Source organism: Lygodium microphyllum, chromosome 17, assembly GCF_053477565.2.
Source record: "Lygodium microphyllum isolate KBCC chromosome 17, Lygodium_microphyllum_v1.1.10, whole genome shotgun sequence".
Classification (NCBI taxonomy): domain Eukaryota; kingdom Viridiplantae; phylum Streptophyta; class Polypodiopsida; order Schizaeales; family Lygodiaceae; genus Lygodium; species Lygodium microphyllum.
The window spans coordinates 143,070,020-143,142,108 of NC_141151.1; the positions used below are offsets into that span (position 1 = coordinate 143,070,020).

The following is a 72,089-nucleotide window of genomic DNA, read 5'->3' on the forward strand; positions in this document are numbered from 1 at the left end:
TCAACCATAATGTGTGGACATGTACCATGTTGAGGAGGGAGAGAATGATTTCTTTAAGAGACTCTAGACATTTCATTTTGTTGCTACTTTTATATGTTTATAATGTACTTTGTCATGTGACTATAGTTTGATTGATGACTATGCCATGTGACTATATAGTTATGTTGAGAATATGCCATGTTGGTTTTGTTTTCTTGATATGTGTTCATGTATTGGACATAAGTAAGAAATATTTCTACCTTGAAGCGGCTGGTTATGTTGAGAATATGCCATGTTGGTTTTGTTTTCATGTTTTTTAGATAGCTTTGATCTAAATGCAAAGTGTCATACTCTTTTGATAATAGTGAAGAATTGTTATTTTCTTCTTGTATGCATGAGAAGGTGAACTCGAATCTTTTTCAATTTTGGTTAATCGTGCTATGAATGTATGTATGCAAATTGTGCATGACCTAGGATATTTCCATGTAGGGGAATGCTACATAGGGATATTTATATGTAGAATGGGTATATTGCATGAAAAAGCTTGACAAAAAAGGATTGAGTACGTATAAAGAATGAAAGTAAAAGCTTGCAAAAATAAAATTTCTAGTTGCGACTAATCAAACAAGCTCGAGAGAAATATAATAGAAATTAGATAAGTTTCACATGCAATAGCCATCATACAAAATTGGAGATCAAATTTAGCTTCTTCAACATGATCTACCTTCTTCTCACCCCTCCCAAGAAATGGATTATCAATGACATAGGCCCTTCAAGGTTCTTACCCAAGTAAATTCAATGACCTATTGTCTCTAGCTTCCCCTGTCCATGAAAATCCACATTATATTCCATGTTTTAGACTTTGAGCCATGTCATATATCTAGCATCCTTGAAAGAATACCAAAGCTATCACTGATGTGAGGAGGCATACACAATATGGATTCCTTGTGCGAGAAGTTGATGGAGACACCTGTCCTTTTCGGGCGTCAGATTAATTTAATGTGCACATGGGTGATTCCACAAAATACATATCAAATTAATGGACATTTATGAGTGTAGAGTGCGCACTCAAATTAAATTAAGGTTAGGATAGTGTTCCAACCTATTTTAATTATTTATAGTTGAAGATTGCTAGATATTCACTACTATTTATTTATTTTATTTATAAATAATTGTGAATGCTTCAGTTGATGTGTAGATTAGGTAGCGGTGGCTTTGCATAGCACTAGGCGTTAGCCTAAGTCCAAGTGTAAATTTCATAATTATGATTAGTTATCTTAAGTATAATATATAATATTGTGTATTTATATGATATTGTATTATAAAAATTATTACTCTATTTATAAGTTATAAGTTTAAACTTCTTTAGTAATAATTAGATAATTGTCCTTAATTAGTAATATTAATTTATTTGTTCATATAGATTATTTTAGAATATGAGATTTAAGATATGATTTTATTAAAATAAGATTTCTTTATGGAATATCTTGCTATTTTCTTAATGTGGTTAAGTTTAGAAGGCTTTTCTAACTTTCTTTAAAAAAGCAACAAGATTGCGCACAAAACAGGAGAATTGGGTGAAAACTGAGTTTTTTCATTTCTCCTTCATCTCGAATCGGAATTCAGAGCTTCAAGAGTCATTCTGGGAGTTTTACCATGCTTCAAGCGCAATAGTGATGTCAAAACGTCAAGATTCAGAGTATAGAATTTTCTATAGCAACTGCAGCATATTACATGATACCTCTTAACTCTTAAAACTCTATATTTCAATTGATATTTGCACTTTCTTTACAATTATATGTAAGATATAAATGTAAATATCCATGTAAAACTATAATATATAATTAAGGATGGAAAATCATAGCTTGTGCCATGGGGGAGATTGGGCCCAGTCGTGCGTTTTTTCTATTGTATTTCTCAATCTATTGAGTTATTCAAATGCTCTTACGTATTATAATGTTGTTCGTATTTAATAGTTGAGATGTTTGATCTGTTAAATTTTTTCACTAAGTTTTATTATGTGTATCACAAAGTTGCTTATGATTGAGATTTAATTTGCTAGATTTGCCATGTATTCCGCTTTGTGACATTGGTATCAAAGCTTGGCTATGCTCTGAGTTTTCAATTGTATGATATCATTGTATAAAGGTGAACACCATAGAACAATCACAATCTACAAGACAAATCACTAAGATGAATACTGCAATTACATTTCTTGTGTTTTGGACAGCCTTATATCCACAGTTGACTAACTCCAAGATCCAATTTGTTCTTCTCTGAATTTGGATTATCGCATGAACTTGGCTATGCAAATAGGATGCTCACTTGCATGACACATGCACTTAAGCTCCACAGAACATAGTCCACCTCAGAGTTCTTCTTTTATATCTTGTCTCTGGAAATCACTGGTGTCAACTGACTGCAAAACCTTATAGTCATTAGCTTTCAAATGATTTGCTACATCAAGGCCACTAGCATGGCTAGATTTCATATGTATATCAGCCATGACTAAACTGATAAATTCAAAGTCCATGTTTGGATCCATTAAAGAAGAGGATTCAGTCATGTTATCTTGGCCTCTATAGTATGCGCACTAATGCATTTTCTAGAATCTAGCTTCACAGAACTACTACCATACATATCCACAAGTGTGCTAGCTATGTGCAGGTTTGGTTCTAATCCCCTTTTTGTTACTTCTGCATGTAATTTTTGGCCTATTACTAATATTCCTAAAGTGATACAAGCTCTCAAGCTGCAAGCAAAGGTTAGAGAATCAAGAGAAGTCCCCTCTAATTGCAATTGTTGATAACAATTCAACACTACCTCCTCAAGCCCGTGCCCTATATAATGCACAATCAGTGCATTCCATACATAATAACTAGTCCTTTGTATAAGTGAGGGCTCTTTTTCCATTGCCCTTTTCACAAAGCTTCCCACATAAAGCTCTCTATCAATTCCTCTACTGGTTATTTTAGCATGTAAAAGATGGCCTATCTCTAAATCTTTTGTAACACCAACAACAAAAGAAAAGTGATAGAATCAGGATACTCCAAAGTCATTTTTTTTCCTTAAACACCATCTTTAATCATATCACATTCCTATGGTTATGTTCAATATATAAATGTCAGGCTCAACACATCTTTAGACACATGATATTCTTGTGGTTATGTTCAATCTTTTAACTGTTCTGTTCAAAATTATGTTATTACCATGAAATTATGTTCGTGGTAGGATTTTTTGCAGTTGCTTATGCCATAATTATGGAGTTCACTTTTTTATCAACATTGGATTGAAGACTCAAGATATGCAAGTTAGGGACGCAATTTGGTCTATAAAATATGATCATTGTCTTAATACATCTACCCTAAACAACATATATGTCTTTTTCTTCAAGCACATTAAGAAAACGTGTATGTAATTATAAGTGTGCACATAGTCCTGAACGTTGGCAATTGGTGAACCATAGTACTTATTTTAGACACATGAAAAATTACATGCTTGGAATTATGCATTCTTCGCAAGGATATCCCATCCTAGTGAACTAGGTGATTCAAATGTGCAAGGAGACCATCTTGAGAGCCAAAGGCATGAAGAAACATCTCAAGTCCAACACGAAGCTAGCATAGTTGATTCAAATAAACTGCATATGTGGTGTGATTGTCGTGCATATTGTAATGGTGGGAGGAGTGTTGGCCCTTAAACTTTTCTTAGGCACCAAGAATTAAAAGGTCAAATATGATGCACTAAGTATGCAAATTGGTCTTACTAGTTTTCTTGAAGCCAATATCATGGAGTCTAATGAAGGGCAAGAAGAACAAATGAATGATCAAACTATCAATACTTGTGTAAGTTCCCCCTTAGGTCATGAAAATAACTCAACTAGTCCTTCTATTGACCATGTCTAGTCTCCTCAAATAGATCCTTATATAGATAAGTCATCACCACCTCAACAAACCGTTAAAAAAATAATTGAACTTCAAGCTCTTTGGGACGAGAACCAAATCTCAATTACTGCACAAGAGAAGATGCTACAACTATTTTTTGGAGACATGGGTAATCCAAGGGTTAGGAATCAAAGAGTTGAAGAGTGCAAGCCAATTTTAAGTAAGTTATTAGTGCAACTACTTGATACATGGGATGGAGACCTTGATGGAGTTAGAGTTCCTACATCTTGGGAGCAACTAGACTCTATGTATCATGGTCTTGGCATGGTCCAACCTGAACGCTATAGGTATTTCATAGGAAGTAAAAACAATGATAATGAAATGGAGCTTCTTTTACCTAGCAAGGAAGATTCTTATGCCAAAGATGTAGTCTTCTGTTCTTGCAAACAAAATATACGAAAAAATATACTAAATCATGACTATATTGAATGTTGTGAAAGGTGTAAAAAATGCAATAAACCAAGGAAAGAAATGTTAGCTATTGATTATTTTCCTCTCAAGAAACAATTGGAGCTTTTAGTGTGATCCAAGTCACTTAGTCATGATTTCCTAAGCATGTGGCATCATAGAGCAAGATGGCTAGGGAAAGATATCCATATGCAATCAAAATTCATAAATGAGTTTTGGGATGGAACAAAGTGTCGTGAGTATCAAGATTTTTGGAATCCTAATGTTGAGTATGAGGTGGTTGTTGTATGCAACAACGCTACATGTGGGAAGGCATATACAACTTTTCCAAGGTCTTGTTTTTCAATAATTCTAGAACAAGGTTTTAATCATGAGACACAAGAGTACAAATTTTTTTGTAAGCAATGTCGACATTTTAACCAATGTAAAAAGAAAATCTATAGAGGTGATCCTCGAAATTTGGAACTTCTTTTACACTAAGATGGCTTCCAAACCTCTCGCACCACACAAAAGGATTGTGGTGTGGTCGAAATCAAGGTCCTTAATGGTAGAAAGGGCTCTATGTTAGGCATTCTTCTTGTTTTGTTCATAGCTTTTAGTTGCTTGAAACTTATTCGTAATACTCTTGATGTGTTTCAAACTTTTTTAAGACCGTGTATTGGTGAGCTGCAAGATCTTTACATAAATGGTATACAAGTATCATATAACTACCCTATAGGAAAGATTTTTGATAATCAAATGGGACAATCAAGATTTTGTGTTGTTAGATCAATGTTGATGATGGTCACGGGTGATCATCTCGCACAATGTAAAATAGGATCCTTCAAAGATGGCGAGAAGTTCTTTTGTCATAGGGACAAAGCCCAAGCAACTCTAGATACCTGTAATCCCTCATTCCAAGGACACTATCTATATGATGGTAGTCAATATCAAGTAAGATATCCTCCACCCGAAAAGTCCATAGGTGAAATGATTGATGCCTTAACAAGTTCAAAGGGGGCTTTCACACAAGCTGAAAAGGAAGGAAAACTAAAGATCCCAAGGTTATTTGGAGAGTCTATTCTACGGAAACTATATGATTTGTATGGTTTCAACTTGTCAATAGACTTGGTGTATGATAAGATGTATGTGTTATCTCTAATATGTTTTAGAAATATATACCAACACTCATGAGAGCCATGTCTAGTGAAAAGAAAAAGGTGATAGATTTTTGTTGTGAGAAGTCTTATAAGCTCACCTTCGATTCATCATGGATGGTGGCCTCGCAATCCAAGTAAGTACTATGAAATCTTTAAGGCCGAAGAGAACCAAAAGTTCATCCAATGGTGCTTACCATATGTTTTAAGTATAGTTCATCCAATGGTGCTTACCATACCATATGTTTTAAGTATAGTTGATGAGATACCAAATACAATCACTGATTTAAGTTTTTTACTTATTGATATTGCACATGCCTTCTATAATTATAGTCATGGTGTTTGTTGGTCGAAAGAAAGTTTGGGTGTTATACATAGATGGTTTTGTGCTTGGAGAGTTTGAAAGGAAGTAGCCTTTGGTGCTACTTCTTCTCCCTTAGAACATGTTGCAAGAAAGGGAGAACTATTAGATGACATATTAAGACATGGCTCACATGATGTCTAATGGTGTTGTGACTTTGAGCAAATGGTAGCATTATATATAGGAGTGAAGACCAATAATCGTTATAACAAAATCTCTTATGTAAATTATTATAAGAGGACATTTTTCACTTCAATATTTAAGTTATTAAAAATGGAAGTAGATGGAGTTTTACTACATGAAAGAATGCTTATCCACATACACTTTTTGCTTGCTGTTATTCATTTCATGAGAATGGTATTGTAGAGGTTTCTTCAATCGAGAAGGCAAAGGAGATATGGAAATTTCTTACAAGAGATGATTTCAAATATCCTTGTCACACAAAGATACATGAAAATGGCATTTTAATCATAAAAAAGAAAAGATATTGTAGGCCTCCCATTAGGAAAAAAATAAACTCACAAATGGGCCTTTTAGCCCCCCCTCTCTCCTCAAAACAAGGAAAAGACGAGAGAAGAATAGTAAAATAGTCCTCCTCTCTCTCCACTTTTGCAATCTTGTTTTGCCTTTTTGATATTATCTACAAAGATATAATAAGATTCCTTCTCTCTCCTCATTCAAGAAGTCTTTTTCAACCAAATTTTATATTAAAAAATGAGTTAGTTATGGGAGTGCGGTGCTTCATTTTCAATGCAAAATGATTAGTAGATACGAGATAATTGATTTTTTAATCAAGAATAAGAAAAATGAAATTTTGAAAGTTCCTTTTAAGATATTTTGGGGATTTTTTTATATTCTAGCTTTTGGTCCAAAAACAAATCAACTCGTCAAATTTCATGTTTTTTGGAGATGTTTTTGGAGGTAAAATAGAAATATCTAAAATATAAAAAATTTTGGACATCTCTACCCTCTGAGCTATTTTTCCCTGTATCTATACTCTCTCATGGCTCTATTGTGGCCTCTTCTCTGTGTTTATGAAACCTTCATTAATAGAGTGAATTACTTACACCCTTCTTTCCCTTGGCACCTTTGTATGCCTCTCTGTGCATCTCCACTCTACCTCTTGTGACAACCAAGTAGGCTTCCTGTTTCTATTAATAGTAAAATGAATACAGGAAAGAAGGAGCTGCATATTGAGGTAGAGATTGAATATGCCCCATTATTCAAAAGAACCCAGTGTACCAGTGCCAACCCTCAAGTTTTGTAGAGTTACAGGCAAATGGGATTGAAACATGTGGATTTGTGGGTTGATGGGGGAATCTACCCAATTGACCCCTTAAAAAATAGACCTCCAACTTTCTCAAGAATCACAAATTTGCTAAAGTATGTGTGTGAGGGTGAAAATGGGTTACTCGGTTATACTAGGCGGCTCAATGATCAGATGTTCAAAGTATTTGCAACTTGCCAAGAAACCATAAAGAATCACCATGATGTGATTGTTGCACATCAACTTCATATACAACAACTCATAGGACAAGTTGTAAAACTGAATGGCACTATAATTCAGCAAAACAATCAAATTATTTCAATGCAGGATACTATCCATGACATTGGTATCTCATATGAGGAGGCAAAGGCACAATTAGACGACTTGAGAAGGATCAACAACAAGCTAACACATGAGCGCAAACGAATAAGAAGCCAATCAATGAGTTAATTGTGAATAATGGCTAGTGGAAGCGACGTATCAAAGCATGTAAGTTAGCTCAGAAAGAGAACCTAGGTGAGGGTGAGGTTGGATCGTGTATTAGTAGATTGATGAAGGCAAGTACATTGGAAAACACTTTGAGCAATCCTAAGTTTAAGGCTATGAAGAAAAAGGTGATTGAGTGTGCATTACAAGATGTATCAAATGAGTTCTCATATGTGGATGCACAATCTATTTGTGACATGGCTGGTATTAGCACAACGACTTACTCAAAGATATTCAAATGTGTGAAGGCTGGGTTTGGTCATGTGCTGAAGAGAAATAGAATCATGCCTCTTCCTCAACCTTCAAAGTTAATAGAGGCCCGACGGCAACATAATACAAAGGTTTTGGAGTTGATAAGAGATCCCATGCATGTTCAATGTGTGGAAACACTAAAGGTTGGGACCAAAAATGCATATGAGGTGAAGTTCACCGAACTCAACACTTACTATTTAGATTTGAACAAGGTGCATTTGGCAATGGTAATGTACTGCAATATGTCTATTGAGGAATGTAATGGTAAATTGCAGTTTGTTATAAAATTAGATGAAAGTGAGGTTGTCAAAGGAGTAAAGCTTGAAAGAGTTATTGTAACTCTGATGAATAGAGCTTTACAATTCAACAAGAACAACCCAGGGAACTTTAGTGTTCAATTTGAGCACCATGTGTGGTGGCTCGCTGCATTTGAAGTTCCCAAGGAAACATTTGAGGTGCTGCAGCTCTTCTTTATGCACACAAGCATTCCAAGCATCATCGATCGTCAGGAACATGGTGAGATGCTCTCGGTTGAAGGGTATGGTCAATACTTGGTTGAATGGCATCTTACAGGAGACTTGAAAACTTTAAAATGCATATGTGGAATCTCCAATGGTGCAAATACAAAGAATCCATGCCTATATTGCTTGACAGAGAGGGTGGAAGGAAAGGACGGAAAGAAGAAGTGGCGAAGGGTGACAAGTGCTGCACCGACGGGAAATAGAGAAGATGCCACTTGGAAGCCCATCTTCAACATTCCCTTGGATCATATTCACATCTTTTCATTGCATGTTTTTGTTAGAATCATGGAGAGACTTGTATATGAATACATTTTTTTTTCTTATAGGATGAAACTAGAAAAAGAAGCCATTGCAACATGTAGGAATGTGGAGTGAGTGCTCTATCAGAAATTGGGCTACACAAGCATCAAGTGATGATTGAAAAAGATGAGAAGAGATCAGTAAAATGTGGTAACTTGCTAAAAAAGCCTTTCTTTGGAGGAGCAAAGATTAGGAAGTTTCTCTCGGCACCCATCAATGAGGAAGGGAATGTCATGATTTGTAGGCCACAGGACTACGATGGGTGAAAAAAGTTACATTTTGCAGTTCCTTATCGAAGTAATGGAGGAAAAACAAGATTGGCCAAAGCTAAGGTTTGGATAAGTCTTAACAAATTGGCCCTCTTACTTCACAAGATGGTGTTTAACAATGAAGATAAGCAAGAATTTATCAATGCTGTGCATAGCTTCTACGAAAACATGGTGGAAGCATGGGGAAAAAGCTCTATCACGCATTACATGGTGTGTACTAGGTTAATATTTTAACATTGTATGAATTGTATAAACTATTGAGCATAATTTTACTCATGTGTGATATGTGTCTTTGTAGCATATCCTTGAGGCACATGGGCCATACTTTATAGAAAAGGGAAGCATCAGAATTTGGTCCACACAAGGGGTGGAAAATTCACATTGGATAGCATGTAGTGTATACCAAAAAAAAACTAATCATGGTGGAGGGGTGAATGGTATCCAATTGCTCTCTTGCTGGTATAGGATTATAGTAGCAGATGAAGCTAAACTCTCGCAAAAGAGAGCAAATGAAAGTGCTGATGAATTGGCTGTAAACATGATGGAATCACGTCGTGTCACTAAAAGAGTGCATTATGAAGCCTCAATTGCCAAAGAAAACCATGCCAAGTGGCTAGAAACAAGGCTTTGACAAGGCAGCAAATGGGTTTGAAGAGAGCTAAGATGGTAAGATGAACAATGTGTTCAGTATGAATGAAATTCATAGTTTAAGAGAGAAAGAGAGAGTGTGCATCTATGTGAATGAGTCTCACAGTTTAGGGTTATATAAAAGAGGGTTTCACTTTCTATCTTATTCATTGAGTTCTCACATCTCTTGTGCAGGAAAGATGGCTAGGTCTAAGGTAGTTGCAAATAAGCTTCCGCTCAGAGCCCCATATTGTGTTCAGCCCCTTGGAGCATCTACTAGCTTAGATGCACCCCCTTCTCAACCTAATCCACCTTCCTCAAGCCGCCCTCACAAGGGTCCTCCTCAGCATCTCCACAAGAAACGCAAGTGGAAGCCGGGTACATTGGCATTGAGAGAAATTAGGAGGTATCAACGCTCTTTTGATCTCATCATTCCGAAGGAAAGCTTCTCGAGACTTATTTGCGAGATTGTGCAAGACCTCTATTGCGCAGAAAGCGGGAGGTGGTTTTTGACACAAGGTCAGAATAGACCTAATCGCTTCACAAAAGAATGTCTTCATGCTCTACGATGTGCTGCGGAGGCATTTTTAGTTGACTTGATGGTTGATGCTCAATGTTGTGCAATACATACAAAGTGCATCACTGTAACTCCCAAGAACTTCCAACTTGTAAGAAATCTTCAAGCAGTGAAGGATGCATTCATTCCAATGGAATGAACACAGTTTGTAATGTGATTTTTTTTGGCATAATGTTATCCTCTTACATTGGACATATGACTATGTCCCAGTGCAAAACTATTGTATGTGCCCTTAAAATATAAATTAAAATTTTACGCTTGTCCTTCGCTCTCAACTTTGACTATGCATCTTCACTACATTTTCAATTCTTATGGTTTTTGTTAGCACTGTCAATTTCAATAGGAATAACACGCTAAAATTAGAAACTTTACTCCTGATGCCTCTATATAGTCTATGTGGTGCGAAGTTTCTAAGGGCCAATAGCCGCGATGTTAATTTCTCAATTATCAATCCATCCATAATTTTGGTGTGTAATAATTTTTAAAATATTAAACTGTATCGAAATGCGACCAAACTTCACAGGCGCACTCGTTAGGTGGCCAAGAGCCCAAATTATTATTTTTTTTGAAAAAAAATGTATGTAGACCCCTAGTCCAAAGTCTGGCATCTGGAGCCACTTTTCGGAAAATAATTTGGGCTCTTGGCCACCTCGAGTGCGTGTGTGAAGTTTCGTCGCATTCTGATAGAAGGTTATGGATTTATGATCACATGACGAACAATGCGTATGAAGCTACATTAACCCGATTTTGGGGTTTAAATGGGTTAAAAGTTCATTCTTTTTCTCATTTTCACATCTTGCTTTCTTTGCTTCCTCAATTTTCACATCTGCAACCTCTGTCTCTTCTCCCTCTTTCCCTCCTCAAGCTTGCATGGCACGCACCTCACCGTTTTGGCCCCAAGAAGACATCACGCTAAGGCCTGCCACTTGGAGCACAAGGTGAAGCCTCCTTTAGTCCAGCAATAGATACTCCCCATAGAGCACAAGGGCCACCAACAAAGAAGAGGAGATGGAAACCGGACACTATCGCCCTTTGAGAGATAAGGAGAATCCAACACCGATACGAGCTTCTCATCCTGAAAAGTTCTTTTCATAAGGTTGTTCGAGAAGTCATGCAAGACTTGGAGCTAAAAGGGATGGGAAGATTTTTGGCATGAGTGCAGGATGGCCCACCAGCAAGAAGGTGGACTGTTGCAACTATGGAGGCCCTACAAATAGCTATAGAGGGGTTTCTCATCGACTTGTTTGATAATACACAGCTTGCGCCCATCCATGCAAAGCGTGTCACAATCACAGATAAAGACATAAACTTTATCATTTGGCTTTGATACGGCAAGGGGAATCTGCCATAGTTTACTAGATTAATGATGCAAGGTTTGTAATGAGTGTTATAGTGCCATAACATCTTGGAAGACCAAAAAATTTTGTATACTCTGCCACACTAGAATATCTATTTATATATACATAATATCTCATGCGATGTGTACTGAATTCAAATAATTGAGTAAAGTTGCTTTGTTTTATTTCTTGAAACGCATGACTCTTAATTTTTGTTTAATGTACGAACACATCGAAAGTAGTATTACGTACGAATACAAGTTACATTATTGCCTATGCACAATCACAAGTGCAGTACTACGCATTGAATTATGTTAATGTATGCAGATGTGTCATTCACGTACCACACATTATCGTCACACTTACACAATCGCAAGTGCAGTACTACGCGTTGAATTATGTTAACGTATGCGAATGTGTCATTCACGTACCACACATTATCGTCATACTTATATGAACCACACATTTATTTAATAAATATTTATTTATAGGATCAAAGTAAATTATCTTATATTCATCAAGAAAAATACATGTGATGGTTGTTAGTGATGGTAGATACAAAAAGCCGATAGCCAACAAGAACTCTCAATTATTCATTATTTTTTTCATTGGAGGAGAGGAGGGGCCAGCTTCCAATGAAAATATAAGTTCCTTCTTTGCTTCAAAAATGATGCGCTCCCACTTCAACTCTTTCTCTAGGAGAAGCAAATCTGACACTTTAGCAAGGTCACCTAATGTAGCAAGCACACACATTGCTCCACCATGCATTTGGTCAAACAAGTAAAGAAGCTTTGACTGCTTGATTAGCACCACCTTCTCTAAGCTAGATATCACAGGTATGGCTCGAAAAGGTCCAAACTTGGTCAAGCTGGAATTTTCATGATTATTTCTTGCCCTCTTGGTGAGCACTTCTTATGGAAGACCACCAAATCTGCAACAAGGTTACCAATATACTCCTTTAGAGCGGAATCCTTCCGTCGATCGGCATGTCGAGCTCCTCCTTGCCTTGATGCAAACTCATCTATAAACAGTATGTCCTAAATGACAAAGTAAATCAAGCAATATATTTAGCGACTAACTTAGAGTTATCAGAAAGTGATGAAACTTGACGGTAGGGTGCGTCAGGTCCCCTGGAGTCCACTAGTGAAATCTTTGCTAAAAATGATACTTGCAGGCCCCAGACACCAGACTTCGGAAGGGCAACTGCAGGCATCATTTTTAGCCAAGATTTCACTGGTGGACTACCATATATTTTTAGCCAAGATTTTACCATTAAGTTTAATCACATAAAAATATATGGTAGTTAGAAATCTCACCTTCTCCAGATCATCTTGTATCTTCATTTCCTCGTGTGTTAGGAGGCACCTCTTTGGGTAGAGGGATCTACAAACTCCTTGGTAGGAAGCTGGAGCCTTGGTCCAAACAAATGATGCTGTAGTGCTTCCAAGTCAACATCTAGCACAAGGTAATATTCTTCAACCGAGGTAATATGCTCCTGTGCTTCTATGATGGCACTCACAGTATCTAAGCTTATGCCATCATATCTTCCAATCTCTACCATCGTTGGATGCACAACCATGTAATCATAATCGATTAGGTCTTCCATTGAATCCCTAACTAGAATAGAAAACAACTCTTCTTCCTTCATTTCCAAGTATTGCAGTACATCTGATAGAAGCACGTATTGTACACCATCTACTTCAATGGGTGTCAAGGAGGCAAGGTTGGGCTTGTCGGCTTGTGCTGTTCTGAAGAAGATGGCACCATGAGAGCCAACCCTTGCTCTGTCACCACTCAATGTTCCTCTTCAACATTTATGAGCTATTCAATCAGTTCTTCTCCCGTATATGTGATAGAAACAACCTATGGAGTTGTATCTTCATCACTCTCCTTCTCTAGGGGTGTATCCAATGCAAGGAGGTAAATTGCCAATGCGCAATCACACTCCACGAGATCCAAAGGTGATTTACCTGGTGCACTTCCCATGGGAACAATGCATACTCCATGCGAAGGATCCACATGGACCAGACACCTATTCACCACGTTTTGGTGATTCTTCCTTGCCTGAAATACCATGAGCTGTTCCAGAGGCACCCAAGTCATATCGGATTCCTCGATGGAGTATGTGCATGTAGCAATAGTGCTCACAAAGTCTTCCAAAACCTAAAGGGGGAGATCCAGCAATGAGAGCACACTTTCAAGGTTGAAGTTCTTAGAAAAAACCTGGAATATCTCATCACCCTGGTTGGCAAAGATAGTCTCATGGATCCAATCATAAAAGTGTGCGCGAGCATCAATCATAGCAACTAGGAGGGATGTGGTGGATATAAAGAGATGAAGAGAGAGTGTGTGAAATGAAATAATGAAACAAGAACTAAACTAGTTCTACCTTAAAAACCTTAAGTTTTAAACCATTATGAGTTGTTCGCATACGATATTTAGTTATGGCTTTACTTACTTCTTTGTAAAGTTTACATGCATATGTAAATGTGTTGATGTGAAAAGTGTATAACAAGTGTATGATTTTGCATAAATACCATAATTTTTAAATATTGTAAGTTTGTAAGCGACAATATTCTATTGGAAAAAAAATCCAAAAGTTATAGGTGTTGGATATTACAACTTCTGGTATTGGGATTTTTAAGGAGACTCTAAAATTTCTAAAATATGTGGAACCACATACTTTCCGCTGGTAACAGTATCCATAGCTCGGCTTCAAATTTTCCTACCATCTAGTTTAAAATAGAAGCTAACAGGTGGATTCTACATTAACATTGTAATTTCTTGGCGCATTATACTCAAGGGCCAATCATCCTCCATTTGCATTACTTGGGGCCTGGGCCCTCACAAATGACAGTAACATCCACAGCTGCACTTTCACACATGTCTTGATCAATGCACAACCATTTACCCTTGAGCATCCTCCATTTATGATACTTGAACACTAGGCATAAATTTTATCTTGCGACAAAGTACCTATAATTGGAAAGGAAAGTTAGCTGATTCTCTAATATCCCGCGTTAGTAAAAATGAATTAGTTAATGGAAATTTTTTTTATTCCCCCCTTATCCCTCCAGCCGACTGACAAGCTGGAGGGGGAGGGGAATAGAAGGAGCTACTAAGCTCCTTGGTGGAGCCTTTGGAGGGAGGGAGGACATGCGTGTCTACACGCAAGGAGGGAAGATCCCCCTCCCCTCCATTATTTAATCGAGGGGGGCGTAGACTGAAAAAATGACGGTCTACTGTTGTTGCGTAGGTGAGGGAGCCACTGTACAGGGAAAAGGCGGAGCCGTGAGAGAAGAGGCCGAGCGAGACAAGGAGAGTGCCGCCATAACTTTGAGCCGAGGGAGGAAGACGAGAGGCCGCTGCCATCCACTACCGTTCAACCACCGTTTCGCCACGCAACCCCTTTCACCCCCCCCCCCCCCCCCCACGTGCCTTTGTGAGGCTTCCAAAAGGCTTGGAAGCTTCCAAGGGGATCCCCTAAGCCCTTGTTTCCCCCCCCTCCTGAGTTTTAATTCCCCCCTAAGCCCTTGTTTTTCCCCCTCCCGGGCTTTAATCCCCCCCTAAGCCCTTGTTTCCCCCCCCCCCCTCCCCGGGTTTTAATTCCCCCTAAGCCCCCTTGTTTCTTTTCCCCTTAGCTCTTTAGACTACTCAAGTCACACCCATAGGCCTACTTTGTCCTTAGGATACCTTGCAGAATTTCATTCTCTTGCATTAATTCTTTCATTCACTTTTTAGATCTTTTTGTGCAAGTGCTCTCTTATTTGAGCTTTGTGTTCTTAATTTTATCAAACAAGCCAGTGTCCACACACTCCCATGTCCTAAAAATCCAATTCATCATCATGGCCTCGTATGGTATCCCGTAAGGGAGAAATCGCCGTGAGATAAAAGATAGGGAGGGAAGTAGAGGGAGTGAAGGAGGAAGAGTGGGAAAAAGCTAAAAGAAAAGGAAGGAGAAGACGGTGGAATTCCAAGAAGAAAAAGGAAAAGCCTATCTCACATTCGAACTACGATGCCGCCGAAGAAAGTCCAAGGTGTAGCTGCGGGAGGGTCATCTCATGGTATCCATGTGGATATCTCACCTCAAAGCCAGGTTTTTTCCTCTTGGTGTTAATTCGGTTTTAAGCCGATCATGCAAAGAAAAATTGTTAAGGATAGGATATATTTGTTCGAGTTATTTTTAACGAAGAAGTTAGCTTATGAATGACAATATATACAACTTAGCTTTCTTCAAATTGCATCAAGCATTATAAAATTACAAGCAAAATTAACCATTTACTATAGTAATATATTCCTAAAGTGTAGAAATTATATCTTGCACCATTAGTCTTATTCCTTTCGCAACGATTCATGGTAAATAGCTAAATTCAAGAAAGGTTTCTTTCGATGCTTAAATTACGAGGGAGTTATATTTGCTAGTTGCACATCTTAGCAAGGCAATTAATGTTATTTGGCATGAGTTCATCTTTAAAGAAAACGGAAGTTAAATGTTAGGAATTAACAAGTATAAAAATTAGATATACGAACTCATTTGGAAAGAAAATGTAATAGGGAATTGCTAGATGACACTCTATTAATACTTTTTCCTTGCTATTTGAGGACTTGGGAACTAATAAAGTGTGTATACACCAATTTCACAGCTAGGCCTTTTTGTCCCAAGGAGTATTGTCGCTCTTTGTATCACCTTAGCATTAGGCTATATGCCAAATTAAACTGTATTGATTGGGAGAGTAAATTGTCGCAAGGATAGTAAAACCGTAACAAGACAATTAATATTACCTTCCAAAAGATAACTGAACCAATCTAAACATAGAAACATTGATACCCTAAACACTTGACTACTTTCCTTACCGTAGGGATAATAAATTCATAAAAATAAGAAACTAGGGTTTGTCCCTGAGGTTCTTAAATGAAGAAACCCTAGGCCTGACATACGTCAGCTTAAAGAATCTAAACAGATTATTCCATCGCAGGACTTGCACAACATGTATGAAATCATTTAGTCTTGTGATTGATTCACAAGGAGAAAAGGGAAAAACCCTCATCAAGGATGGCAGATCCTTACGCAAGTTATCTTGCAAAAAGACGTATTTTTGGATATCCTTCTAAATCAGGAAAGTTGTAAACCAGAAACTAGCATAACTAAGGTACCTTAGGGTTAACCAAGTTGGGTATGCCCTACACCAGAATGTAAGAGATCTTGCCAAGTTACAAGACACCTTGGGAACGAGTGCTGATACACTCAAAAAGGAAAGAATACTTTCTTAGCAGTTTGCCATACATCTAGGTTGATTAATGGAAATGTTTGTGCTTGCTAGAGATTTTAGGGCTCTGTTTGAATTATGAATTACAAATTAAGTAAGAACCTATACTTCAGGTTAAAGGCTTGAAGGGAGAGGCAGCTTCAGTTACCCCCGACTGCTTGCCTGACCCTAACCAAGGGGGTTGTTGACCGTGCCGGGAACGTGGACTGAACCCGCCATGAGAGGTCTCTCCGTTGAGTTCTACTTGGAGCACGAGGACGCTTGGGTGCCAGGGGGGGCTCTAGCCGTAAATCCCTCGCCTTCCGGGTCCTGCAAAAGAGGCTAACGTGACTCGGGATTGGATCTCGAGGCCCGCATACTAGTTGACGGGGGTGAAAGCTTGGAATAGTGATCCCTGGAGATTACTGGTTAGCCTTCGGGCAGATTATGGAAAAGCCTATGGGCGGAACTCCTTGTATTTCAAAGATAAAATGATGAAATGTTAAAAGAACTTGCTTGATGTTGTCTTTCTATGTCACGTGATAAGATTATGTGAAGGAACCAGTGCTTAACAAGGTTAATTAAAGTGTTGATTGTTATATGTCAAATTAATGTGTTAGGTAATTACATAACTAAAACAAACCGAGGAAAGTGCGAAGGATAGGCCATGGGTCCGTCCTACGGTTGGGTGGTCCTGGTTAGTTGGGAACTTTTCTCAAAAATCTCGAAGAACAGCAGATTGATCATCATCATCAAAAAGAATAACGAGAACGATGACGTAGAGTTACGTCTTACCCGATTTACGCTATTTTAGGGGAACGGAATGGGACTATGCCTTATGGCAGAGAGGTTGAGCTTTGCATCCCTCTCATTTCCCATTCTCCTTGAACCAAGTGCAGCGTGAATCCGCTTCGGACCTGGCGTTTCTGTGTAAAGTAGTTCTCTCGGGTCTGACGCTAGTTGCTGTTAGCTAGTGACCCATTAGGAAAACCCTAATTTCGGTCGATCCTAAGTGGGAACGTCCAGGATACTTCCGCTACGTGGCAGACGCGGGAAGAACTAGATCGCAAAACCCGTAACATTCCATGGGAGTGCCAGGCGGAGCTTTCTAGACATCCTTTCCAATGGATTGCTAAGACGTGTCCTGAATGATACTAGGGGACACGTTATAGATTCATCCCAAAGTAAGATAATGTAACATGTCTACCTGTTCGCTTGCAAGACACGTCTTAACAACCCATCCGGAAGAGAGTCTAGAAAGCGCCGCCTGGTACTCCCATGGAATGTTACGGGGTTTGCCATCTAGGTCCTCCCGAGTCTGCCACAAAGTGGAAGCATTCCGATGGTTCCTACTTAGGACCGACCTGAATTAGGGTTCTCCTAGTGGTCAAATCCCTAGAATGGCACCTAACATCGAACTACTTTACGCAAAAATGCCAGGGTTGAAGCAGATTCATGCTGCACTTGGTTCAAGGAGAATGGGAAATGAGAGGGATGCAAAGCTCAACCTCTCTGCCCATAAGACATAGTCCCATTCTGTTCCCCTAAAACAACATAAATCGGGATTCTAGTATCCTAGATTCTAGGTCAACGTTCCTTGCTGTCGAATTTGTTTGAGAAAAGTTCCTAAACAACCCGGACCACCCATCCGTAGGACAGAACCATGGCCACATCCACCGCACTTTCCTCAGGGTTGCTTTAGTTGTCTAATTACCTACCACATTTAGTTGGACACACATAAAACATCTTCCTTAATTATCCAATTAGTCATCGGTTCCTTCACATAATCTTAGCACTGACATAGAAAAACAATGTCAAACAAGTTCCTTTTCAACAAGTTATCTTATTTATCTTTGGAATACATCTTATAATCCAGCCGGTAGGCTAATCCATAATCCACCCGAATGCAATCCAGCAATCCACAGGGATTACTAATCCAAGATTCCGTGCGTAGACTAGTATGCGGGCCTCGAGATCCAATCCTGAGTCATGTGGGCCTCTTGTGCAGGTCCTGGAAGGCAAGGGATTTACGGCCAAAGCCCCCTCTGGCACCCAAGCGTCCTCCTGATCCAAGTAGCGCCCAAGGAGAGACCTCTCGCGGCAGGTTTGGTCCACGTTCTTGGCGCGGCTAACAACCCCCTTGGTTAGGATCAGGCAAATAGTTGGGGATAACTGATGTTGTCTCTCCCTCTAGGCCTTCAACCTGAAGCATTATTTATTTTTCCATCTTTAGTTCCTTGAGCAAAGCAATACAAACAATGCTCCTAAACTATAGAAACACAATCAAATCAGTGGTCATTTACTTGGCCAACTGCTAAGGTGTGACTCCTTTTCTCTGAATGCATCCAACATCCGATCTAGGATCAATTGCGACTTGGCAAGATCCTCAAGGGTTTGTTTGTTTACCCTTTTGTCCTTGGGTTAGGGTCATACTCTGTCAACCCAAATTAACCAACACCTTAGGTTTCTTAAGTTAAGACAGTAAATCCTGGCGACCATGTCACTCTAACTTGATTTGTCAATTGCTTGCTAGGCAATTCATAGTTACCTTATCTTGGCAAATCAATCCAAGAAGGGTGATGTAGTAGGATGTCTACTCATCCTCTTGCACAATAGGCTTGCACTAGAACCTGCCAACCTTATTCCAAGGAGTGGCAAATCTATCTTGTGATTAAAACACAAGCGATGCAACATTGCAACTTGTTGCACAAGTGTCACACTTAACTCATGAGATCATTTCACCCATCAAACGACGTTTCTTGGTCAAGGAATTTGTTTAGTCAAGATGTAGGGTTTGGGGTGCATTCTTACCCAACCCAACACTAACCTTGCTAGGTCAATAACGTTTGGGCCTAGGGTTTCTAAGCTCAATCGAAATTTTAGTATTAGGTTGTTCGATCCTTAGGGTAAAAGCCCTAGATCGTTAGTGTATGGGCGTCCCAAGTGTGATACTAGTAGAGTTTCTAACATTCTAAACCATACCTAGCACTTTGAGGTGTTCATCGTATCATCTAGTCATGCTTTTACGAATCCCTAGAGGGTTATTGCAAGTGATTTAGCTAAATTGGTCTACTTGTATTGTGACAAGGAATGATCCTTCCTTAGAGATGTTAAACTTGTTCTAAAGGTGTAAATAGTTGCAAGACATCACATTACATGTAAACATGTGTTTCATTACTTCTATGCAACTATAAGGTTTGTAATAACTATTTCTTTTCCTTGAAAAAATCATGATGATTGACAATTCGGGAAATAACTTGCACAAAACCTATATAGATTTACATCAAGAGTTTTGCCTACAACCTTTCGTTTAATTCAATCAAATTTCAGGCTTTGATATGACATGCAAAATTTTCTAGATGCAACTTCGTTGAATGAAGTTCATGCATGACGAATATTATAAGACTAATGTTGACTTAATCCATTCTACAAGTATCTTCGCATGCAACATGTAAGTCCATGGTTTCATTTCCATGCTATGCAATTTTTTTTGGACAACATCTAATGGACATTATCGACTTTCTCATGCAAATCAAAACAAGGAAGTTATTGCCTAAATGCAATATTCGCTTGTTCCTTCTTGCAAGGAAGACAAGGGTGAATTTAATAAATTTTCATTCTTTTAACCTATGCAATATGCGTCTAGGATTGTCACTTTGGAAATGCACGAAAAGGGCAATATGCGACTAAGCTCGTAAGACGAATAAGTAATTTACATTCATAACTTTGGAAATGCAAGTAATCCAATTTCACGTCATACACTAACTCTAGTAAATCGTTCGAGTAGACAATTTTCGAAATGCATTTTAACTAGGCTACATGAATTAGAAACATGCGTAAATGCATTCTTCCCATGAAATTTAACATGCCTAATGCATCAGTTAAATGCGGAATCATTCTTTTAAGAACCTGGGATTGTGGGCTTGTAGGGATGTCCACACGTATGCTCGGGTTGGAAACTTCCATGTGTGCACCTTGCATCTTTTGTTTTGGGGCCATTTACGCAACGTATTTTTTTAATTGCAGCAGCTTTCCTTGGGTTACTTGCACGTCCTGAAAACACACAGACCGTGATCTTCCTCTCCCGTGCAAGATCACGGCCTTGGAGGCTTGGATTTTAAACCCCGGGGATAAGCTGCATGCACAAGGCTTAAGGAGGCTTGCCTTTAGAAGCTTCTAAGAAGCTTATGTTTCTCTACATAAGCTACATGGAGGGGGGTAATGATTGGGGAAGAGAGGATTGATGACGATGTTGGCGGGGGATATGGATGCCAGCCTGGCGCTATAGGCAGATTGTGTGGTAGAGTAGCAATGGGCAGCGGGCGGCACAGCACGGCAGCATCATCAGTCCTTTTCTCTCTCCTCATTCGTGCCTCCCCCCAAGGCTAAGGGGGAGGTTATATAGTGTATAAGGGAGGGGGGGGAGATCCACCACGTGGAGGCTTCATGCCTTCCCTCCCTCATGCATCCCCACACCACACTCCTCCCTCTCTCCACTTAACTCACTCCTCCACACACTCCCTCTCCCCCTGCCATGCATTGGCTGAGGGGAGGGCTAATTTAAAAAAAAATTTACACTATTTTAATCATTTATCCATTTTCCTTTATGTAAGAGGTGTTTCTTTTGCGGCTTGCGGTTTTTAAGCCCTGGCCTCATTTGCACAATGTGGATGGGCTTATTATTGTGTGTTCGGGGTAAGGATTTAACTGCCAATATTTATGATGTGGGAGATAACTTTGCACAAGTTTTTTCACGGGCGTGCGGTGATCAAAGCTCGAAAATATTACAGATAATAGTCAACTAAGAGAGAAATTTTTTAGCTAAAAGCCACGTCCCTTGTTGTGACTCGATACTCCACTGTGTCAGGACTATGAGTTATTTTTTATGTCCAAGTTTTTCCTAGAATCCTTAGTACATAATCCTCTTATGCTTTTTCTATGACGTATGTGCTTTTGGTATATCTCAAACCCTTACATTCCTGAACATGTGTGCAAAAATTGCAATTGGTATGAACCAACTTAGATGTACATTCTTTGAGCCGCTGCTTAGCTTCATAGAATTCAACATTGCTGAAATTTTTGTGCTACACATGTGCACAATGTCACTACTACACAATGGCCATTCTATGCTATTGAGATTTGATATGTGCATAGACTCAAAGGTTCCATATTCTCAACTCCCCTTGGGCAATATGTACTTGGAGTCATAAAAAAAAACAAGGTCCTCTGCGAGCTACTTAGTTGTATGCCCCTTGAAGAGAAATCTACCAATTTCGAGGTGGTAACACTTAAAAGAACTAGTGAAACTCTCAACATTTTGCCACTCACAACAATCCGAAGGGTATACTTCTGTAAATATGAGACAAGTTGCTACATAGATATCATGAAATTTCTCATTCTCAATGAGTTACAAATACTTAATGTTTGCAATGTTTCGTTGAAAGGGCACTGTGGGTGCAATATGTATTTGTTTTTGCATGAATACATGTTGTACAAACGCCTCTATTACAAGGTGAGAATCAACATTCCTTTTTTTGAGAGGTAAAATTTTACCCTTCCAGTGCTTTGATACATCTGCAATTACAGATGCTTTCACCCTGAAAGCTCCTTTCATACCTGGACTCATATGTACGTATCAATGATCCAATTCCCTTCTTATCAATGATACGTATCAATGATCCAATTCCCTTCTTCGTCTTTTTTGTTACGTACTTCTATCGAGAGAATGCTTGTTCTTCTCTCAGGCATTATAACCTACGCATTAGATGTAAAGAAGTATGTATTAACCCCTAAATAATAAGCATTCTAAGTATGTCTAGTAATCACCAATATGCCATACAAATCAAGATGACATTAAGAGATGTTTACACTTTTGTAAACGAACATAAACATCGATATCGAAACGCATGTGGATATATACATCAACACAAAGTATAGATTTAATTTCAAGGCATCACTTTAATCATACCATTTACATGAAATATAATGAAAAGAATAGCACAAGAATACTCAAAGAATTTTTCCAAAATAATTTTTATTATAATGAAGAGGAGTCTGATTTGACTCAATACATTGTATGAAATGTGGGTATTATAGAGTAGTTGTTACAAGGATAGCAGTCACATGGCATGCAAATCTTAATAGGCTCATTGGATTGAGACTTGAGATATTCTAAGACTCAACACATTGTGTGTAAATAGATTGTACATGTTGCAATGAATCAGATGCTAAATCCTTGATGCATGGAAGAAACGACTGAATAGCTAATGGAAGGCTCACGATCTTGCAAAATTGGTCACTTTTCTAGCAGCAACAATTCGAGTGATATGCATAATATTGGGCAGCTGCCGCTACTCGCAGCAACGAATGTGGAGGAGGAAATGCATCTCATCCTCATCAATCTCCCCATCACCATTCTGATCTGCCTCACGTATCATCTCCCATAACTCCTCATCCGAGATCCTCTCTCCAAGGTCCTTTACAACTTTTTTTTAAATTTTCATATCTGATTGTTCTTGTGTCGGCATTAGCAAATAACCAGAAGGCCTTTCGTATCTCACCCTTTGAGTCTCTTTCACCCATCTTTTCAGTCATCATTTCTAGAAACTCTTCAAAATCAATCGCTCCACTTTTGCCCTTATCAATATCTGCTATCATCTTGTTGATTTCCTCATCGCTGGATTCGAAACCAAGGGCTCTCATAGCAACTTGAAGATCATTGGTGTCAATGGTTCCAGATCCATCAATGTCGAAGAGATCAAAAGATTCTCGAATCTCTTGCCTCTGCACATCCGTAATGCATCTCATCCTCGACTCTTAAGCACCGCAAACTCCCCTTGCTCACTGCGGAGGAGTTCCACTCTGTTTAGACAAACCTTGGAGACAAGAAAGCAACAATCAAAGATTGCAAGAAGACAATCAGAGGTGTGGACCAAGGACACCTGCATCATCATTAATGCTGAGGCCAAGCTTCAAAATATGATAGATTTGGTTGCCAAATGTTTTGGGATTATCCAAGCTGAAACCAGATGTGGGCAAGGCAGTCTCAAACAAGAGTAGCAGACTTGTCATTTTATCCACCTCTGCCCTGCCTCCTGCAAAAGTTGTGACAGTGGATTGAAATTGATATCTTCTTCGTCCTCCTCATCACTCTGTGTGGAACCAGTACCATGAATCATTAAGGTTTTTGTCATGTCTTCACGTCTCCTACAATAGAATTTCTGCATCATCTGAGTTTCTCTACAAATTTTAGTTTCTCTGGCAACTTTCCAGCACCTGACACTTCTTTCACGAGGTACACCATCAAGAGCACCTGCTAAAGTTACAGCACCTTGCCCTCATTGTCATCTGGGATTAGTTGGGTAGGTAGGACACTTGGATCACTACATCCGTGTATCGCTTTTGGGGATCTATGTATGGGCGTGTTCTGCACATTGGCTGAAGCCTGAACCTGATGATTGTTTGTCAAATGCAAGGATGCGTGAAGTGATGGACATTGAGAAAGCTTAGAGCTATGCCTTGCAGAACCAGTGCTAGATCTTACTTGATCAATGGAGATTACTGAAAGATGGTGGGGAACAATCTATTCCATCAAAACAGATACAGAGGCTAGTGAATTGACCTCAGAGGAGGTTGAGGAAGAGGAGTAGGTGTGCATATGTTACCAAGTCCATCCCAATGAGGTGAAAACTCCCCAATTGGTTTGTTGCTGTTGCTGCAAAGATTGGGAGAAGGGAAACCCAGATTTAACTAATTCAAATTGTTCCTGTAGCTGAGTCTTTTGAAGGAGTAGACATCCAAAACTTCAATATTCTTGGGGATTAGATAATGTTTTTCTGATAGAGAAATTGGACAAAGAATTTGCAAGGATTTCCCTTACGGATTTGTATGCAAAACTTGGATGCCTTGAGGATGCATATGTATTTGTCTAACAGGTTGCCTGAAGGCACTCTTGCTTGCAAAGAAATGTCCAGTGAGAAAACTACCCATAAGGATCACTTTGATATGCAGTAGGACTTTCTGGTGACATCCCATACACAGGGCTAGCAAGAGGACCAGTTGTGTTTCCTATCCTTTGTGGTAGGTTCCAAGGCATCTTGTCAAGGTGCCAGACTGCTAGATTTGGGGGGAATCCAATTGGAAGGAAACATAGGCTTTTGATGAGCAATGTAAGTCATCATGTCACGATCCTGTAGTTGCCACATTGCTGGCCCCTCAATATAGCTACTTGATGCTTCAGAGATGATTGACTGGGACGAACACCAAGGGTTGGAGTTCCTTTTGGCATGCATTCCAGTTAGTCACAAATCAAAAAAGCCTATCACAAAACAAGGAATAGCATGGAGGTGAAAATGATTGGAGAAGTCAGGGAACAACATTTATCAAGACAGATATACATGGGCTTTTGGTGGTGTGCTCTGTGACTTTGGTCCTGAATTTATTATGTTTGATGTTGACAGAGAAGAACCTCACACAGGCATAATTGCTTCCATTAGTAATGACAAGCTTGCATTGGTATCATATGTGGATGATGATAGGTTGCCATCCTTGAGTTTCGGGAAGGGCCGAGAAGTTTGATTGTGCATAATCTGAAATACCACCATAGATGCCAGACTGTTTTACAGTGGGTAGTCTGCAAATTTGGTCTGTAAATGCTAGATCTGCTCACTGTAGTCATAGGGCCATGTTGAGAAACTAGAACTCAAGCTCATAGATTGATTACATAGACAGACACAGTGAGACTGACTGACTCCACTTCAGTTATACTGATTGACTATAATCGCTCCTACAATAATTGACATCATTGAAGTCATGATCCCCAGTGGCCACATCATTTCCTTGTGGCTCAGTAGGATTTTGTGTGGCATGCTTAGCAGGATGAATTGGACCAGTCTCTCCAATGACACCTTCTCGTAGTGCATGTTCCATTTCCTTTGCTTCTCCAACGTTCAAGCCTATGGCACTGATCTTCTTAGCTAGTTGATCAACTGCCACATTCCTAGGAGCACAAACCAGCACTTGGTCTTGATTTTTCTTGGCAAGATGATATACAATTGCAGGTGATGTTACAGCCAGTTTTTTTTTTCCAATTCCAGGAGTCTTGGCTATTGCTACAATTGTTGCAAGGACAATGGCTCCTGAGATGGCAGCCTGTTGCTTAACATGGAGATGATCTCTTTGGGCTATGAGCTGTGCGTGAGGGCATAGTTGGGTTATTGCCTACAGCTTTGTTAGAGTCACCAATACCAGTAGTGGTTTTGACATCCATTACATTAGGATTGGTGTTTATACTTGGAACTGGCCACTTTCATCACAGCTTTGTGAGTAGGGTTTAAATCTCCAGACTTGTTAAGTGGAGGAAAATTGACAGCCAAATTGAGCTACGAAATTGACTAAGGATTACAGATTTTGAGCACATGTTCATAGTGGTAACATAATTGAAGAAGAAAGCAACTCAGCATAACTAAAGAAGACACAGAAACAGTTCTTCCACACTTGATGATGATGCCCTCATACTTGCAAGCTATGTCCTGAAATTTGCAGCTAAACCTTTTAGACTTCAAAAGGTCTTACCAAATGCAAGATTGATACAATTCCAAATCAATCAGTGGATAGAGGTCCTAAAATTCACCAACACAGCAACTTGACTACAATGGCAACTGAGAACAATAGCTCCAGCTCTAGTGAACTTGGACAAGGTTGGCTTCAAACACATGCTAATATTGATAAACTTGGAGTTTTAGCTAATCGGTGTATTGCTCTTATGAAGGCGGTTATGGAAAAAAGAGCAAGACCTGAATCAAATGCTTATGCTTATGGCCAACATGTATATGCTGATGAGTATCATTCCATTGAACCTTGGCAGCAGAATGGCTATTATGGACAACATGCTTATGCTTATGAGCATCCACCTCTTCAGTAACATAGTTATGATTATACTTGTGAAGCTCTCTTAGTTGAGAAGCCCAGTTCTTATGGATGTGACAGTAATGGTTATGCTTATCAGTACCCTTCTAGTTTTGATCAGCAGCAAGCAAGTGATTATGACCGACATCATGCCAATACCTATGCTCATGGACTTGCCAATCATCATACTTATGGACAACCTAGGATGCAAGGACACCATTGTAATCATGTTGGACAGTCATCATGCAATCTTGGGTAGCATGTTTATCGGCAACAATATGACCAAATTTTTGGTAGTAGGCAACAGCAAATAGATGTATTTGGATAGCAGCATGAACATTTTTGTGACATGCATTCTCATAGAGATTATGGACAGCATGACCAATGCTGTGGGATCAATGATCAAAGGCAGCATGCTTATGTACGTGAGTAGCAAACATCAGTGGAAGCAAATGCATATGCTCAACCAGACTGTCCCTCTGATGCGCAGCAGGGCTATTATCACCATATGTAGTATGGACAGCATGAGCATTATGGTCATGAGCATGGATAGCCATCTGTTGTACATGAGCAGCAAGATGACTATGAGCAGCATGTCAGAACTATTACTGAGCTGACCAATGGTGATGAGCAGGTGTGTAAATTGCTATCTAAGGCTAAACGCATTAGACATCTTACTAGTGATACGATACAGGAACTGCATGCTGCGGGCTTATGCTATCGATGTGCTAAGCCAATATCTTGTAATCATCAAGCCAAATGCAGGTCAAAGACTGCCAAAATACTCTTGGTATTTGAATATTATGATGCAAAGGATGGAGAAGATCTTGTTGAAGAACATTTTCGTATGGGTCCACAACAAGAACCTCAGTTCAAGAAAGCAGATCATGGGCACCATGTGGATTTGGATGATCATGACCCCATGCGGGAGCCCCGTCAGTCCAGAGACCTGCAGTTTAAATGCTTGGACATCACTAAGAATGCAGGGTCCATGAATACACAACACTTAGGGGTTGATGCAATCCATGCAATGGTGACTTCAGCCTCATATGTTTCAGTGATACAGAGCATGGTGATGCCTGAGAGGCTTATGAAAGAGTTAGTGAATACCACCATGATGATCATGCTTCCAGCTGTACTTGACTTTGACCTTATGAAATTCAATGCATGGCAGTGATACCACTTTCCCTTTTGATCCGGGTGGCTATAGGCTGACCTTCACCCTCTGCATAGACTTGTACTACTCTTGAATATTAGGCAATCTTTTACTCGGTCTATGCCAAGAACCCCCCCTCCCCCCCACTACCTTTTACCACTTGTAATGCTGTACAGAGTAGTACTCTACAACCACTACTTGGTTATACCAATAAGTCCGATCTTTGTTTTTGAGGACAAAAACTTCATTTTGAGTGGGGATGGATTGTAAGAACCAGAGAATAAGGAATTAGTGTAAATAACATTGATATTATGCCATGTCACACTGACATTGGTATAAAAGGAGAGGACATATAATTTTACACATCTTTTTGACACATTAATACAATTACAGTCTTTCTCTCCCATCTTGCTCACAGCTTCTATGGCTTCCCCTTCTTTCTTGTATTTCTCTCTCTAAATCTAGTCTTTCTCTCTCCTCGTCACTCTTCTTCTCCCTCTTCCTGCAGTATTTCTCTCTCTTCTGCAGTCTTCCCTCTCCTCTTTCTCTCTCCCTAGTTCTCTCTCTGACAGCTTCACCTAAACCTTGCACAATATCTGCATGTACAAAAAAACACCTGAATGAATCCCTTTTAACAAAAATACTTGCATGAATCCCTTTTAGCAAAAAATATCTAGATAACTGTATGAATAGAAGTAATACAAAGCAGGGCAAATTTACCTATAAGCTGATCTGCCTGAAGATAAGATTGAATCATTGCTAATCAAATCCATTGCAAATGATGGACATAAGAAAACATCAATCCCATCAAACATAAAAGTCACTAATTAAATGAATAAATTTTGGCACCACAAAATATGGTATATTTACCTGTAAATTGAGTTACAAAATCTCAACTCTACCTTGTGTTAAGTCTTGCAACAACAATTGATCATTAAGTTAGAACTAGCATCAAAACCTATTGTGAAGACAGTAGAAAAGGGATAATGTAGAGAGGAAGAAAGAGAGTGTGTGTGAGTACACGGGAGAAAGAAAGAAATGAGCACCTATCCAATCTTGCCCAAATTGATATCTGCAAAAGACAATAGCAAGAGTTAGTATTTACATGAATGAAAAAACAATAGAAAAGAGAAAACACATGAGAGAGAAGGAGAGAGGGAGAGAGAGATGAGCACTTATGCAATGTCACCCTAAATGATCCTACAATAAAACAACAACAAGGGTTAGAACTAACATTATGTTGTATTGAAAAGATATCAACAACAAAAAAACCAAACAGAGACAGAGATTAACACCTTTGCCTCTTGCTTCCAAATAAAATCTACAAGAAAAAAACAATTAGAACCAATATCAAATTCTATTGAAAACACAACATAAAAGAGAAAGAACACATAGAGAGAGGGGGGAAAGAAAAGAGAGAGAGAGAGAGAGATGAGCACCTTTGTCTCCTGCCCCAAACAACCTCTGCAATAAAACAACAATAATAGTAAGAAACGACAACAAATCCTATTGAAAAAATAACAAACAAGAGAAAATCCAAAGAGAGATGGGCACTTGTGTTTTGCCTAGAATCTGGAGCTGCATGGAGAAGAAAGTGCAGAGGTAAGCAGAATGCTCAAAACCCTAATTACTCTCAACAGGGAGCTTCAATGGAGACGAAAATTCACGAGTATGGAGAAGAGAGGGAAAGATATGTTGCTCAACTTTTGGGTCAAACTGATTTCATGAGAGAAAAAAAATTGAAATTGAAAATTCTCCAAAAAAAGGGGGAAATACGAGGTGAGAGAAACTAAAATTTTGTGTACTATTCATTCTCCCTTTTTTTAAATCTCCCACTAACCCTTTTTTTAATAGAAACCCAAGATTTGGAGAGAGAAGATTCACTCTCCATGGATGTCAACATCTAGCCTTCCTATTGGACAATCCAAAAGGCCCACATCTTAAATTATATTATTTTTAAGGGCCCATTTGTGAGTTCATTTTTTTCTTAATGTTAATTATAAGAACAAAAATATATTGCACAATTTCTTTGTATTGAAGAGAGTTCACTAGTAGGATGTCTAGTTACCATATATAGAATTTTATAATGGAGAAATATACAAGATCAGAGATGATGTAGTGGTAAAAACATACACTTTTCGTAGAACGCTAGAAAATGTAGGTCATTAGAAAGTGTAGGCCATTGTGGACATAATTGTTTGATCACCACTCTATTGTACATATCATTATTTTTTTTCTATGACTGTTTGTACACTAGGATAGTATTCCATAGTTATAGCTCATATTGTGCCTCATCATGTGTAAATTGTGGACATGAGAGAGAGAAAGAGAGAGTTTTTGTATCCTTTTATAAAAGATGATGCGAATTATTATTTGATGAATACTAACATATAGATATAATTTCTTGTTTGATTAATATTGACATATAAAATTTTAAATTTTATTTTAGATGGTCTGATGACCTTCCCAAGTTATGGTTTGTATAATTGTATTTTATATTAATATATGTTATTTCTCTTTAAAACTTAAAGACTTGTTGATTAAAAGAAAATAAGAGAGAGAGAGAGAGAGAGAGAGAGAGAGAGAGAGATTTTGTTGTATCCTTTTATAAAGAATGAAATGATTTTTTATTGGTTGAATATTGGCACAATTTTTTCAATTTAATTTTAGCTTGTCTCATGGCCTCCTCCCTAAGTCAGCAAACTCTAGATTTAATGATGCATACCATTATCACTTTGCAAAAAACAATTGAGGAATTGAAATCGAAGAATGATATTTTTGAGTAAACAGTGAGCATGGATAAATCAATTTCAATGCAAAGTAAAAGAGCCCAATTATCACCTCAAAAGAAAATCAATAATATACAATTAAGAGATGCGTCTTTGATGAAGACTCCTATGTATGATCAAATTTTTAGACCACCTAAAAAGATTAGTCAAGAAGAAAAAGATGAGTTTGGGAAACCATTTTTACTGAAGTACTATGGAGATACGTAAAATGTTAGATATTGTGCCAATCACAAAAAATTGTACAATTGGGTCAAGAACCATGAGTTTGGCAAGAATTTGCGATTTCATTATAATAGAGATGAAAAACAAAGAATTCTAGAGATCATAGATCAAAACTATGATCAAATTTTACCCCTTGAGTTTACCGTGCTACTTACCTTTGGAAGAAGGATGATGTATATCTGTACTATCTTTCTAATGCTCAAAATCTAAGAAAGCAACTCAAGAGGAAAATATAATCTTCTATGGATATATATTTGGTAAGTTATTTATTATCAAATTTTTTCTCAGTGTAGATTATATATAGATGGAATTAGCACTAATGGACACAATTATGGTTTTTTATTAGGAGGAGAATTGTAGCTTTGAGCAAGAAGATATGCAATGAAAATTGGTAAGATTTATAAATTTTCATCTCAAGTGTTGTCTTTTAATGTAATCATTATTATTATTAATTATTATAATAATTTATGTTTAAGTTACTTATATATATTTACATTTCATTATGTATACTTTCTCTAAATTTTTAGGATACAAATGGTAAAGTATACTATCCACAACTTATGGTGGAAGATCAATGTATCTTTTCAGAGAATAGCACAGTGCATGTATGTACAAAGTTTACTTATTAATATAGTTTGATATTTGAAATTATAATCTTTGGATATTGACCTTAATTTTCCTACTTGTATTAGTTGGAGTCACAAAATGATGGCCCATCCCTTGATTCAGTCTCTACTTCTAACAAACATAAAAAACATGATGAAATGGTTGGCATAATTTGATTTATAGTTTTTTTTTCATTTTATTTCCTATAATACTTAACCTATGTTTCAAGACTATTTGAACTCTAATCATACTTTTATGGAGCTTCTACAAGGAATCCCCAATGTATGAGTATTTTGTTTATATAATATTCTTGATTTTGTGTACTTATATATGAAAATATATTTTATTTTTGAATTTTATTTTTCTTGTATTGTAGAGTTCATATAGTAGTGAATGCTCTATTCCTCAAGATACATTTGAAGATCTTCAGGAGATTGAAACTACACGGAAAAATGTTCATGTACGAAAGGTATGCTTAGCCATCCCTCAATCATTTGTTTTAATAGATGCAATTAATGAATTAGTAAGGGGAAAAATAAGAAATAATCTAAGGTATTTCTTTGCATTTTTTAAAAAGTAATGTGATATGATTTTATTTTTTTAAGTTTAATTTTTTGTTTGCACTATAGGCTCTCAACCATATCAATGCATTAAAAAAGTGGCATCTCCTAATGTAAAATTGTCTTAAGGAACTTCATCGGTAACTCAATGTTATTATATATTAAAATTATGAAGTAGCTAATGATGTAGTAGCATGCTAATTTATACTGTCTTCCTTTAATGCAGGTTCTTAATACCTTCATAGAGGAAGACGAAGAAACAATCCTCCTAAAATATTTGGACATTCAATCAATTGATGAGCTATATACATCATTAAAGTCTACATATAATCTTATCCAGAGGGACCCTAGTTTTTTACGAGGTTGCAATGAACAATCATTGGCAGCCATGAGAAAGTCTATTGTGGATTGGTTACTTTGTAGAGAGAAAATTATTGTCACAAAAAGTCACAATAGACCTTTGAGTATTGAAGATATTTGTATCCTAGATTGATCTTTTTATTAATGAAGACAATATCCTTTAATTCTTTCAGTTATTTTGATTTGAACTTTTTACTATGTAGGAATAATTTTTCACTATATGCATGATTGTAACTAGTTTTTTTATATAGATAAATTTTACTATATCAACAACTAGGAAATTTTAAAAATCCTATATAGGAATATTTTACTATATCACTATCTCGTAAAATGTTCCACTTTTACTACTTGAGATTTTTTCTAGAAAATTTATCTTTTTTTCTATATGGGAAGGTGTCTAAAGTTTCTTGTGTTGAGTAAGCAGTAGCGCATGAATTAAAAAGCAAAGTGGACTTGCTCGGAGACTGGAGGATGAGGGGGGTGATAGAGAAGATGTTGGTGCACAAGGCTTCAACTTGTGGCTCCCATCAGGTTTTTATTCAAGGCCACCCAAAGGGTCCCTTCACCATCCTGCCTCCAAAAGGTGCAACCATAGGCCCTTTCGTCAGCTGCCAGCTTCTACATCTAGACGCAGTGCAAGAACTCAAACTTTGGCACTTTCCTTGTCCCTAGCCCTATGGCTAAGCAACATCATCATGCACCCTACCCTGAATAGGGAATTCATCACCAAAATCACCTTCTCATTTCCCAAGTACCAATTCAGGGTTGTGTTCTCCATGTTGACCACCAACGCATACTGACCGGTTCACCTGCCCACACAACTTTAGCAAGCCCATTTACATATGATCAGTGATGTGCAACAACCCATCCCTGCTAGATGGAATGTCTTACAGTCCTCCTTTTCCCACAAGTGGTCTGCCAGCATTGACGAGTGCGATAGCATTGGCATGAAGAGACTGTAGCTTGAGATGATGATCATGGAGATCTTTGATGGACTCACCTCAATAGTCGAGAACCAATGACAAACCATCAAAACCATCACGAAGCACAACACGAGGAACCATCCAATGAACCTTGCAGAAACAGATCTCATTATTGTAGTAGCTCCCTCGTTATCCGCATGTACGTGAATAAGCCCACAAGAGGAGGAATCTGCAACTTGACAACTTGCGCTTTATATATATATATATATATATATATATATATATATATATATATATATATATATATATATAAGAGAGAGAGAGAGAGAGAGAGATGCAGTGTAAATCGATATGAGAGTGAGAGAGAGACCACCCTTGAATATTAGCAAGGGACCAAATATAAATCAGTATAGATTCCCAAGGCAATGCATACAATGAGGAAAGGTCTATGGTCTGGGGTCTCCCTTCCTTATTTTACAATAGCATTTTATGTTGAGATGACAAGCTCAACACATGCGGACATTGATGTGATGGACCACCTGGTTAGATGGGTCCACATGTCTACACTTAGCACGTCGGTGGTCATTATGACTCTCACATGGCCACTGACTCATTACTTATTATATTCAGGTTGTTACACATATTTACAACTGGCATAGTTATAGCGCGAGTCGACTAGCGTAGTCGGTTAATGCATTGTTTGACTTAGTAGACCACTTTCCTTTATGTTGTATCTTATCTATACTTTGTGTACATTGTAAAGAGTGTGAAAGAAGAAGAAGAAACCAGTAAGAAAACGTTTTGGCCTCCATCTCTCTTCTTGTCTCTTGAGTGAGCTTCTCCTTGTGCATTCTATGTGTGTTCGGTGCAGCATCTTGAGCAAGTTCCCGCACCATGCGATTCTTGACATGGTATCAGAGCCATGCCACTGAGAGAGGCTGATTTCGAAGGCTGAAGTGAAGAAAAAGAAGTAAGGTTCAAGAAAGCAAGCCATGGGTAAGAATCTCTCCCATCCTTCCACTCTCTCTCTTGGATAGTGCCTATGGAGACACCGGAAGTAGGGCATAGCAAAAATCTCAGATTGCAAAGAGATTTGGTGTGCACGAAGAGCGTTGTGTATTCTACAGATTAAGCCCTTTAGGGCTTTCCCATAGTTATTTTGGGCAATCTCAAGCCGTTTCAAGCCTCCCAAAAGGAAGCTTTCTTGTTCAACCTATCAGTCAAAGAAAATGCAATAGTCTCATAATGCTTAATGAATTAGTGATAAAATGATAATAGACCAAGAAATCCTCTAAGTGAAGTAGTGGTAGCAGGTATTGGCCAATTTTTAATACATTGCACCTTATTAGGTTCATCCTTCATCACTTTTTCACTGACAATATGGCCCAAGTACTCCACCTCAATCTGCATGAAAGAGTACTTCTTCTCCTTAGCAAAGAGTCTGTGATGTCTCAATACACCAAAAACCTTCCTCATATGTGATAAATGGTCATGTAGAGTCTTGTTGTAAATCAATATGTCATTAAAGAAGACTAGGACAAACTAGAAGAGGAAAAACTGCAAAATCTTGTTTATCAAACTTTACAAGGTAGCTAGAGTATTACTAATTCCAAATAGCATAACTAGAAAATGGTACACCCCATGATCAGTCCTAAAGACAATCTTAACTACATCACCCTCTCGCATACAAATTTGATGATACCTTGACCTTAAATCAATCTTGGTAAAGAATCTAGCCTCCTTGAGCTCATCAAGCAAATAATCAACTCTAGATATTGGTTACATGTTCTTCACTGTGATCTTGTTTAGATCCCTGTAGTCAATACACATCCTGAAGGATCCATCTTTCTTTTTCACTAACAAGATTTGGAGATGCATAAGGTGAAGAACTAGGTTCAATGAACCCCATCTCTAGAAGTTCATTGATTTGATTGGCTACTTCTTTACGCTCACACTTAGAAAATCTATTGGGTGGCTTATTGATTGGCTTTGAGTTTACATCCAAATCAATAGGGTGATCTACTACTCTCTTAAGAGGTAATGAAGTAGATACTTCAAACAAATCCATATACTCCATAAGAATAGCTTCCAAAGCTAGATGATCTACTAAATTTTTGGATTGATCTTCAACCTCCTTATTCAGGTGTAAAAAAAAAGTTGTGATCACCTTTTGTGTCTTTTTGAGTTATTGAATGATGATAAGTTGAAAATTAGATTTACTAAAGATTCCATGTAAATGGATATGCTATTTATCAAAGACAAACTCCATATACAACTGTAAGAAATCCATAGTAATCTTTGCTAAGGTCATTAGTCAATCACATCCCGGAGTACAACATCCCGGAGTACAACATCTATGGGTTCCATTTCCAAATTAATCAAGTTTACATTTGCTTTATAATTTTCAACCAACTTTAAGAAAACTTGTGGTCATATTTGAGTGTTTATTTCTTCTTTACCATTTGCTTCTTACACTCATAGGCTATTGTAGATAAGTGGGAAGACAATTCAATATATGTCTACAACTGACTTATTCAGAAAACTGTGCATACTACCACTATCTATCTGGACACATCCTTTTCATGAATATTATCCTTCATAAAAATTATATTAGGGATCTTAGAACCTGTCCAAACATATATGGAGATTGAACTATTAATCATTGCATGTGGCTCATCAAGAACTCCTCCTGGATCAAAAGGAATACTACCACCCATATCAAAAGGAAAGGTATGAGTAGAATCATAAAATTGTTCTTGCCCAACTTTCTCTCCAACATCCTCATTTTTACTGGTAGTCACAAGTGTATTTGCCTTATCATTATTATTTTCTAAGTCTTTAGAGAATAACATACTATGAACATTTGATTTTGCATTCTTGTATATACACTTTGTTACATGATCAGATGTATACTCCTCTCCACATTTGAATTATAAGCTTGTTTCTTTTAGTTCTTTCTAGAGGTCCATAGAAATAAACTTTGGATTAACACTGACTGAAGTAGATCTAAACTTTTTGTCTACTTGTTTAAAATCCACTATTGGACTATTTGCTATCCTGAAATTGCCTTGAGATCTTGAAGCATTGAATGATGGATAAGTTGGCACTCTAAAGCTCTCACTTGGTGCATAATTGCTATCATAAATATCACCATCTTATCCATGTTTTAAAATAGTCCTATACTATACATAACTAGGCTAAAATGAGGACTCTCTTCTATACTTCCTTCCATACCATTCTGCAAGCTCAACGGCTTTTAAAAGAGTGGTAGGATTTTGCACCATGATATCAAATGATAAATAAGATTATAAACCATACATATACCTCTTGAGTTTAGCTTCATCACTTATGCTCTTTATATACATGTTGAGATTAAGGAGTTGGCTTCTATAATCCTACACGCTTAGGTCTCTTTGCTCTAATAATCCATACAATCTTTGTACCAATTTCTTTTTTTCAAGAGGAGAGACAAAGACTTCAGCTTTAAGTGTCTTGAATGCATCCCAACTCTCTACTAGTATGTTCTCTTTCTTGGTATATCTCCACCAAGTATGGACAAACCTTTCTAATGAGACAAATTGGATCTTCATGTCATTATTTTTGGGAAATTTATCAAAATAGGACTCTAATTTTGAAATCCATTCTTCTAGGTTAGATAGTAAAGATAACTACCCACTGTACTTTGCCAAAATGATTTTATATTTCAGTTCCCTTTCATGAAAAGGTTGTTGTTCCAAAATAGGTTGATCATGATTAGTAGAGATTGAATTTCCAAAATGAGATGGTCCTTTTCCAAAAGGTGGTTGAGAGTTAGTGTGAAACCTTCCCCATGGTAGAGAAACTATAGAAACTTGAGGATTCAATCCATAGGCTTGGAGATTAGCAGTGTTCATATTACCCAAATAGTCATCATGCCTTTTGAAGTATCTCCTACTTCATATTGACTAGTGGAAATTTCCCTTCGTTGACTTTGACTATTTTGATTAGGTGGCTAAAGTTGGACTGACTATTTGATTGTGCTTTCTCCCTAACATTCTTGGTTCCTATTTACATTTACATCCATTAAGAGAATAGAACCATTATATGGGCATTGAATTCTACTAATTTATAAATCAAAGCCTTCATTTGGATAGTGGAAACCACCAACTCTTCTTAATAGAATACTTTATTTGATGACTAGATGCGTAACATGTCCACCTGTTCACTCATAGGACACGTCTTAGCAGCCCATCGGGAAGAGAGTCTAGAAAGCCACCCGGCACTCCCATGGAATGTCACGAGGTTTGCGATCTAGGTTTTCCCGAGTCTACCATGAAGCGGAAGCATTCCGACCATTCCCACGTAGGACCAACCTAAATCAGGGTTTTCCTAGTGGTCAAATTCCTAGAACGGTAGCTAGCGCCGAGCCCTAAATGAACTACTTTACGCAGAAATGTCAGAATCAAAGCGGATTCATGCTGCACTTGGTTCAAGGAGAATGGGAAACGAGAGGGATGCAAAGCTCGACCTCTTTGCCCGTAAGGCATAGTCCCATTCCATTCCCCTAAAATAGCATAAATCGGGACTATAGTATCCTAGATTCTAGGTCATCGTTCCTTGCTGTGAATTTCCTTAGTCCTCGGCCAATTGGGACCACCCTTCCATAGGACGAACCCATGGCCACATCCATCGCACTTTCCTCGAGGTTTCTTTAGTTATCTAATTACCTACCATGCTTAGTTTGACACAAAAAAATAGCTTCCTTAATTAGCCAATTAATCACCGGTACCTTCATGTAACTTAAGCACTGACATAGAAAAACAATATGAAGCAAGTTCCTTTTCAACCTTTGATCTTATTTACAAGTCTTTGGAATACACCATATAATCCAACCCGAAGGCTATTCCATAATCCGCTCAAAGACAATCCATAATCTGCTCGAAGGCAATCCAGCAAGCCTCAGGGATTACTAATCCAAGTTTCCACTCGTAGAATAGTATGCGGGCCTCGAGATCCAATCCCAAGTCACGTTGGCCTCTTGTGCAAGACCCGAAGGAAAGGGATTTATAGCCAGAGCCCCCCTGGCACCCAAGCGTCCTCCTGCTCCAAGTAGCACCCACGGAGAGACCTCTCGCGGCGGGTTCAGTCCACATACCCGGTGTGGCTAACAACCCCCTTGGATAGGGTTAGGCAGACAATCGGGGGTAACTGATGCTGCCTCTCCCTCCAGGCTTTCAAGCTAAAGCATTAATTATTTTTTCATATTTAGTTCATTGAGCAAAGAAGTACAAACAATGCTGCTAACTGTACAAACACAATCAATCCAATGGTCGTTTGTTTGGCCAACTACTAAGGTGTGAATCCTTCCCTTGGAACGCATCCAACATTCGATTTGGGATCAATTGCAACTTGGCAAGATTCCCAAGGGTTTTGTTGTTTTTTTACCCTTTTATCCTTGGGTTAGAGTTTATACTCTGTTAACCCAAATTAACAAACACCTTAGGTTTCTTAAATTAAGATAGTAAATCCTGGACAACCTTGTCGTTCTAACTTGATTTGTCAATTGCTTGCTAGGCAATACACAACTTTCCTAACTTGGCAAATCAGCCCAAGGAAGAGTGAGGTAGTAGGATGACCACTCATCCTCTTGCAAATTAAACTTGTACTTAGGACGTACCAACCTTGTTCCAAGAAGTGGCAAATGTACCTTGTGATTTAACACAAAGCCATGCGACGTTGCAACTTGTCGCATGAGACAAGTGTCCCACCTAACTTGTGGGATTATTTCTCCCATCAAACGATGTTCCTTGGTCAAGAAATATGTTTGGTCAAGATGTAGGGTTTTGGGATGTCCTCTTGACTCAACCCAACCCTAATCTTACTAGGCTGACAATGTTTGGCCCTAAGGTTTCTAAATCCATACAGAGGTCTAGTCTTTGGCTAATTGATGCTTAGGGTAAAAACCCTAGATCATTCTTGCATAGGCGTTCAGCTAACCCTAGCATTCTATGAATGTGGGTAGGATCTTTGGGATTGGAAGTCTTGACTTGATATCCCAAGTGCAATACTAGGCAGAATTTTTAGCGTACTAAACTCTACCTAGCGCATTGAGATAATCATCGTTTGAGTTACACAATTGCAAGCGAATTTCCTAACCGATCTAATTGACTTGCAACAAGAGGTGATCTTTCCATAGAAGAGATGCAAATCCTTTTCCTAAGAGGTGTAAATAATTGCAAAACATAACATTCCATGCAAATATGCGATTCATAGACTTTTCCTTCTATGCAGCTAAAAGATTTCAATGATCATTTCTTTTCCCTTGCGCTAAAACTATAATGATGCAACGGAATCCAAGCTTTAATGATTGACAGTTTAGGACTAACTCGTATAGAAACCTACGTTGAATTACATCAAGAACTATACCTATAAACCCTTTGTCCAATGCATTGAATTCATGATTTAATATGAAATGCATCTTTTTCTAAAACGACTTCGATAAAGAAGTTCATGCATGAGTGAATGTCATAGGACTATTTATTGACTTAATTCGTCCTACAGCATTTAACCTGACTTAAAATGCAAGCATCCTCGCATTCAACAGGTAAGTTCATGGTTTCCTTTTCATGCAATGCAATTCTTTGAACAATATTCAATGCCGTCTAAGATTAACCTTTATAGGAATCACATCCATGGATTTAAATCATAAGTGCAACATGCGACAAGCTCCATACTTCTTAGCACGATCCCTCTTCTAATTTATGCATTATACATTCAAGGAGATTGCAACTTGGAAGTGCAAGCATTTTTCAATGGCATGACATGCACTAACTTTGTAAACGAATGGATAATTACATTTAAATTTTATAAATGTATTTAACTCAACTATGTGTATTAAAGACATGCTTAAATGCATTCTTTCCATGCAAACTTCGATTTCTAAGAACCTAGGCATTGAGGTTCGAAGTGTTATCCACACACAAACTGGGAGTAGAAGCTCCTGCATGTGCACCTCTTGCCATTTTCTTGGGAGCCATAGACGATGTAGATACTTTGTTGAATAACTTTCCCTTGGGTTACTTTCGCGTATCGAACCCTCTCTTCCCGGGATCTTCTATTCTGCGCAGGACACAGCCCTAGGAGATACGGTTTTAGGAAAACCGAGATGGTGTGGGTGAAAAGGGTTTAAGGAAGCCTTGTTTTGAAGCTTCTAAAGAAGCTTCCAAGAATCTTCTGTTTGACAGAGTGACGTGGGGGAAGAATGATTGGGAAGGAGGAGATTGACAACAAAGGAGGTGAGGATGATGATCACGATGGCGATGGTGATGAGGTGGCAATATGCCAGCATGGCGGCAGCAGGCGATGTGGAGATGGATGGCAGCGGCATGGTGCAAGGCTGTAGCTCGTCTGATTCCTTCCTCTCCCCTCCCCAAGCTCCAAGTGGGGGGTTCATATAGTTAGAGGGGGGGGAGATAGCCACCCATGTGGCTTCACATGCCTCCTCTCTCCCCCATGCACTCCACCACTATAGCACTCCTCTCACACTCCCTCTCCCCCTGCCATGCATCGGCTGAGGGGAGGGGTTAATAATAAAAAAATTTGCACAAAATTTGACCATTATCCATTCACCTTTTCCCGCGAAGGGTGTTCTTGTGCGGCCTATGAGTTTTTAGCCTCGATCTACTACCCTCCATGCAGTGAGGTGTTTATTGAAGCATGCAGGGTAAGCACTTAACCACCACATTTACCGATGCAGGAGATTATATTAATTTGCTTTTTTTGCAAATGACATGTCTTTAATATTTTGAGGTGGAAATATTACATTCTCTCCCCCCTTAGAGAAATCGAGATGTCCTCATCTCGAGAAGAACTGGGGGTATTGTTGGTTGAGAGTACTTTCATCCATCCAAGTGGCATCCTCTTCGGGATAATATTTCAATTGAACGAGGTATTCTCTCAAGGTTCTGGATCTCAATTGCCTCTCCCTAACATCTAAGATCCTGTCACGCCGTAGCTCAAGGACTCCTTGGCTAGGTCTTACAACTTGTTGATCATCAAGTATGTGACTAGGGTTAGGCACATACTTTTTCAGTAGGCTGATATGGAATACAGTATGAACTTTTAGGTTTTCAAGGAGTTGCAGTCTATAAGAATTAGGCCCTAGGCACTTGAGAATCTTGTAGGGTCCACAATACCTTGGAATTAGCTTTTTGCATTCCCCCAAGGATAGGGAACTCTTCTTTGGGCATACGCGAATGAAGATCATATCACCTTCAACGAAGGATCTATCTTGCCATTTCCAGTCCGCGTAAGCCTTCTGCCTATCCTTGGCGGCTTGGATGTCTTATCTTATTGACTTGATTTGGTCATCCACATCTTCCAGCAATCTGCTTTGAGGCTTTAACCCTTAAGGTTTGATCCAAAAAGCTCAAAGAACTACGACAGTCGTGCCCATACAATGCTTGAAAAGGGGTCATCTAAATGCTTTGTTGGCAGGAAGCATTGTAGGAAAACTCAACCAGTGGTAAGTATTGAATCCACTTTTTGGGTTCACGGCAGCAGTGTGCTCTTAGCATATCCTCAATGACTTGGTTGAATCGCTCCGTTTGACCATCGATTTGGGGATGGTAAGCTGTACTAAAATAGAGTTGAGTCCCAACGGCTTCGAAGATAGCCCTCCAGAAATGTGATGTGAAGAGAGAATCACGATCACTGATGATTCTTCTGGGCAATCCATGCAGTTTGAATATCTCCTTGATGAACAACCTTGCAATGTCTAAGGCTTTATAGTTTGTCTTAACAGGGATAAGATGTGCAACCTTGGTGAGCATATCCACCACAACCATAATGGAGTTGTATCCTCCCTAAACTTTGGGTAGGCCGACAACAAAGTCCATACTAATGAATTCCCATTTCATTTGGGGAATGTCAAGTGGTTGCAATTTCCCTGGCATTTTGACATGTTCAGTCTTAATGTGTTGACAAGACAAACATTCAGTGACATATTTGAGAACATCACCTTTAAGCCTCTCCCAATAATAGCTCTTTCTGACTATATTGAGGGTCTTGGCATAGCCAAGATGTCCTGAAAAAGGGGAGTCATGAGCTTCCCAAAGTATCTTTTGTTTGAGTGACTGGCTTGCTGGTATACATCATCTCATTCTATAGTAGACGATTCCACTATTGATAGAGAATTCTCGATACTTTGCATATAGCTTCGGGTCTTGATCCTTGATGGGGATCTCCCTTAGCAATTTCTGATAGGTTGGATCATGGCATGCCTCTTCTCTAGCTAGCTCAAGTATTGGGTTGTTTGGCATGGATACCTTTGTGGCTAGAGATCTACTGTTGATGGATCTTGTAAAATCAAAGAATTCAGAAATGCCTTGCCCGACTGAGTGCATCGGCAACTACATTCTCCTTTCCAAGCCAGTATTTGATTTCAAAATCATATTCCTCCAGCACTTCAATCCATCGATGTTACTTCATGTTGAGCTCATTCTGTGTAAAAATCCATTTGAGACTTTTATGATCTGTCACTAGGGTAAACTTGTTACCCAACAAGTAGTGTCTCCAAATCTTGAGAGCATGGATGATAGCTAACAGCTCCAGATCGTGGGTAGCATAATTCCTCTCATGGCTCTTCAGTTTTCTTGAAGAGTATGCTACAGGATGACCTTCTTGCATAAGCACACAACCTAGGGCAAGTGTGTTGAGATATCGAGCTCCACTCGTGATATGCCAGGGTGACCGTTGTGCATTTATGTCACCGACTTGTTAGTTGCAGATGCGGTTGGTACACCGCCCATGAATAATAGCTAGATGACAGCTATCCTTATCTACTCTAGTTCTGGTTCAGTTAGTATGCCACCTTAGTTAGTTGAGTTTGGTCTGAGACCCATATATAGGGTTTTTCTATTTCTTTGTATGAGAGTTCTTTTGGCTTACACAACTAAGAAGAGGAAAATTGTTTTCAGCCTCCACCTGTGTGTGTATTCCCCCATTGTGCAAGCAAGAAAGCTACAAGTGAGACTCCTTCCTTCTCTCCCACAATCTTGACATGGTATCAGAGCCTGGTTCGTGGTAAGGAGCTCAAGAAAGCAAACCAATTTTGCGGTGTTCTGGTAAGAAAACCAATGTTGCTTTCATTTTTCGAGTTTGGGAGCAAGTCTCTGTAGGTAGCACAGCCAGAAAGTGCAATAGTGCATTGTCTCAGATTGAGAGACCGTTCACGATGTAGCAAGAGGGCAGTATATGCTGCAGGATGGGGCTTTAGCCCTTGGTTGCCTTGTTTTTTTGATTCGAGGCCATTTCGGGGCCTGTTTTGGAGGCGGAAGTTTTTCGCACGCACTCAGGAAAAGGCCTTGTTTTTTGCTGTGCAACCACTGTTCTACAAGTCGGTGAAAAGTTACTGTATAAATTGCATCGTATGCCTGTGCACAGAGACATTGGGAGTTATAGAATCATCCTTGTTGCCTGTTGATGCAAATTCGTCACTAGGAAGTGACTGTGTGGTCAAATACCACTTTCGTCAATTTTGCAAATTTGCCCTTGTGAGGCTGAAGCTGTATTTTTTGTAGTGACAGAATTCTTTGCAGTGTTCACTAAAAAGCTTGACAAGAACAACTTCCAAGCATGGAAGTTTAGAATGACGAATTTCCTTATGGGAAAAGGATAATGGGAATTCGTTGCAGGAAATGAAGAAGAACCAGTTCTTCCTGATGTTCCCAATCAACAGCAAATGCATGCATTTAAAGGATGGCATGAGAGAGTCAGAAAAGTTATGTACTAGCTGTCTATCAGCATTTCAGACTCTATGATTGTGCATATTCAGGATGCAAGTACACCAAAGGAGGCATGGGATACTCTGACAAAAATGTATAGCACACATACGTAAGCTAGGAAAATGTAGCTCAAGCAAGAGTTGCACAATGTGCAAAGAGAAAGTATGAGCATCAATGACTACCACATGAAGGTGAAGAAGATTGCATATGCACTTGCTTCCATTGGGTTGCCAGTGGAAGATGATGATTTAGTTTCTATGACCTTGAATGGTTTAGAAAAGGATTATGCACAGTTCTGAACATCCATTTCCGTCCATGAAAGATTTCCTGATTTTGAGGAGTTGATTGCTCTTCTAATTTTTGAGTAGAGAAATGGTGGGGCATCTTCTTCAGGAGGAACTTCAAAAGAAGTTTTCTTCTACTCAAATGCTGGAAGAGGTAGAGGCAAAGGTAGAGGAGGCCGATCTAGAGGCTGTGGTAGAAATCAGAATATGCAGCAAACTCAAGAAAACCAGTCCTATGGAGGAGGACGTGGTAACTTTAGAGGTAGGGGGAGCCAAAGAGGTCGTGGTGGATGGCAAAGAGGCCAAAATGCAAACAACAATGTTGAATGCTACTACTGTGGTAAAATGGATCATATGGCTAAAGATTGCTATAAAAAGCAGAATGACATCATGAATGGAAAATTGCAACAAGGGAATTATGCATCTTCTAGTAGACAGGGTGATGACAGAAATGAGCATTTATTTATGGTGCAGCACATGACCAATTATGTGACAAGTGCAGAAGAAAGCAACGATGTGTGGTATGTTGACTCAGGTGCATCAAACCACATGACAGGTCATGCAGAATGGATGCAGGATGCAAGAAAAATGGAAAAACTAGGATTGGTGGAGACTGATGATGATACTACACATCCTATTGTGCAGATTGGAAAAATTCCTTTGTCTATGCAGGATGGGAAAAAGAAATACCTATCGGATGTATTTCATGTCCCGAATATCACCAAGAACCTGGTTTGTGTTGGTCAAATGGTTGAGCAGGGCTTGCACGTTAGATTTAATTCTCATGGATGCTTTGTTGAGGATATGAAAAATAAAGGTCACTTGATAGGAAAAAGGAAAGAAGAAGGGCAGAATGTTTACGTTGGATGCAGGCATGCCTGAATTGAGTGCAGCAATGTTTGCACATGGGACCGGTGTAGTTGCAAATATTGATATTTGGCATAAATGCATTGGTCATGTTAATGTACAGCGACTTAAATCAATGCAAGCCCAAAATATTGTTGCAGGATTGCCTAAATTCAAGGTTGCAGAAATGCATAAGGTATGTGAGGCCTATCAATTTGGAAAACAGGCAAGGAAACCATTTCCTAGACATGTTCAAGAGAGTAAGAAGCCATTGGAATTAATCCACTCTGATGTGTGGACTACTAAAGCTGCATCTCTTGGAGGCTGTCATTATTTTGTCACTTTTATTGATGACTATAGCAGAAAAGCTTGGGTGTATTTTATGAAGAAGAAAAGTGAAGTTTTTGGGCATTTCAAAACTCTTAAAGCTATGGTTAAAAAAGAAACATGCCTGCAAATAAAATGCCTAAGGTCAGATGGAGGGGGAGAGTACATCTCAAATGAGTTTGCAAGGTTCTTGCAGGAGCATGGCATAAAGCAGCAATATTCATGTAGTCATACCCCATAGCAAAATGGAATTGCAGAAAGACAAAATAGGCACATTGGAGAGGTATCTCATGCCATGCTCAATGAAAAAGACCTGCCAAATTTTTACTGGGCTGAGGCAGTTGTTACAGCAGTCTACATAATGAACAGGACTCCCACTACAACAATACATGGCATGACTCCAGAGGAGAGGTATACTGGTAGGAAACCAGATATTTCTCATTTGAAAATTTTTGGTTGCATTGCCTATGTTCATGTGCCAGATGAGTTGAGATCCAAGTTGGATCCAAAAGCTGAGAAGTGCATCTTTATTGGTTACTCTCTGCAAGCAAAAAGGGTATAGATGCTATAACCCTTTTGCTCGTAAGTTTACAGTGAGCAGAGATGTTGTTTTTGATGAGATGAGTAGCTGGTATAAACCAATAAATGTGACTGATAATGTAGATGCACAAAATGGTAATGTTGCACAGAATTGAGAGGAGCAGTCACAAGATATTAGTGGACTTGGAGCATCCTCTAGCAGTGGTTCACATTCTTCGCCATGGACAGGCAGATTGAGATTAGGAGAATCTTCTCAAAGCAATGCAGATAGTGGTATGCAGGTATCACGAAAAGGAAAAGAGAAGGTAGATCAGCCCATGTTTGATGTGAATGCAGGTCACTCTTATGTGGATGGTGAATCCAATGGCTCTGAACAGAGCATTGATGATGAGTTGGGTATTCCTTCTATTGTTACACCCGGAGTAAGGAAGACCAGGGATGTTTTGAGAGCACCTGGGAGTGAATCTACTTTATGCAGGTCTACTAGAGCTAGGTATCCTATGGATAGGATGAAATATGATGGATTTACAGCCATTCACTATGCCTATATGGTCAAAGTGATACAGGAACCATAACCCACTTCTTTTGAGCAAGCCATGGGAAAAGAAAAATGGGAGAAAGCCATGGATGAAAAAATGGATGCCTTGGAAGCAAATGCTACATGGGAATTGGTACCTTTGCCTAAAGATAAGAATGCAATTGGTTGTAAGTGGGTTTATAAGGTGAAACACAATGCATATGGTTCTGTGAATAGATACAAGGCAAGATTAGTAGTCAAGGGATATGCACAAACATATGGCATTGATTATGAAGAAACATTCAGTTCGGTTGCAAGGATGGCAACCGTAAGAGCAGTCATTGCTATGGCTGTATCAAAGGGATGGTCTTTACATCAGATGGATGTGAAGAATGCCTTCTTGCATGGTGATTTGCAAGAAGAGGTCTATATGGAGAAACCACCAGGTTATGTGCATGTTGTTCATCCTGAGTTTGTTTGCAGGTTGAAGAAAGCCTTGTATGGCTTGAAGCAAGCACCTAGAGCATGGTTTGACAAGATAGGACAATATCTTGTCACTATTGGCTTTTAGATTTCTAAGGCAGATTTCTCACCTTATGTGAGAAAAACAGAGAAAGGTATTATGCTACTTGTCATTTATGTTGATGATTTGATTATGACAGGTGACAGTGATGAAGATATCCTTCAGGTGAAAATTTTATTGAAGCAAAAGGTTGAGATGAAGGATTTGGGAGAGCTACATTATTTCTTGGGCATTGAGGTGATTAGATCACCAAGTGGGATACGGCTCTTATAGAGGCACTATGGATTGGACATACTATCCAAATATGGGATGACAAGCTGAAAGCCTATTTCAGTTCCTTTGGAGCAGAATGTGAAGCTGAGCACAGATGCAGGTGAGCTTCTGGAAGACCCTACTATGTACAGACGCATAGTAGAAAGTTTGATTTATATGACTATTACCAGGCCAGATTTGAGCTATGATGTTGGATTGGTAAGTCAATTTATGTAGGCTCCAATGAAATCACATTTGGATGCGGCTAGATGCATACTCAGGTATGTGAAGTCCACATTGTAGTATGGACTACTTTATGAGATTGGGGTTCAGATACAGCTGCATGGATACACTGATGCTGATTGGGCCAGTAGTATTTATGATAGACGAGATCTACCAGTGGATATGTGTTCTCTTTTGGGAGTGTTGCAGTCGCTTGGAGCAGCAAGAAACAACCTACAATTTCCTTATCGAGCATAGAGGCTGAGTATAGGGGTGTAGCAATGGCTGCATGTGAGGAAGCTTGGTTGCATAAGCTACTTTATGATATGCATCAGCCTACAGATGGGCCAATTCTCATTTATTGTTACAACATGAGCAGTATACACTTGGTAAAATAACCTAGTCTATCATGCTAGAACAAAGCACATTGAGGTGCATTATCACTATGTGTGGGAGAGGGTTTTACTAGGTCTTATTGATCTAGTTTATGTCAGCATAGAGGATTAGGTAGCTGACATATTCACGAAGGCATTGGGCGCAGAGAAGCTGCGCAAGTTCAGAGACCTGCTTGGTGTGTAGGAATTGGGATTGAGCTTGAGGGGGAGTGTTGAGATATCAAGCTCCACTCGTGATATGCCAGGGTGACCGTTGTGCATTTATGTCACCGACTTGTTAGTTGCAGATGTGGTTGGTACACCGCCCATGAATAATAGCTAGATGACAGCTATCCTTATCTACTTTAGTTCGTGGTTCAGTTAGTATGCCACCTTAGTTAGTTGAGTTTGGTTTGAGACCCATATATAGGGTTCTTCTATTTCTTTGTATGAGAGTTCTTTTGGCTTACACAACTAAGAAGAGGAAAACTATTTTCAGCCTCCACCTGTGTGTGTATTCCCCCATTGTGCAAGCAAGAAAGCTACAAGTGAGACTCCTTCCTTCTCTCCCACAATCTTGACAAAGTGTGCTAGCATCCGTTATTACTTCAAACTCCTTACTAAGGTCCGGAAGTTTCAAGATAGGTGTTGATACCAAGCTTTGCTTTAGTTTATCAATGTTGGACTGTTCAACAGGTTACCATACAATTGGCACTTGCTTCTTCAATAGATCGGTCAGCAGTGCTGCAATCAAGGCATAGTTTTTGATAAAGACCATGTACCATCCTGTCAATCCAAGAAAACTACGTATTTCTTTGACAGTTGTTGGTATTGGCCACTCCAGAGCGTCTCTGACCTTGGCCGGGTCTACAAAATTCCTTCCGCTGATACAATGAATCCCAGATATTCAATCTGCCGCTTGAAAAATGCACATTCTTCTTGGCATAAAGCTTGTGTGCCCTCATTGTTTCAAGGACAATGCAAAGCTGGGATTCATGATCTTCTTCCTGTTTGGAGTAGACTAGGGTATCGTCAAATAAGACGAGTACGAAGTCATCAAGATATGGTCTAAAGATATCCTGCATTAGCCTGTTGAAGGTAGTAGGGGCATTTGCCAGCCTGAATGACATGACTAGGAATTCAAAGTGCCCATATCTTGTATTGAATGCCGTCTTTGGGATATCGTCTTCCTTGATTCTTATATGGTAATATCCAGATCTAAGATCAATCTTGGAGAAGATCTTCGCACCTTGAAGACGATCAAGAAGTTCATCTATTCTTGGAATAGGGTATTTGTTCTTAATGGTTGATTGATTCAACCCTCTGTAGTCAATCCATAGCCGAAGAGTCCAATCTTTCTTCTTTTGGGACAGCATTGGAGCTTCCCATGGTGAACTGCTAGGATGGATATAGCCTTGGTCTAGCAGTTGCTTGAGTTGCTCCTTCAGCTCAATCGCTTCTAGGATGGACATTCTATATGATGGCCTCTTTGCAATTGGCGCAGCTCCTGGAGCTAGCTTGATTTCATGAACAACTTCCCTTTGAGGCAGAAGTTCTATTAGCTCTTTAGAAAATACGTCTACGTATTCCTTTAGTCATGAAGGTTCTTCACTAGACTCCTGATTTTGATCTAGCTTATTTAGCTTAATTCTTACTCCTTATATTATCCGTGATGCTTTGGCTAGTTGAATTTTTGGCTTTCCAGCCTCTCCTTGAGTTGTGACCAATTCCCCTTCAGAATTTCGAAAGGAAACTTTGCCCTTTCCACACTGAATGTGGGCATCATTAGGTTTAAGCTAATCCATTCCGAGCAAACACTCATGGATACCTAGGTTCATAACCCTGAATTTGACCAAAATCGACTTTCCTCACAGTAGGAATTCCACCTTAGTAGTTTGCCTAGTACAAGTAACTTCACGACCATTTACTAATTCCAGAAGTAAGGTAGGTGCATCTTTTGTGGCTATTCCTAATCTTCTTGCACAAACTGGTGAAATGAAGGAATGCGTACTGCCGCAATCAATCAAGGTTTTGAAGCCTTTACCTTGATAATCCGATGGGTTTTGAATCACCGAGAATTGGCAAATCGGGCCTTTCTTGTGAAAAGCGGCATGAATTGTCATCCTCTCAAAGTCAGCTTCCATGGTTGGGTCTTCTTCATCACCGAACTCCTTGTTGGAGATGCTGGCGGTTCTCCCTCTAGCCTGGGTGGCGACTCCTTGGCCATAGATGGTTCCTTGGAATGGTCCTTGACGTTGTCCTCCGTTAAGCTTGGGACATTGCCTCTTGAAATGACGAGGCTCATTGCAATGGAAGCAACGGAGATTGTGGCCATTACCTTGGGTAGGGATGAAGTTATTGGTAGTGTTTGCCCTAGCTTTCTTCCTTTGTCCCAGACTTTGGCCTTGCACTCTCTTCGCCTAGGACTTATACACTTCTTTGTTCTGATCCTTATAAGCCCAAGTCTTGTTATTTCTTGCTTGGTCTGCACCTCTAGTATTATGGGTCTAGCTCGAATGAGAGCATCTTGAATGTCTGTTGGGCACATTGATTCAAGGCAAGTGTTTATAGGTGGGTTTAATCCGGCCCAGAACTTTGACACCTGTTATGTCATATCCATTTGTGGCCCATACTTCAAAAGAGAGACAAACTTTGAATAGTACACATCAAGAGATAGACCAAGCTGCTTTAGCTCATAGAACTCGTTCATCTTTTGCATGCGATAGGCGGGTGGTAGATATCTTCCTCGCACAGCTCTTTTTAGCTTCTCCCAAGTAACTGACCCTTCCGAGATCCCTTGGTCTCTGCACCATTGCTTCCACCAAAGTTTAGTTTCGCCGGTAAGCTTTAGCTTGGCGAGCATTGCTTGGTTAGTGGGTGCAGTACCTGCTGCTTTGAAGTAATCCTCCATGGATTCGATCTAGATCTCTGCATCAGTTTGGGCGGTCCTTCCTTGCTATCAAATTCTGGTGGCTTGATTTGCTTGAGAAGAAACTTATTCTCATGAATAATGGCTATACTTAGTATAGGGGTCAGACTAGGAATCTGCACTTGAGGTTGTGCCTGGGCATTGAAATTCTTTATGTTAAAAACTTACTAAGCATTTCTCACATTACATTACATGCCCAATTCATCTTTTAGCCAAGTGACCTACTCACTTAATTTTCTTTACCAACACTCACAGCCATGACAGACATTGATAAAAAAGTCTATTCCATTCATGTGGGCATAACCCTTTCGAGTACAATTATTTTTGGGAAGATGGAACAAGCTGATACATCAATTGGGGGAGAATAAGATTGTGTTACATTCAGCTACGGGAACTGAGTAATAATATGGATTGGGGTCATGGATTTTCAGGAATTGATAGGTCATAGGAAGATTAGGGTATCCTTTTCTTTGGTACTGGTTCTTCTCATAATGTCCCAACACCTTGATTCTGTTGGCAGGGGTTATTCTAGTTACTTCCTTGTACACATACTTGTTCTACTTAGCCTTTCGACCGCCGATATGTAGGGTTGCGTTTGCATGAGCCTCAACAAAGATGAACAGCTTCACGATCTTTAGATCCTCCATCCACTTGATTCTCTTCAGGTTGGTTTGAAGGTACGCAAGTCAGTGGGTAGCTATGTAATAAATTCCTGAATCACTTGTCCATCTCCGTTCCACGTACAGGGGCAAAGGATTGTAGATGCGGTCTAAGATATTCATCATATCGAGCCTCCCTCAATAATTTGAAGCATGTATCACGGTCATAAACATAACCTGGAACACCAAGAATTTGTTCCATGCTTCCCGGCTCTGCAAGTCAGCATCATAAGTAAGTAAGGAAATGTTCTTAACAACAATATTTGCTCTACTTCTCCTCATTAAGTTTCCTTGAAATTGTTAGATCTTGATTGGTTTGCTCTGATACCAACTGTAACGTATCCACCTGTTCACTCGTAGGACATGTCTTAGCAGCCCATCAGGAAGAGAGTCCAGAAAGCATTGCCCGGCACTCCCATGGAATATCACAGGGTTTGCGATCTAGGTCTTCTTGAGTCTGCCATGAAGCAGAAGCATTCCGACTGTTCCCACTTAGGACCGACCTGAATCAAGTTTTTCCTAGTGGTTAAATTCCCAAAACGATAGCTAGTGTCGGGAACTACTTTACGCAGATTCCTCAGAGTCGAAGCGGATTCATGCTGCACTCGGTTCAAGGAGAATGGGAAACAAGAGGGATGCAAAGCTCGACCTCTCTACTCGTAAGGCATAGTCCCATTTTGATCCCGTAAAATAGCATAAATCGGGACTCTAGTATCCTAGATTCTAGGTCATCGTTCCTTGCTATCAATTTCCTTCAAGAAAAGTTCTCAGCCAACCGGGACTGCCCTTCCGTAGGACGGACCCATAGCCACATCCACCACACTTTTCTCAAGGTTGCTTTAGTTATCTAATTACCTACCACGTTTAGTTTGACAAGCAAAAATAGCTTTCTTAATTAGCCAATTAATCACTGGTACCTTCACGTAACTAAAGCACTAACATAGAAAAACAATGTCAAGCAAGTTCTTTTTCAACCTTTGATCTTATTTACCAGTCTTTGGAATACATCATATAATCCAGCCCCAAGGCAATCCATAATTTTCCCGAAGACAATCCAGCAATCCTCAGGGATTACTAATCCAAGTTTTTGCCCGTAGACTAGTATGCGGGCCTCGAGATCCAATCCCGAGTCACGTTGGCCTCTTGTGCAGGATTCGGAGGAAAGGGATTTATGGCCAAAGTCCCCCTTGGCACCCAAGCGCCCTTCTGCTCCAAGTAGCACCCAAGTAGAGATCTCTCGGGGCGGGTTCGATCCACGTACCTGGCACGGCTAACAATCCCCTTGGATAGGGTCTGGAGTCGGGGGTAACTGATGTTGCCTCTCCCTCCAGGCCTTCAACCTGAAGCATTAATTTTCTTTCCATCTTTAGTTCATTGAGAAAAGAAGTACAAACAGTGCTCCTAACTGTACAAACACAATCAATCCAATGGTTGTTTGTTTGGCCAACTCTTTGTGAATCCTTCTCTTCAAACGCATCCAATATTCAATCCAAGATCAATTGTGACTTGGCAAGATGCCCAAGGGTTTTGTTGTTTGTTTACCCTTTTATCCTTGGGTTAGGGTTTATAACTTGTGTTGGGGGTAAAGGCGCCTCCGCCATGCCGCCCCGTGTATTACTACACTTACAGTACCTGCCACTGCACACTGCAAGTGGCGGGTGCCCGTCACATCACTTTATTCTTTATTCTTTTAGTGACAGTTTGAATAAAGGAAGGCCCAGTCACACATTGTGACTGTTGGAGTTCCCATTTCTTGTCTCTCTCTTTTCTTGCTCTTTCTCTCCCGCCATAGCTCGCGTGCAAGCTTCGATCCTTCTCACCTTTCAACTGGTATCAGAGCTTGGCATTCTCTTGCTCGAGCTCGACTCGGTGCTTCCCAACCTTCGCATCGACTCGCTTCATGCATTGGGTCTCCATCCCGGCAGACATATCCGATCTCCCCGAGCTCCCGTCACTCCCCGGCTTCCCGAGCACCTTCCCAGCCTATTGAGGCACCTTCAAGGCATTGATACTGAGGTATTTGATCATTCTTTCAGGGTTTTATTTCAGTCTACAGGTTGCAAACAGCAAGGGCAGCCATGGCTTCAAACCCTTGAAGCTTATTCCCCTCATATTGTGCCTTACACCTATCAAGGCTCAAAGAGGCTTGTCATAGGCCTTTGATAGGCCCTTCTTAAGCCCCCCATTACCCCCTTTTCAGCCCATGTGGAGCAGCAGCAAGTTCAGCACCAACAGGGTAGATTGCATCATTTTTTTCCAGGCTGTGAGCACTCATCTACTTCAGCTCCACACTTGGCCATTGCTTCTTGCTCTCTACCTTGATCAAGAGGGCTATAGACTTCATGTTTGATGTCATTCAAGATTTGGGCATTGTTCTTGATCATTCGGGGCTGATCTCTTCAGATTTGGGACTATCATAAACTGTCATAACAGGCTGAAAACAGGGCAGCACCATTGGCATTAGCATTTGTTGCTTATACTCCATTCCGGTTGTGCTATTTCTGCTCGTATGCAGTCTACATGATGCCTAGTGCCTTGGGAATGTATGCACATGATTATGCCATGATTTTGTCCTGAAATATTGGCTGATTTGGGACTATTATTTACTGTTATACAGTGCTGGAAATAGGGCAGGCACACTTGGCATTGGCATTTGATGCTTATACTCTATTCCTGTTACCTTATTTGATGCCCGTATGCAGTCTATGTATTGGGGATGTATGCATTTGGTTTGACCATGACTTTGGCTTGAATTCGGGGCTGAAATCTACTATTTAGAATAGTAAATATATGCTGGAATAATAATGGGCTGAAGGTACTTTACAGGCTTTGGCACTTACCTACCGATACCGAATGTATGCTTTGAGCTTTGGCATGATGTCTCTGACATTTGGGAACGACTTGGAGCATATGTATGAGATTATGGGATGCTTTTGTTGAGATATTGAGCTCCACTCGTGATACGCCAGGGTGACCGTTGTGTATTTATGTCACCGACTTGTCAGTTGCAGACGCGGTTGGTACACCGCCCATGAATAATAGCTACATGATAGCTATCCTTATCTACTCTAGTTCGTGGCTCAGTTAGTATGCCACCTTAGTTAGTTGAGTTTGGTTTTGAGACCCATATATAGGGTTCTTCTATTTCTTTGTACTTGAGTTCTTTTGGCTTACACAACGAAGAAGAGGAAAACTGTTTTCAGCCTCCACCCTTGTGTGAATTCCCCCATTGTGCAAGCAAGAAAGCTTCAAGTGAGACTCCTTCCTTCTCTCCCACAATCTTGACATGGTATCAGAGCCTTGTTCGTGGTAAGGAGCTCAAGAAAGCAAGCCAAGCTCGCGATGTTCTGGTAAGAGGAGCAGTGTTGCTTTCATTTTTTGTTTTGGGAGCAGATCTCTGCAGGTAGCACAGCCGGAAAGTGCAGGAGTGCATTGTCTCAGGTTGTGCGCAGAGACATTGGGAGTTACAGAATCATCCCTGTTGCCTGTTGATGCAAAATCGTCACTAGGAAGTGACTGTGTGGTCAAATACCACTTTTGCCAGTTTTGTAGATTTTCCCTTGTGAGGGTGAAGCTGTGTTTTTTGCAGTGACAGAATTTTTTGCAGTGTTTTGTAATGGCGTCTGATTCTCTTTCACAGATTGTCACTGAAAAGCTTGACAAGAACAACTTCCAAGCATGGAAGTTTAGAATGATGAATTTCCTTATGGGAAAATGATATTGGGAATTTGTTGCAGGAAATGAAGAAGAACCAGTTCTTCCTGATGTTTCCAATCAACAGCAAATGCAGGCATTTAAAGCATGGCATGAGAGAGCCAGGAAAGTTATGTATTGGCTGTCTATCAGTATTTCAGACTCTATGATTGTGCATATTCAGGATGCAAGTACGCCAAAGGAGGCATGGGATACTTTGTCAAAAATGTATAGCACAAATACGCAAGCCAGGAAAATGCAGCTCAAGCAAGAGTTGCACAATGTGCAAAGAGAAAATATGAGCATCAATGACTACCACATGAAGGTGAAGAAGATTGCAGATGCACTTGCTTCCATTGGGTCACCAGTGGAAGATGATGATTTAGTTTTTGTGACCTTGAATGGTCTAGGAAAGGATTATGCACAGTTTCGGACATCCATTTCAGTTCGTGAAAGATTTCCTGAATTTGAGGAGCTGATTGCTCTTCTAATTTCTGAGGAGCAAAGAAATGGTGGTGCATCTTCTTCAGGAGGAACTTCAAAAGAAGTTGTCTTCTACTCAAATGTTGGAAGAGGTAGATGCAGAGGTAGAGGAGGCCGACATGGAGGCCGTGGTAGAAATCAGAATATGCAGCAAACTCAAGAAAACCAGTCCTATGGAGGAGGACGTGGTAACTCTAGAGGCAGGGGGAGCCAAAGAGGTCGTGGTGGATGGCAAAGAGGCCAAAATGCAAACAGTAATGTTGAATGCTACTATTGTGGTAAAATGGGTCATATGGCTAAAGACTGCTATAAAAAAAAGAATGACATCATGAATGGAAAACTGCAACAATGAAATTATGCATCCTCTAGTAGACAGGGTGATGACAGAAATGAGCATCTGTTTATGGTGCAGCACATGAACAATTCTGTGACAAGTGTAGAAGAAAGCAACGATGTATGGTATGTTGACTCAGGTGCATCAAACCACATGACAGGTCATGCAGAATGGATGGAGGATGCAAGGAAAATGGAAAAACCAGGATTTGTGGAGACTGGTGATGATACTGCACATCCTATTGTGCAGATTGGAAAAATTCCCTTGTCTATGCAGGATGGGAAAAAGAAATTCCTCTCTGATGTATTTCATGTCCCGAATATCACCAAGAATCTGGTTTCTGTTGGTCAAATGGTTGAACAGGGCTTGCAGGTCAGATTTAATCCTCATGGATGCTTTGTTGAGGATATGAAAAATAAAGGTCGCTTGATAGCAAAAGGAAAGAAGAAGGGCAGAATGTTACATTGGATGCAGACATGTCTGAATTGAGTGCAGCAATGTTTGCACATGGGACCGGTGTAGTTGTAGATATTGATATCTGGCATAAACACATTGGTCATATTAATGTACAGTGACTTAAATCAATGCAGGCCCAAAATATTGTTGCAGGTTTGCCGAAATTCAAGGTTGCAGAAATGCATAAGGTATGTGAAGCCTGTCAATTTGGAAAACAGGCAAGGAAACCATTTCCTAGACATGTTCAAGAGAGTAAGAAGCCATTGGAATTAATCCACTCTGATGTGTGGACAACTAAAGCTGCATCTCTTGGAGGCTGTCATTATTTTGTCAGTTTTATTGATGACTATAGCAGAAAATTTTGGGTGTATTTTATGAAAAAGAAAAGTGAAGTTTTTGGGCATTTCAAAACTCTTAAAGTGATGGTTGAAAAAGAAACAGGCCTGTAGATAAAATGCCTAAGGTCAGATGGAGGGGGAGAGTATCTCTCAAATGAGTTTGCAAGGTTCCTGCAGGAGCATGGCATAAAGCAGCAATATTCATGCAGTCATACCCCACAACAAAATGGAATTGCAGAAAGGAAAAACACGCATATTGGAGAGGTATCTCGTGCCATGCTCAATGAAAAAGACTTGCCAAATTTTTATTGGGCTGAAGCAGTTGCTACAATAGTCTACATAATGAACAGAACTCCCACTGCAGCAATACATGGAATGACTCTAGAGGAGAGGTATACTGGTAGGAAACCAGATATTTCTCATTTGAAAATTTTTGGTTGCATTGCCTATGTACATGTGCTAGATGAGTTGAGATCCAAGTTGGATCCAAAAGCTGAGAAGTGCATCTTTATTGGTTACTCTCTGCAAGCAAAAAGGGCATAGATGCTATAACCCTTCTACTCGTAAGTTTACAGTGAGCAGAGATGTTGTTTTTGATGAGATGAGTAGCTGGTATAAACCAGTAAATGTGATTGATGATGTAGATGCACAAAATGGTAATGCTGCACAAAATTCACAGCAGCAGTCACAAAATATTAGTGGACCTGGAGCGTCCTCTAGTAGTGGTTCACATTCTTCGCCATGGACAGGCAGATTGAGATCAGGAGAATCTTCTCAAAGTAATGGAGATAGTGGTATGCAGGTATCACGAAAAGGAAAAGAGAAGGTTGATCAGCTCATGTTTGATGTGAATGCAGGTCACTCTTATGTGGATGGTGAATCCAATGGCTCAGAACAGAGCATTGATGATGAGTTGGGTATTCCTTCTATTGTTACACCTGGAGTAAGGAAGACCAGGGATGTTTTGAGAGCACCTGGGAGTGAACCTACTTTGCACAGGTCTACGAGAGCTAGGTATCCTGTGGATAGGTTGAAATATGATGGATTTACAGCCATTCACTATGCATATATGGTTAAAGTGATACAGGAACCAGAACCCACTTCTTTTGAGGAAGCCATGGGAAAAGAAAAATGGGAGAAAGCCATGGATGAAGAAATGGATGCCTTGGAAGCAAATGCTACATGGGAATTGGTACCTTTGCCTAAAGGTAAAAATGCAATTGGCTGTAAGTGGGTTTATAAGGTGAAGCACAATGCAGATGGTTCTGTGAATAGATACAAGGCAAGATTAGTAGTCAAGAGGTATGCACAAACATATGGCATTGACTATGAAGAAACATTCAACCCGGTTGCAAGGATGGCAACCGTAAGAGCATTCATTGCTATGGCTGCATCAAAGGGATGGTCTTTACATCAGATGGATGTAAAGAATGCCTTCTTGCATGGTGATTTGTAAGAAGAGGTCTATATGGAGCAGCCACCAGGTTATGTGCATGCTGTTCATCCTGAGTTTGTTTGCAGGTTGAAGAAAGCCTTGTATGGCTTGAAGCAAGCACCTAGAGCATGGTCTGACAAGATAGGACAGTATCTTGTCACTATTGGCTTTCAGATTTCCAAGGCAGATTTCTCACTTTATGTGAGAAAAACAGAGAAAGGTATTATGCTACTTGTCATTTATGTTGATGATTTGATTATGATAGGAGACACTGATGAAGATATCCTTCATGTGAAAATGCTATTGAAGCAGAAGTTTGAGATGAAGGATTTGGGAGAGCTGCGTTATTTCTTGGGCATTGAGGTGATTAGATCACCAAGTGGGATACAGCTCTTGCAGAGGCAGTATGGATTGGACATGCTGTCCAAATATGGGATGACAGGCTGTAAGCCTATTTCAGTTCCTTTGGAGTAGAATGTGAAGCTGAGCACAGATGCAGGTGAGCTTCTAGAAGACCCTACTATGTACAGACGCATAGTAGGAAGTTTGATTTATATGACTATTACCAGGCCAGATTTGAGCTATGCTGTTGGATTGGTAAGTCAGTTTATGCAGGCTCCAAGGAAACCACATTTGGATGCGGCTAGACGCATACTCAGGTATGTGAAGTCCACATTGCAGTATGGACTATTTTATGAGACTCGGGTTCAGATACAGTTGCATGGATACACTGATGCTGATTGGGCTGGTAGTATTTCTGATAGACGATCTACCAGTGGATATGTGTTCTCTTTTGGGAGTGTTGCAGTCACTTGGAGCAGCAAGAAACAGCCTACAGTTGCCTTGTCGAGCATAGAGGCTGAGTACAGGGGTGCAGCAATGGCTGCATGTGAGGTAGCTTGGTTGCATAAGCTACTTTATGATATGCATCAGTCTACAGATGGACCAGTTGTCATTTATTGTGACAACATGAGTAGTATACACTTGGCAAATAACCCAATCTATCATGCTAGAACAAAGCACATTGAGGTGCATTATCACTATGCGCGAGAGAGGGTTTTACTAGGTCTTATTGATCTAGTTTATGTCAGCACAGAGGATCAGGTAGCTGACATATTCACGAAGGCATTGGGCGCAGAGAAGCTGCGCAAGTTCAGAGACCTACTTGGTGTGTAGGAATTGGGATTGAGCTCGAGGGGGAGTGTTGAGATATCGACCTCCACTCGTGATACGCCAGGGTGACCGTTGTGTATTTATGTCACCGACTTGTCAGTTGCAGACGCGGTTGGTACACCGCCCATGAATAATAGCTACATGATAGCTATCCTTATCTACTCTAGTTCGTGGCTCAGTTAGTATGCCACCTTAGTTAGTTGAGTTTGGTTTTGAGACCCATATATAGGGTTCTTCTATTTCTTTGTACTTGAGTTCTTTTGGCTTACACAACGAAGAAGAGGAAAACTGTTTTCAGCCTCCACCCTTGTGTGAATTCCCCCATTGTGCAAGCAAGAAAGCTTCAAGTGAGACTCCTTCCTTCTCTCCCACAATCTTGACAGCTTTTGAGCTTTGCATTAACTCCGTCTTCACTGGCATTTGGACCGACTTGGCATGCTCATGGACTACCTATGCCTCATGTCTCTGCTTGACAGTTAGGCTTTTGCATTACATGCTTTGGTTCGTGACATATGCTATTTGGTTCATGTATGCCATACTGACATTTAGAGCTTGGATTTGGATGTATTTGAGCATTCCCAGCTTACTTGATCACTGATCTTGGTTGCTATTTGGATGTCATTGAGTTGACGGAGAGCTTATTTGGGATTATGTATTGCTTTATGGTTAGTACGATCGGTGCTTCATGTATGTCATGCTCTCTTGGATGCGCTTGATGCATTGACAGGGTCACTTATCACTGGTGCTTTCTCTTGGGTTGTTTGAGCTTCTGAGCTCGCTTTGTACGCCTTTTGTACCAGTGGGAGCATTTTACATGCTTGCTTGACCTTTGACAGTTGCATGCTATTGGAGCACTTACATGTATTTGGAGCAGTTTATGTCTTGAGCAGCTACATACGCATTGAGACTTTGGGATCATACTCCGATCTTTATGGATATGCATTGATGTACTCTTGGTTCACAGGATGCTTATGAGCTGAGTCTCATATTTGGATCTTTCTCTTTGAGCAGACACCTATTTGTGTCAAGTTTTGGCAGTTACAGGAACACTTTGCCTAGAGTGTCTGGGGGTGTGCCTTTCACTGGCAGATGTTATTTTGACATGCTTCGGTGTTGAGCTCATGTTCTTTTCACTGTCATTGGCCTTGCTTATGTCCGTTTCATGCCGGCTTTGGACCTAGCATTGTTTGCTTGACATTGGATCCTATTTTGGGACAGTTTGCTCTCTAGACTGCATACCTGCAATTTATTATAGCAAGCAGTTATTGGTGGACTGAGGTGTACTTTTCATGCTGAAATATCTTGATTTGGTGTACCGCACCTAGTACTAAGTGGGCAACAACTTTTGGCACACTTTGCTTGCCCTTTGGACCCCGTTTTGGTCATTTTTGGGCAGTTTATGCTGTAAAACAACAAGCAATTTTTGGACTGTTTGGGCATTTCCAGCCTGCATAATGGCGTCATCTTCGCATGATAGTGCCATCTTTAACATTACAAAGTTGGATGGTACCAACTACTCTTACTGGAAGAGTCAAATTTGGCAGGTCTTGGTGCAGAAATCTCAGATTAAGCCACTTCGGTTGAGTGGGGAGCTGCCTGAAACTATGGACAATGACGACTGGCTTGAACTTGATGAGCTATGCAAGTCCACGATTGTATTGTCTCTCACTGAACAGGTACATTATAATGTATTTGAGGAAGCACATAGTGCATGGGATCTATGGAATAAGATAAAAAATCTTTATGATAAGAAAAGTCCGGCAAGTCAGATGTACTGGTTGAAGCAGCTTATGGATCTGTGCATGAGGGATAATGCGACTATGTCTGCTCACTTGAGCCAGTTCCATGCTATACTGAAGAACCTGACTTCGCACGATATTACCTTTGGAGAGGAAGTAACTCCTCTTTTCTTACTTGGGACTTTGAATGAGTCATGGGATGTATTCCGCACTACCCTATGTGCCTCTAGTGCTACTCTAAAATTGGCAGATGTTGAGAGTGCTCTTCTTTAGGAAGAGGTGAATCGCAAAAACTTGGATGCCTCTTGTGGTAGTCATGCTTTGACAGTTAGAGGCAGGAATGACAGGTATGACCGTGGTAATGGCCGAGGCCGTGACTCGCAGAAGGGTCGGTCTAAATCTCGTGGTGGCAAGTCGCGTAGTAAGTCGCGTGGGCGCAATGCAAATGTCACTTGTCATCATTGTGGGAAAAAGGGCCATATTAGACCACAGTTGCATGAGTTGCGCAATGAGAAGTGCAAGGATAAGGGGAAAGATAAAGTGCAGGAGAAGTCCTCTGATCGCAGCATAGTACCTACGAAGTCCAGCGTCAAGATTGAGGAAATTAATGTCACGCAGACTAAGGAGTCCGATGGTGGTGATGAGTTTATATTTGCAGCTAGTTCTTCTAATGCTTCACACTTGACTGAGACACCTAGTATGTATGCACAGTGCTGGTTATTAGATTCAGGTGCATCCTTCCATGTGACGCCTTACCATGAGTGGTTCCACTCTTACCGCACTATATCGGGTTTAGTCAGACTTGGAGATGATAGGTCTCTTGACATTGTGGGCATGGGTGATATTCAGTTGCAGTTTTCCACTGGCAGTTCATTTTTGCTTAGGGATGTACGTCATGTACCTGCGCTTACGCGCAGTCTTATGTCTGCAGGACAGCTGGATGATGCAAGATTTCATGTATGTTTTGGGGATTCTGCCTGGAAGATCACCAAAGGCAGACTTGTGCTTGCTAGAGGCGCCAAGGCTGGCAACCTCTATCCTCTTGTTGTATCTGGGTCTTTTGTAGACCATGTTTTGGCAGTGGGCTCTATCCCACATGTATCACTTTGGCATGCCCGTTTGGGGCATATGTCTTTAAAGGAAATGAAAATGTTATCTGGTTTGCAGTATCTTCCGCCTTTGGATTATGCATGTTTTGGCTCGTGTGATCATTGTCTTTATGGTAAGCAGAATAGGTCTACGCATAAGAAATCGGGTAGGCCACGCATGAGTGAGCCCTTGGCATTGGTGCATTCCGATGTTTGTGGGCCTATGCCTTGCATGTCTATGGGTGGCATGAAGTACTTCGTTACCTTCATTGATGATTTTTCTAGGAAAGTGTGGGCTTATCCCATAAAGTAGAAGTCCGATGTCTTGGCAGTTTTTTAGAGATGGCTTGCTCTTGTTGAGAACCAGACTGGGTATAGGCTGAAATGCCTTAGGACAGATAATGGGGGAGAATATGTCTCGCATGCTTTTGAGCAGTTTTGTGATGACAGGGGTATTAAGCGTCAGTTCACAGCCCCTTACACCCCACCCCAGAATGGTTTGGCTGAGCGCGTGAACAGGACTATTCAGGAGCGTGTGCGCTCTATGCTTAGCCATGCAGGCCTACCCCAGAGTTTTTGGGCTGAGGCAGTTAGTACGGCAGTGCATGTCATAAACCGATCGCCTTCCAGTGGATTGGATTTTCAGGTTGCAGAGGAAGTTTGGGTTGGTAAGCCACCCTCTTATGCACATCTCCGTGTCTTTGGATGTGAGGCATTCTGCCATGTGCCCAAGGACAAGAGGAGTAAATTGGATCCAAAGAGCATTAAATGCATATTCCTTGGCTATGGTGAGTCAGGAGAGATGGGCTATCGCCTATGGGATCCGCAGGCGCGGAAAATAGTACGCAGCCATGATGTCGTCTTCCATGAAGACAAGATGCATAGGCAGCCTGAGAAGGTGGTTGAGATCCACAGAGTGATCTTTCAAGAGGAGCCTAGAGCTCCAGCACAGCCAGTAGTACAGCCTGCAGCACTTCCTCCACAGGGCCAGGGTGTTGGACAGGCAGTTAGACAGGCAGCAGAGCCTGCGGTGAGACGGTCTACTAGAGACAGACGTCCACCTGACAGATTTCAGCCCTCTATGCATTATGTTTTGGTTACAGATGCAGGAAAGCCTTTCACTTATGATGAGGCTATGCACAGGGGTGACAGTCACTCCTGAGAGAGGGCTATGCAGTCTGAGATAGACTCCCTGCATAAGAATGAGACTTGGGATTTGGTTGCCTTGCCTAAGGGCAAGAAGGCTTTGCCATGCAAGTGGGTGTACAAGCTGAAAAGTACCCCTGGACACCCCAAGCCGGCATACAAGGCTAGATTAGTAGCAAAGGGTTTTAAGCAGGAACATGGTGTGGACTTTGATGAGGTCCTCTCTCCTGTGGTTAAGATGACCACCCTGTGCTTAGTCTTGGCTTTGGTTGCACAGCTTGACTTAGATCTATATCAGATGGATGTCAAGACGGCTTTTCTACATGGGGACTTGCATGATGAGATCTATATGGATCAGCCTAAGGGCTTTGCAAAACCTGGCAGGGAGCACCTAGTGTGCAAGTTGAAGAAGAGCTTGTATGGCTTGAAGCAGGCACCTAGGGAATGGTATCATAAGTTTGATGCCTTTATGCAGTCACAGGGCTATAGCAGGAGTGCTATGGATCCGTGTCTTTACACGAAGAAAGCCCGTGATGGCAGTTTGCTTATCTTGGTACTCTATGTTGATGATATGCTGATAGCAGGGAAAGCTCATGATGAGCTAGATGCTCTTAAATCTCAGCTAAAGAAGAGCTTTGAGATGAAGGATTTGGGACAGGCCTCACATATACTTGGGATGCGCATTAAGCGCGATAGGCATCAGGGGCTTTTGTATCTCTCACAGCGGGAGTACATTCATAAAGTCCTTGAGCGCTTCCGCATACAGGACGTAAAGCCTATTGGCTGTCCATTACCTTCTTATGTGAAGGTATCACAGGCCCATTGTCCGCAGACAGATGAGCAGAGGGCCGAGATGGCCAAGATCCCTTATGCTTCAGCCGTGGGCAGTTTGATGTATGCCATGATAGCCACTCGTCCAGATATTGGGCATGCAGTTGGTGTTGTGGCACGCTATATGGCTACACCTGGCAGCAGACATTGGGATGCCGTGAAGGGTATCATGAGGTACCTGAAGGGCACAGCAGATATGTGTATTTGCTATGGCAGCTAGGATACAGGGGTCGTGGGGTACACTGACTCCGATTATGCAGGACATGCAGATAGTAGGAAGTCCACTTCTGGCTATGTATTCACCTATGCTGGAGGGGCTGTCTCTTGGATGTCCAGGGTTCAAAAGTGTATGGCTTTGTCTACCACTGAGGCTGAGTATGTTACAGCCACTGAGGCTTGCAAGGAGGCCATATGGTTAGGCCATCTAGTTGCTGACCTTGGGATTGATGCTACACCTACACTGCATTCGGATTCTATGAGTGCCATTCAGTTGGCTAAGGATCCGGTCTTCCATGCGAAGACGAAACACATTGAGGTGAGGTATCACTTCATACGTGGTGTCGTGGAGGACAAGTCTGTTGACCTTGTCAAGATCTCCACTGACGAGAATCCTACAGATCTACTCACGAAGAGCCTCACTACTGAGCGCTTTGCCTTCCTCAGGAGGTTGATGGGCGTTGGATGAGATGTCGCCTTTCCTCATCCCTTGTACCTATGTACATTTGTACTGTCTTTTCTTTTTTCTTTTCTCTCTCACTAGGGCAGATTCGCCTTTAAGTGGGAGGTTGTTGGGGGTAAAGGTGCCTCCGCCGTGCTGCCCCATGTATTACTACACTTACAGTACCCGCCACTGCACACTGCAGGTGGCGGGCGCCCGTCACATCACTTTATTCTTTATTCTTTTAGTGACAGTTTGAATAAAGGAAGGCCCGGTCACACATTGTGACTGTTGGAGTTCCCATTTCTTGTCTCTCTCTTTTCTTGCTCTTGCTCTCCCGCCATAGCTCGCGTGTAAGCTTCGATCCTTCTCACCTTTCACCTTGTTAAGCCAAATTAACAAATACCTTAGGTTTCTTAAACTAAGACACTAAATCCTAGACAACCTTATCATTCTAACTTGATTTGTCAATTGCTTGCTAGGAAATACATAACTTTCCTACCTTGGCAAATCATCCCAAGGAAGGGTGAGGTAGCAGGATGACCACTTATCCTCTTGCAAATTAAACTTGTACTTAGGACTTGCCAACCTTGTTCCAAGGAGTGGCAAATCTATCTTGTGATTTAACACAAAGCCATGCGACATTGCAACTTGTCACACCTAACTTGTGGGATCATTTCTCCCATCAAATGACGTTCCTTGGTCAAGAAATACATTTGGTCAAGATATAGGGTTTTGAGATGTCCTCTTGACTCAACTCAACCCTAATCTTACTAGGACGACAACGTTTGGCCCTAGGGTTTCTAAATCCATATGAAGGTCTAGTCTTTGGCTAATTGATCCTTAGGGTAAAAACCCTAGATCGTTCTTGCATAGGCATTCAACTAACCCTAGCATTCTATGAATGTGAGTAGGATCTTTGGGATTGGAAGTCTTGACTTGACATCCCAAGTGCAATATTAGGCATAATTTTTAGTGTACTAAACTCTACCCAGCGCATTGAGGTAATCATCGTTTGAGTTACACAATTGCAAGCGAATTTCCTAATCGATCTAATTGACTTGCGACAAGAGGTGATCTTTCCTTAGAAGAGATGCAAATCCTTTTCCTAAGAGGTGTAAATAATTGCAAAACATAACATTCCATGCAAATATGCGATTCATAGACTTTTCCTTCTATGCAGCTAAAAGATTTCAACGATCATTTCTTTTCCCTTGCGCTAAAACTATAATGATGTAACGGAATCCAAGCTTTAATGATTGAGAATTTAGGACTAACTCGTATAGAAACCTACGTTGAATTACATCAAGAACTATACCTATAAACCCTTTGTCCAATGCATTGAATTCATGATTTAATATGAAATGCATCTTTTTCTAAAAGAACTTCGATAAAGAAGTTCATGCATGAGTGAATGTCATAGGACTATTTATTGACTTAATTCGTCCTACAGCATTTAACCCGACTTAAAATGCAAGCATCCTCGCATGCAACAGGTAAGTTCATGGTTTCCTTTTCATGCAATGCAATTCTTTGGACAATATTCAATGGCATCTAAGAGTAACTTTGTACGAATCACATCCATGGATTTAAATCATAAGTGCAACATGTGACAAGCTCCATTGAAGGATGGATTTTAGGCCCTGGAACGTGCCTAAAAATAGGAGAAAAATGTGGAAATGCAGGGGAAAATGCTCAACCATGAAGGCGGCAGCTCGACCTAGGACGATTTTAAGCGTCAAGTGCTTGACGGGCGCCCGTACGACACTCCGAGAATTTTCATAATTTTTTCGTGCACCTGTGCCAGTTAGTGGAGCTGTCGATCAGTGCGGTATGTCGAGACGAGTTCATAGAAATTTTCAGAAGGACGATCGGGTTCCGTACGCGCAAGATATGGCCCGAAACCGGCTGGGGTGCCCGAAAAAAGGGCCAGAAATGAAAGGGTGGCCACTTGAGGATTGAAGGGGTGCCCTTCAAAGGGGGCACCCCCCCAATTTTTTAAAAAAAGGAGGGTGATCAGCGCGCAGAAAAACAGCGCCCCCCCCCACAATGATGATGTCAAGCTGCACATAAGCCATAGAAGTGATGATGCCAGGCTCCTGCCTCCGGTCTACGCTCCGCATCGCCTCCTCTCGCGCGCAAAATGGTGGACTGGTTGGAGAGAGAGAAAATCAGTATTTCTCTCTCCTCCCTCTCTCTCCTCTTAACCCCCGTTCGTGCGTGGAAGAGTAGAATGGAAATGGGTGGCCGGATGGATGCCGATTCTTGACGAGATTGAAGGGCAATGCCAAATCATTGTAGATTGCTGATTGCAAGCAGAATTCATGGCTGGAAATCAATCGTGGGACGTGCCAAATCTAATGGGAAAACCCGCAAGACACGGTAATAATTATTTTTACAAAGAAAATGGCCTTTTGATGCAAATTTGGTTGATAAAAATGTGTTCATATGGATTGAGTTTTGAGTATGTCGTGCTTTGAGTTGTTTTCTGGCTGTTCATCATTTAAAAATCAGAAAAACATGTGCGGGATAGCAGAAAATGGAAAACCGAGACACGAAAAACCATAAAAATGAAGGAAAATAGGATTTTTTGGGCTAAAAATGATGCAATAAATTAATCCACACCTACTAAAATTCTTTTTCTGATGAAATGAACTAAGGGCCACAGACCATAAACTGAACTCAATTTTCCGTAATTAAAAAATGGGAGAAAATGGGAAAAATTGCCTTAAAATGGTGGAAAAACCCTAAAAAATAGGAAAAATTTATATTTTGGGCTTCGGAAAATTGGGAAAATTATGAGTAATGTCCGTGAATGTATAGTGAGGCTGAGGCATGAAGATTTGCTTCAGATCAGCCTTGCTTCCGTGTTTTAGTTCGGTTTTGTCCGCTTTTGATATGAAAAATAAGGGAAAAAGCAGTAAAATGCCATGCAACGAAGCACGAACGGTAGTTGGAAACCATTAAAATGATGTTTTCGCACTTGTGCACAATACTGTTTGCTAAATGTTTGAGCACTAGACATCCACCAAATGCATGGGGCATGAAAAAGAATTTAAAAGTATCAGTGATCAGCTCCTGGACATGCATTGCAATTAGTTTATGAGGACATGACCTACGTTGAGAGGCAGTGAGATACCCTAAACCGTAGGATAGTCGTGGGATCCTAAAGGGGAAAACAAGTGAGGACAATGGTACATTCCTGGACACGCTTATTTGGTACCTTGAGCGACTTTTGTGTGAAATGTCTAAATGTTGAGCGACGCATCGAGGGGCCAATCCCCAAGGTGTAGGAGAGTCGCAGAGGGTTGACGGCATTCAGCCGTAGGAGGAACCCCATATGTATGTGATTCGAGCCTTTTGGCTATGTGAAAGGGAATCCCTCTGAGGAGTAATATTGGGTTAAGATCAGTTGGACTACAACGTATTACAAACGCAATGTTTAGGAAGGCAGAGATTTTGATAGATGCTCCTGGCCGCGAGGCCGAGGGGTTGTCTTGTGTGTAGTGACGAGGTCCGGCTAGTGCATGAGCCAGTGCCGGCCCGTTTTTAGGTCCATCATCCATCCTTCTTAGCCGATTCCTCTTCTAATTTATGCATTATACATTCAAGGAGATTGCAACTTGGAAGTACAAGCATTTTTCAAAGGCATGACATGCACTAACTTCATAAAAGAATGGATACTTACATTTACAATTTCCAAATGTATTTAACTCAACTACGTGTATTAAAGACATGCTTAAATGCATTATTTCCATGCGAAATCCATTTCAAAGAACCTGGGCATTTAGGTTCGGAGTGTTATCCACACGCGAACTCGGAGTAGAAACTCCTACATGTGCACCTCTTGCCATTTTCTTGGGAGCCATAGACGACATAGATACTTTGTTCAACAACTTTCCCTTGGGTTACTTTCGCGTATCGAACCCCCTTTGCCCGGGATCTTCTATTCTATGTGGGACACGTCCCTAGCAGATACAGTTTTAGAAAAACCGAGATGGTGTGGGTGAAAAGGGTTTAAGGAAGCCTTGTTTGGAAGCTTTAAAGAAGCTTCCAAGATGCTTTTGTTTGATAGAGTGACGTGGGGGGATAATGATTGGGAAGGAGGAGATTGACAACGAAGGAGGTGAGGATGGTGATCACGATGGCGATGGTGATGAGGTGGCAATGGGCCAGCGTGGTGGTAGTAGGCGGTGTGGAGATGGATGGCGGTGGCACAGCGTAGGGAGGTAGCTCGTCTGATTCCTTCCTCTCCCCTCCCCAAGCTCCAAGGGGGGGGTTCATATAGTTAGAGGGGGGGGGATAGCCACCCACGTGGCTTCACATGTCTCCTCCCTCCCCCATGCACTCCACCACTACACCACTCCTCTCACATTCCCTCTCCCCCTGCCACGCATCGGCTGAGGGGAGGGGTTAATAATAATAAAAAATGCACAAAATTTGACCATTATCCATTCACCTTTTCCCGTGAAGGGTGTTCTTGTGCGGCCTATGGGTTTTTAGCCTCGGTCTCCTACGCTTGATGCGGTGAGGTGTTTATTGAAGCACGTGGGGTAAGCACTTAACCACCTCATTTACCGATGCGAGAGATTATCTTAATTTTCTTTTTGCGCAGATTACGATTCTTCAATATTTTGAGGTGGAAATATTACAAGACAATACCATTTGTTCAACTTTGGATAGTAGCTCCATATGGCTTTGAACATGCCTTTGAGGATGCCTTTTCTCATATTCACACATTGTATGATTAAGAGCACTAATTTCTCCTTGTATTTGAGGCTCTTTAGGCTCTATTGACGTGTATTTTCCAACAAGGTATCTCTAATTTTTTGGGCAAATTCATCTTGGGCCTTACTTTTTGCTTTATGACGTGCCATGGTAGTGCAATCTTTCACTACCCCCTATCAGAAAATTGGCTATAACTTGGGCTAGAAAAATCTGATTCCCAAACTTTTTGATTCAAAATGCAGCAAAAAATGCCTCTTCACGATGAACTATAACTTGTTATAATAAGTTTTGGACATGAAATTCTATAACCCAATCTCTAAGGCTGAAATGTCCAAGCCTACATCCTATTTTAACTTGTAAGTGGCCTGTTTCCACTTGTGAGAGCAAAATGGTTGTACTAAGGGCTTCCAATCCCTATGGGGATCCCAGGGTTAAACGAAAGAAATGATCCCTACATAAGCTTTGAATTACTAGGAGATGGGCAAAGTTTCCCCTCTGCTGCTTGGTTACACTACTTTGAGATCTTTAATAGTGGGAGAGGGCCAACTCTCTATTGTCCCACTATCTCCCTTAGCATCCACCTTTTTCCTCAGTGAGAATATCAACATGGCAATGACATGATACTCTAATTAATTAGCATGATATGCATTGTTGAAATTTCTATTCAGATCATTCTATGAAATGCAATATAATTGAAATTAGCAAAATGAATAGCGAGAGGGTCTTATTATATAGTGACTCACTGCTAACTTACCCTTTACAATGGATTATGATATAATTTACCATAAATCAAACAATCATTAGTAAATCATTGAATTAAAATAAGCAATTTAATTTATGAGATGGGCTTTAACAAATGGAATTAAATATAATGCTTTAAACTCAAGCAAGAGATTTTAATCCACTATTTAAATCACATAAGCAATGCACTCCATGAATGGGATGCTTTAACCAATGATGGACTGAAATTTGATGGAAATTTTTTAATTCTTTAATCTCTCAATCAAATGGATAAAGCTTAGGAATTGAATAAATGAAAGAGATCAAGAATGGAAGAGAACTAGCTCTTGCATAGCTTGATAAGGCTAGAATGATCCCCAAATTCTTGATGAAGCCTTTGGTCGCTTAACGTTGTTGAAATAACCTTCAATCCTTGTTCATTGAATGGTTAGAGGTAATCTTGAAATTTCAAATGCTTAAGATTGAAGCATTGGATCTCTTTTTCCCAAACCTTGACTCCATGCAAGCTCTTAATGTTGAATCTTTTGCCAATCTTACTTAATTCTCGCAATTTCTTCAAGAAATATTTATTAGAATGAATATGAGGACTGAAATAATGAAGAATCTTCAAGAAATTTGAGAGAAATTGAAGCTTGGACTGAAGCTTTCATGGCTTTCCATGGATTGCACAATTAGGGTTTCAAGAGAGAATGAGGATGAAGAATGGAGCACAAATTTTGATGATTTCTGAGAGATTTCACTTACTGATGACTAGAGTGAACAAGTAGTTTGATGAGTATTAGTTAGAGAAGTAAGAGATTTGAGTAGGAGTCAACTCAAAAATTGGGCTGCAATTTTCAAGGCTATTTAGCCTAGTTGGACAACCACTAGTAACCCTTTCATAATGGTAGTAGACTTGAAGCTTATAAGATGAGGCAACTGATTCCCAGCTTAGATGAAGTCTGTAGGTTCAGATTTGTGTAGTAGGAAGAGATTGTGGTTGAAAACTCCATGGAACCTACAAGAAAGCTCTAAGAAAGGAGAAAGAGAGTCATCTCTTTAAAAAGTAACCACCATTTGTTCATCTTCTAAGTTTGGTTAGTCCAAATTTTACCAAGCTACCTTCAAAATCATTTGTAATGGATGCATGACCTAGCATTTTAGCCACATTTTTGGCCAAATCTCTCCAATATCTTTGTCAAAGCTCCAAGATTAGTCTGTGCTTCAAATATAGAACTTCTGCAACAAGTACTTGGCCATATGGCTCTTGTATCTACTGTCCAAGATTTAATGGTGGAAAATTGGAGAAAATATATGTGAAATAAGAAAATAAAATGGATCAAGAGCCTATGTTCTAATGCCACTTATCAATAAGAGAATTGAGAGGTGAGAGAAAGAAGACTAGAGGAGAGAGAAAAACTAGAAAGTTGGGAAAGAAGAGAGAGAAGTCATAGAAGTTGTGAACAAGGATGTGAGGTAAGAGATAGTAAATGTATTAACGTTCAAAGATGTTAAAATTTACATGTCCCACCCCTTTTATATCTATGTTAGTGTAACAAGGTATTATTAATAATTACACACTAAAATATATCTTCTTATACAATCATCTATGAAACAATGTGAAGCGGCGTCCTACGAAGGTTTCCAACTATTGCTCTCACACCATAACATCTAGTGCTATGCTCCCTTCTAGTCAAATGTTTTTTATTTGCTCTTCTTGTTGTTTTCAAGGCATTGATGGTTGGCAAGGACAACGCAGACAATAAGGAAAGTTTATATAGAGAGCAAGGATAGTGGAC

At 40.2% G+C, this 72,089-nt stretch overlaps 1 pseudogene; it reads right to left on the minus strand.

Annotated features, from left to right (window-relative positions):
• Nucleotides 1-23,060: 23,060 nt before the first annotated feature.
• Nucleotides 23,061-23,520, minus strand: LOC148022434 (caltractin pseudogene; annotated as a pseudogene).
• Nucleotides 23,521-72,089: the final 48,569 nt, after the last annotated feature.